General features: G+C 33.1%; 4 protein-coding genes across 28 annotated transcripts in view; 1 reads left to right on the top strand and 3 right to left on the bottom strand.

The window, feature by feature from the left end:
* Positions 1-1811, top strand: part of LOC107872915 (expansin-like B1) — a 4175-nt gene extending 2364 nt beyond the window's left edge. The window contains exon 4 of the mRNA XM_016719579.2: positions 1327-1811. Within this exon, the coding sequence (XP_016575065.2) occupies positions 1327-1527 (201 nt within the window). The 3' untranslated portion in view covers positions 1528-1811. The remainder of the gene's footprint in view (positions 1-1326) is intronic.
* On the bottom strand, positions 1098-13766 carry LOC107872914. Of its 4 annotated transcripts, XR_007056517.1 has the most exons (4): positions 13451-13615; positions 13253-13321; positions 1818-1884; positions 1098-1474 (listed from the first exon to the last, which is right to left on the bottom strand). XR_007056517.1 is itself a non-coding variant. In XM_016719578.2 (3 exons), exon 3 carries the CDS (start codon positions 5923-5925, stop codon positions 2749-2751), a length of 3177 nt encoding a protein of 1058 aa, XP_016575064.2. In that variant the 5' UTR covers positions 5926-5973; positions 13253-13321; positions 13595-13766; the 3' UTR covers positions 2588-2748. The 4 variants fall into 4 exon arrangements, 2 of the variants coding, with proteins under 2 accessions (XP_016575064.2, XP_016575063.2); XR_007056516.1 differs by lacking the exon at positions 1818-1884 and having other exon boundaries at positions 13451-13624; XM_016719578.2 differs by lacking the exons at positions 1098-1474; positions 1818-1884 and adding an exon at positions 2588-5973 and having other exon boundaries at positions 13595-13766.
* Positions 13767-25210: 11444 nt separating this feature from the next.
* Positions 25211-26158, bottom strand: LOC107874051. Its single transcript, XM_016720946.2, has one exon. It carries the CDS (start codon positions 26156-26158, stop codon positions 25211-25213), a length of 948 nt encoding a protein of 315 aa, XP_016576432.2.
* Positions 26159-41790: 15632 nt separating this feature from the next.
* Positions 41791-54906, bottom strand: LOC107872916. Of its 22 annotated transcripts, none has more exons than XM_016719585.2 (10): positions 54737-54894; positions 54613-54644; positions 51642-51691; positions 51469-51516; positions 50518-50828; positions 50283-50362; positions 47322-47456; positions 45817-45868; positions 42581-42634; positions 41791-42376 (listed from the first exon to the last, which is right to left on the bottom strand). In XM_016719585.2, the coding sequence occupies exons 5-10, from the start codon at positions 50601-50603 to the stop codon at positions 42319-42321; spliced, it is 465 nt and encodes a 154-aa protein (XP_016575071.1). In that variant the 5' UTR covers positions 50604-50828; positions 51469-51516; positions 51642-51691; positions 54613-54644; positions 54737-54894; the 3' UTR covers positions 41791-42318. The 22 variants fall into 22 exon arrangements, 13 of the variants coding, with proteins under 13 accessions (XP_016575071.1, XP_047269531.1, XP_016575069.1 ...); XM_047413575.1 differs by having other exon boundaries at positions 54613-54657; positions 54737-54887; XR_007056513.1 differs by lacking the exons at positions 45817-45868; positions 51642-51691 and adding an exon at positions 44137-45332 and having other exon boundaries at positions 41791-42355.
* Positions 54907-72089: the final 17183 nt, after the last annotated feature.

Here is a 72089-nt window from a genome sequence, read left to right as displayed (position 1 = left end):
TCTACAAATTTTCAACCATTTTGGTACAATTAAATAATTATATGAGCTTATTAAATATTATAAATATGATGAGTCATGAGAAAATGATAGTAACACCGTAAAAACTATTTAAACAATCAAATTCAAAATTGATCCATGGGTTTATTGTCTTTCTATTTTGTAGAAATGTTTTGTTAATCTTACTTCAAATTTTCATTTTTCCTAAAAATTTATCATGGACAAGTAATTAAAGTATCTTGACTTTCCCTTTCCAACTTAGTACATGCTTAGTTATTAAATAAAAAATTATTTGTTTATATAGCTAAAAATGTTTGAAAATTTAATTTTTTTAAAATACAATTTAACTCTCTAAATATTAATGATACTAAATAATGAAAAATGAGAGTAATTCTTTTTTATATTTTTTGATAATGAATTTTTTAACAAAAATTGAGATTATGAACATTTTATAGAATTTAGGACAAAATCAGGGGCGGCTCTACCTAGTAAAGAAAAAGGCAACCGCCTAAAACCTCCAAATTCAAGGGGCCTCAGTTTTTTTTCAGCAATAATAGATTATATGTTTTATTAAAAAATTATTAAATATTAGTTATAGAAAAAATAAACTTTTTATATAAAAGTAACAAATTATTAGAAGAATTTTGATGTATTTAAAGTATTTCTCAATAAAGATTAAATGCATTAGTTATATTAACAAAAAAAATTATTAAAAGAATCGTCTATAATATTTATAACTTTGCATCTCAAAATTTAAAATATAGACTTTGTTTAAAAAAAAAAAATTCATAAAAATTTAAGCTTCGTTGCCACCAATGTCTTTAAGCCACTCCTGGACAAAATAAGTAATTTAACATGAAATATTAAAGCTCCATACTCATTTAAGAAATATCAACACAAATTTCGTAACATGTATTTTTAGGATAAAGAAACTACTAAAGTTAAAAAAAAATAAAAAAAATAGTAACTTTTTAATTTCTTTTGTATTTAATATGAAGGAAAATAATTAAACTAAATAAGGTGAACATTATTTTTGTAAATAAACTATTTATTCTTAAAAGAATGTAATGCATATTATTTTTAGTACCACAAATCAAATAACTAAAAAAATAATAACAGAATAACTAATTCCAGTATAGCTAATCCCAGCATAACTTGTTTCCCAGTCAAACGACCCCTTTAAAGTTACTAGATTTTAAATGACAATATATACATATTCAATTGGATGTTTAAGACGCACAGTTCTTGAACCAAAGCTACTACTATGTTCAGCTGAACTGGTACCGGATACTCTTGTTCCGCCCCTAATTACTATGTATGTTGATGCAGGAGGAAACAAAAGAATGGATATCAATGAGGAGGGCTTATGGAGCTGTGTTTGACCTATGGAGCCCACCAAGTGGTGACCTTAAGGTGAGGTTCCTCACAAGTGCTGGTACCGAGACCAAATGGGTGGAGTCTGATAACGCTGTAATTCCTGCTGAATGGAAAGCTGGGATCAGTATTGAGACAGACATTCAGCTCTCTTAAACAAAAGTGTTGTGACATATATATTTATCTACATCTACCTTTTAATGAATTAATAGTGCTACTTTGTGATGTCTTCGCTATCAGTTACAGAATAAATTTAGATCAGTTGCATATTAGGAACTATCGCCTCCTGTACTTTATTCTCTAATAAGAGTACTATATATTACTGTAATAAACCTCTTAACTGCTGCTTGTTTTAACAACGTTGTTGAGTTATCATGGCTTAATTCTTGTACATCATTTCTTAGTACAGATAAAACATTAACAGTAATATGTAAAGATGATATTACCTTAGCAGTGGATTCAACATATAAGTAATCAGACGTGGGTGATCAACTGCTGTTTCTTGTCATAGAACTACATATGTAGACCATAACATCAGGGGATCAGATGTGGATCAAACATATAAGTAATTGGTAGTGTTGCAAGTTGTAAAGTTGGAAGACTTGATATCATCCATTCTAGTGTGGGATTTTGCAGCAGCACAAGGATTTAGAACAAATTTCTGTTCTTTCCACTACCTAAGTAATTGTTAACAGCAACAAATACCAGTGTAATCCCATGTGTGGGGCTTGGAGAGGTTTGGAGAGGATCGAGTGTACACAAACCTTACTCCTACCTCATAGAGAGAAAGGTTGTTTCTAATAGACCCTGACTTAAATAAAGCATTTCAAAACAGTTTGAAAAAGTGAATACAAAAATGGAAGCAATAACTAAATAAAGCAAAATGGAAAGCAGGGATTGATTCAACAAGTATGGTGGTTGCCTTCGATATATGCTAGAGTATACCGTCTTCCAATAAGACAGACATGTTTAGAAACACAAATTTTATGCCAACTCAAGGCACAAAGGCAACGAGATCTGCCTCACTGTCGGTATATCATTGTCCGTCATAGAATTTCTTCAAGTTCATAAAGAACATATTGGAAATGCAAAATCACAGTCCTGGTTAAGGAAGCTTATGAGCCTCCCTGAACAAGCTTCTGTTTCCATGCAAAATTAGTATGCCCATACCCATAGTGTAGCAGATTTCCTTTGCAAAAGGAAAAGAAGAGAGAGGTACAAACACTAATTTGCATCCATGTATGAGAAGGGAAAGCACATACATCATTCCGTTCAAATGCAGACATAAAAGTTAGGAGGATGAAAATTGCTGTGAAAATTCTTACATCAAATATGAGCAATTCTTCACCTCAGCTTGAAAAAGAGCTTTACAAACCCCTAGTACATCCTACCACTACACTCTGAAGATCCACAAAAGCATTTTTTCACCTTGATATTGCCATTGGAGTCATGTACCTGATCCACAGAATAATTATAATGGTAACTCAGCTCCCCCAAAGTAGGAATGTTATCAGCTGCAAAAAGCATGATATGAGGCATTCTCTTATCTTCATGATCATAAAGAACATTTTGTGCATACAAATTAGGTGAACAACTATGATTGATAAATCGCCCGATATTTCCACACTGAGCTGCATCAATTGTATAACCGCCCTCTTCGACTACCTCACTTAGTTCTGCTTGTCCAGAAGAGTTCAAAGAACAATCACTATAGTTCTTCCCAATATCAAAAAGGTACTCGTCACTACCAATTCTTCGTTCAGCTTCCTTGTCTTCCAGAAGTTCTCCTACATACTCACATATAAAGGTTCCTGAAGGAATAGATGTTAGAGCTCTCACACCCCAGCCCCTTGAATTTGTCTTAAAGATCTCAAGTGGAACTTTAATACCATGTTGGCTGACTCTATTGTAGCAAGAGGGGGGACATTTACAATGAGGACCACATTCATATACAAGAGACTTTGCTTCAACAATAGCCCCATTACGGTTGTATGGGATCTCACCTCCATTTTTAACTGCACATGAGCACTTCTTGGAGTCAGAACATCTCCCAACACAGTCACAACCTTTAAAAGGAGAACCCTGGAACCAGTCAGGATATATCATCATCTTGATGTAATTGAATGGTGGAGGTTTCTCACCATCAATTGTATTCACAGCACTTATCGCGAGCGTCTCCTTTCCATCTGTGATGTCGTGGACACAAACACCATGGCGCACTTTGGACTTTTTTGATGACTTCACTTCTTTCCAAGCAAGCTCTGGTTGACCAGGAATTCTCACCAACTTAAACATAAAAACCATCTTACCCTTTGGCCCTTGTTCTGTCCAATAATTCTCAACAGTGTACAGACCATCATAAACATATGTTGTCACTACCTTACCTTTACCATCCGTGGATTCAGAGGTCTTGCTCTCCTTAGATCCACGAATCACCCGAACAGGATTCTTTACTGATATACTATTCTTCAAAGCTAAATTACCTCTTTCCAGCTTCTGATCCTCGGGGGTTTTGTCCTTACCTACCACATTTCCACCTTGTCCAGAATAAATCAACACATCAGCGTCCTCCAGACCGTCATCATAGACCCCTGAAGAAACAATACTAATCGCGATCAGCATACCTCCCTGCTTCATGTAATCTATACCAGCCTGATATAGGCGATGAACTCCCACAATAGCAAGTTCTACCCTGTATTGGAATTCATCCCCTACTTCAACTCCAGGAACTTCTCCCACTATGTGCTGACCCGTGTTAACTTCTTTTCCTTTTTCTTTGATGATTTTTGCTGCATTAAGATCAATTCTGTTTGGACCCCCCTTTGATTTTGCTTCTTCAGGTTTTGACTTTGATTCTTCACCTTGCAAAAGCTTTCTACAGATAACCTGAAACAGACGAAGAGTCTCTCTAACTTTCGTACGGGCATCACCATGACTGGAACTGTTTGGACCAAAAGGTGGTAGGATCACATCAAATTCACATCGACCTAGTCGAACAGGAGAATCTTTATGTACTGCTTCCCTATTCAAACTGCAAGCTCCATCGTTATTGGCAGCACATAAACCAGACCCTCCGTCTCCGAACACAACTAATGCACTTGAAAGTCCATCAGTAGCTTCACCAACAGAAGCTGATTTTTTCTTACGATTAGGATTACTTTTTCTGGCAACAGCTTTGGTCTTCTTGCGCCAAGACAGATTATCCTTCTCAACTTGGTTTCCACAATCTAAACCAGTTCGCTCTCCTAGTGTCCATGGACAGTGTGGCTCAGCCGTCAGACCTTGCACAACTGGCTTAACTATTTCATGCCTAGAACCAAAAGAATTGACCGCTGTCTTTGTCAAATTACTTCTGACCTGTGAGACAACAATTTCATTTCCACTCACAGGGTCATCTACACTCTTTTGCTTCCGTGGACAACATGGCTTAGCACCCTCCACAATCGGCTTTTCATTTCCAGAACCAAGAGCATTACTTGCAGTAGTAGTCTTTTCACCTTTGTCCTTTGAATATACGAGAGTCTCCTTTCCCACAATTGCTGCATCACTCTCATTTTTCATCATTATCTCGGGCATACCCACAGTGCTTTCCACCTGATTTCTTCCATCATAATCACATTGGGCACCTTCTTCACTTTGAACCACCGTTATTTGTTCCAACCCCCTATCTTTCGGACTAGAACTGACCCTCTCTTTCAGAGGATCAGCATCCTCACTTCGAATCAACTTCTCTTGCAATGCCCCAGTGTTTGTAACATCTCTCGACGTCTCAATTACTTCATTCTCATTAACTGCCTTATCAATCCCAGCCACATCCTTGCCTTCTTCAGTAACACCAAAACAATTCTGCTCAGTTGGCCTAGGAGCATTTGGTCCACAAAATGGAGGGAAGTCTCGAACAGCAGATACTCTTCTTTTGTGGTACTTATTCTTTGGCGAAGAGGAGGTATGTTCTATATCACGGATTAGCTGCTGAGGTGGCGACAACATTTTGACTTCACTAACAGTATTTGGCTCATCAGTCACACCACCGATTTCTCTCACAGATATCTTGTTCCCACCACCAACATTTTCAACCAAAGGGTACACCTGCTCATCAACTTCCTTCACGGAAGTGTCACTCTGAATGTCTTCCATTTCCTTGGAAAGATCCATTTCACTATTTTCGAGATCTTTCAGCAGCTCAAATTCAAGAGATTTTTCATCACTTATTTTTTCTCCCACCCCATTTGCTATTGCACTCATGTTTGGTGCTACCACTTCCACAACTTCAACAGACTGTGATTTGCTCTCAATAGTAGACTCTTTAATGCCATCAACCAACATAGTGTTAGCCACATCTTCAATACTGGTGGATACTACGGCATGTTGTTCATGATTCAAATCAGCTTTCGGAGAAATGTTACCACATCCGGGAGGAAAATCTCGCACTGCTGAGACTTTCCGAATTTTATATTTTGGTATAATGCCCAAATATGAGGAGTGGCAACCATTTTCCAACAGCCGCTTCTTCACGCTATCATTGGATAACCCATCATTTGATACTGATGCCATCCTTGACCAACTAAGGACAAATATTATTGGTGGTTAGGAAGCCTGAAACTGAAAAGAAGACATTTGCTTTAGTAGAGAAAAATCACGAATGAGATGAAACACTTTCAAACATATCTATTTTCCCTTTGGCCTAAAAGACACGTGTTTAGTATGATGGAAATCATTCTGCAAAGAAGTCATTTCCTAGTGTTTGCAACAACACTTAGGCATCAATCCTAAGCAATGAGGCTATATGAATCATCACTATCCATATTGCTCAACTGATGGCCATCTCAGTCCAATATTATGAAAACTTAATCATAATCACTAGAGGTTTTCTACAACTTCTACTGGCATATAAATCTCTGATAAGACTTCAGGCATCCTGTGGATTTAGTCGTCCTGTGGATTTAGTCGAGGTGTGCACAAGCTGGACCAGAAACCACGGTTATCAAAAAAGGAAAAAGTAAACACACTAACATGACCAAATTTTAATCTCAACTAATTTATTTGGGTTGGGAGTTTTGGGGAGGCTTAAACATGGCTGAAAAATCTCCGCTAATTGTTATTAAATATCTTTGCCTAAAGTTAACATATATAAATCTTTTCTTTTTCTTCCATTGTGCCATTTATTTGCTAGATCTGCATGGATTCCAAGATATTGTAGGTCAAGCGAGACAACCTCCATGTGATTTTGGATCTACCTCCTCTTCCTTTAATCCTTTACTCACCATGGTTATATACCTACAAATAGGTGCATCTAGAGGTAGATGTGGACCACGAACAAACCATAGAAAGTTACCTCCTCTCATTGTGCAACTCTATTTGTGCTACTAGCATGTTCAGTTGAACATGGTCATTTTGCATCTTGTCTAATCTTATATGACTAAACAATCCATCATAGCATCTACATTTTTGCAACAATTATAGATCACGTACAAAGTCTAAATAGATCCGGGCTGGTTTCCCCTTACAAAATGAGATTGATGCCATGAATACTAGGTGTATACTTAAACGGATCGCTGATATTATTCGTGATGTCTTCCAACTCACCTATAGGGTTCGTTTCATTGGAAAACAAGTTATCTCAGGATTATTAATCCCGGGAGCTAATCCCGGTATTAGTTATCACACCCTCAAGGAGGAATAAGAAAAACGTTACAATCCCGGGATGAGTTATCCCATGCGTTTTGTCCCAACCAAACATGGGATAAGCTCCTCTTCTAAATTAATCCCGGGATTAGTTATCCTTATCCCTCCACCAAACGACCCCATAGTGTTACACTTATCTTTTCAATTATGTGGCATACAAAAAGAAAGAAAAAGAAATTTATTTGAAAAGAGATGACTACCTAAAGATCTAATATGTTCGCATATAAGATCTTTAGGTAGAAATGCAAGGTAAAAGGTTGCGGACAACAGACCTTTGTGGTCCAACCCTTCCCTGAACCCCGCCGCCATAGTGGAGCTTTAGTGCACAGGCTGCCTTTTTTTAAAGATATAAAATAGATTATGCTGGAAAAATTGTTGAAGTATTTCCTCAACAAACTTCTATATTGAAAGAAGTTAAACTAATCGCGTGTCTCCTCCTCCTTTAGGAAAGATGAAATTATGGAAGTGCGAAAATCCAAACTAGAGATGCTCTTTTGGAGGACTTTTAATACATAATCGAGGTCCAGATGTTGTTTTTGGAGGGCTTCTATACATAATTGAGGAAGTGAAGATTGGGATATTTAGGTAAGTTGTGGCCTATCTCAAGTTTCACCACAAAACTATTGAGCATCACACAAGAGCTACAATTAGCAAAGGTGTAGGGATATAAAAAGTTAGAAGTGGAAACAAATTGTGTAGTTGCAGTCAAGATGATCGATGAAGATGACATAGAGAGTCATCCCCCAAGAGCTATTATTGACGATTGCAAAAACCTACTGAAAGTCAACAAGGCAAATATTACTCATGTCAAAAGAGAAGTAAGGGGGTGCTTGGATTTTCTTTTTATTAAAGTGACTTCTAAGGTAAAAGCCAAAACTAGGTAGCAACCAACTTTTGTCTTAAGGCTTTTTTTGGTACTTTTTAAGCATAAAGTGTTTTAAAGCACTTTGTGTCTTTGCCAATCACCTCTAGAATTAAAAGGTGTTTAAAAGCCAAAAGCAACTACAAAAGCCAATCCAAACACCCTCTAAATTACTGTACAATTTTCTTGGCAAATGAAGGTCGCGGACATGAAGTACATTTGGTAATATAGGAAGATGAGCTTGACAAATGGTGTTCTTGCTCCTAGCAGATTTAGTGAAGCTTATGAAAGATTTAGGCCACAGGTGTTTGCACTTAATAATGGAAGTTTGAACTGGAATGAAGATTTAAGCACTTATTTGGCCCAAATGGGTCTTAAAAATTAAGATTTTGAACCAAGTCTTTTTATTATTAAAAGGTATTTTTGTGTGGATAATTTTTACCACCACTCTATCCACAATCCTCAGCCACCAGCAATAAACACACCATTATTATCACCAACCACCTGCTATCACCACCAACCACCTCTATCATCACAGCTACCACCATTGCCAACAACTACTATTAGTCGCTACCACACCTACCACCTCTATCATCTTGATTACATACACTACCACTACCACTACCATCGCCGCCACCTCCACCACCACCAACGGAAACTACCACCAATGCAGTCAATCCTTGCTACCAACCACCTCCACCATCACAACTAGCACTATCGCCAACTACCACCAGCACATCATTAACCACCACATATTCTTTCAACCTACCTTCAACACTACTAACTACTAACACCAACCAACTTCGCTATCACAACCACTACCACCATTACCAAATACCAAAAACCACCATCACATCAATCACTACAACACCAATCACCTCCTCCGACACAAGTATTACCACCACCATTAATAGCCACTAATACCAACCATTACACCACCAATCCTACAAATCATCTCCACCAACACTACTTCATTTTTTAAAATCATAAAATGATTTCATTTTATTAAATATATATTTTTCTAATATTTAATTACTTTTTATTTATATATATTTATTATATTTACAAATAAGCAAATTATGTCGCCACCTCCACCACCACTAACGGAAACTACCACCAATGTAGTCAATCCTTGCTACCAACCACCTCCACCATCACAACTAGCACTATCGCCAACTACCACCAGCACATCATTAACCAACACACACTCTTCAACCTACCTTCAACACTGCTAACTACTAACACCAACCAACTTCGCTATCACAACCACTACCACCATTACCAAATACCAAAAACCACCATCACATCAATCACTACAACACCAATCACCTCCTCCGACACAAGTATTACCACCACCATTAATAGCCACTAACGCCAACCATTACACCACCAATCGTACAAATCATCTCCACCGACACTACATTTTTTAAATCATAAAATGATTTCATTTTCTTAAATATATATCTTTCTAATATTTAATTACTTTTTATTTATATATATTTATTATATTTACAAATAAGTAAATTATGCACATTCGGATGTTGAAAAACAAACAGTTTCAATCATTCAGTGTTCAAATCTAGAAACAACATCATAATCCTTAATATGTACATTTAGATTCAGACATCTTAATCTCAATAAAAACAAATAAGGCTTACCGTTTACTATTTTCCTTCCTACCAAAAAGAAAATACAAGGGAAAAAATGGAAATGAAAACAAATCGACCATATCAAAGGAAATCAAACGCAGTTAGTACAAACTAAAAATTGCACATAATAACTTCACATGCAAGAGATTTATTGAATAGAAAGTTATGAAAGATGAACTTCAAACTTCCCCTTCAGATAACTTTATATAAAAAGTTAAAAGTGCTATATCCTGACCAAAAAATAAAAGAAAACTGATTAAGAAATTACAAAAAGTCACAGAAACATGCTAGATTCAGTAATTGGGTTTAAGGAAAAAAAACAGAGGATGATTGATGCTTACAGTAATGGTAATCTAGAACCAGAAATGAATTCAAATTTGAACTGACTTTAATTAATAATTAATAATTGATTTGGAAGTGGGTTTGGTTGCATGATGGAAAGCAAGAAATTAGGGATTCATGGATGGAAATGGTCTGCTTACCTCGAAATCTGTAACGGTTTGCCTTTCTTATATACTGTCTGGGCGAAAGACGAGGAGATTGAGGATAATTAGAGGGGAGCACTTCATATTTGCAGTTGAGTCCTGCAAACTTTAGTTGTAATGTTTTTGCTAAAAGTGCCAAGTAAATTGCACCAAACACTCCTTAAACTACTCCTTACACTCTGTGTAGAGATGTCAATATGGATTGGTCTAATCCCCAATCCAGCTAGCAGGCATTGAAATTTGACACGCAGAGATTGGTTGGTTCGTGATTTAAATGGATCTTAACAGAGGAATTTAATAAATAGCAAACGATATTTACAATAAGTAGAGTCATCAATATGGGTAGGTCTAATCCATCTAGCGGGCATTGAAATTTGACGGGCTGAGATTGGTCAGTTCGTGATTTGGATGGCATTGAAATTTGACTGGCTGAGATTGGTCAGTTCGTGATATGGATGAATCTTAACAGAGAAATTTAATAAATAGCAAGCGCCATTTACAATCAGTAGAGTTGTCAATATGGGTTGATCTAATCCAGCTACCGGGCATTGAGATTTGATAGGCTGAGATTGGTTGAAGCATGATTTGGATGGATCTTAAAAGAGAAATTTCATAAATAGCGAGATTGGTGTCTTAATAGGAATATTTTTAAGAAAGTATATAACAGTATTGTTTCCCAAAACGTAGCATATATATTATATGTGTGCTTATTGAAAATGTAGTTTATTCATTGTATGCATACACATACAATATGTACTTACACTAATACATTGTATATATAACAAAAATATACCCAGTGTGTTCCTACATGGTGCGATCTACGACGGGTGGGGTGTGGGGTGTATGCAGATCTTATCCTGCCTTGTGTGAGGTCGAGAGATTGGTTTCGATATACCCTCAACTCAAGAAAGTATTTTTGACAGACTTGACAAATACAAAAGTAAAAATTATGGTGCAAATATTATAAAAAAGAAAAGTACCAACAATAAAAATTATAAAGGTGACCCGAGTAAAATAAACAACATTGCAATTGTACTACAATTTAAAGAATAAGATTGTAATAAAATAATAGTGAATGATGTTGACAAGTAGAAATGGAGGAAACAAGGTGTTCTAAGCTAAAACCATGTTCTCGCACATGAAAGAGAAAATCGTCCGACAGCCTACTAATCCACTTCTAAATCCTTGACTCGATACTTTTCTATTTAGAGTCATGTCCCTAGTGAGCTGAAAGATGGGACATGTCATGTCTAATTACCTCAACCCAATTCTTCGTGAGTCTACCTATACCTCTACCTATCATTGTCAACCTTCCGTACCTCCTCACGGGGGCATATGTGCTCCTCATCTTTAAAAACCCGAATCATCTCAACCTCGTTTACCTAACCTTATCCACCATTGAGGTTACTCCCAACTTGGCCCCATCTATCATTGCTCCTAACCTTATTCTTAGTGTGTCCAAACATTCATCTATGCATTCTCATGTTCGCTACACTCATCTTTTAAATGTGTGAATTCTTGAAAGGTCAAGACTTTGTTCAATCCAACATAGTTGATCTAACAACCATTCTAAACTTCTAAGTCACTTAAAAAAAAGCAAAATTACCTTTTTTTTAAGTGACTTATAAGTTGAAAGCTAAGAGCCAAAAGTAGATAGCAACCAACTCTTGGCTTTTGGTTTTTTTTGGTACTTTTTAAGCATAAAGTGCTTAAAAGCACTTTGTATCTTTGCCAAACACCTCCAGAATTAAAAGGTGCTTAAAAGCCAAAAGCATCTAAAAAAAGTCAATCCAAACACCCTCTAAATTAGAGTAGAATTTTCTTGGCAAATGAAGGTCACGGACATGAAGCACATTTGCTAATAGGAAGATGAGTTTAAGAAATGGAGTTCTTGTTCCTAGCAGTTTTTTAAGAGTGTAGCATATAAAAGATTTAGGCCTCGGACGTTTGCACTAATTGAGGTTTGAATTGGAACGAAGATTTGGTTTAAATGGGTCTTAATAATTACGATCTTGAACTAAGTCTTTTTATTATTAAAAGGTATTTTTGTGTGGATACACTCTTGTGGTGGAGCCATGTGACCAAGGAGGTCACGGGTTCAAGTCTTGGAAACAGCCTCTGGCAGAAATACAAGGTAAGGCTGCGCACGATGCACCCTTGTAGTGGGGCCCTTCCCGGACATCGCGCACAACGGTAGCTTTAGTGCACCGGGCTGCCCTTTTTTTAATTTTTGTGTGGATAATTTTTACCACCACTCTATCCACAATCCCCAGCTACCAGCAATAAACACCACCACTATTATTATCGCCAACCACCCGCTATCACCACCAACCACCTTTATCATCACAACTACCACCATTGTCAACCACTACTATTAGTCGCTTCCACACCCACCACCTCTATCATTTTAATTTACATACACTACCACTACCATCGTCACCAACTCCACCACCACTATTAGCAATACCACCAATGCAGTCAATCCTTGCTACCAACCACCTCCAGCATCACAACTAGCACTATCGCCAACTACCACCAGCACACTATCAACCACCACACATTCTTCAGCCTACCTTCAACACTGCTAACTACTAACACCAACCAGCTTCACTATCACAACCACTACCACCATTACCAACAACAACCCTCACATCAATCACTACAACACCAATCACCTCCTCTAACACAAGTAATACCACCACCATTACTAGCCACTAATGCCAACCATTACCACCACCAATCCTACAAACCATCTCCACTGTCACTATAAAAAATAAATATTACTTGATTTTTTTAATCATATAATGATTTCATTTTATTAAATTTACATTTTTCTAATATTTAATTACTTTTCATTTAAATTATATATTTATTATATTTACCAATAAGTAAATTATGCACATTTGGATATTGATAAACAAACAGTTTTAATCATTCAGTGTTCAGATCTAGGAAAACATATTAATCCTTCATAAATATGTTTAGATTTAGACATCTCAATTTCAATAAAAACAAATAAGGCCTACCATTTACTATTTTCCTTCCAACCAAAAAAAAAAATACAAGGGTAAAAATGGAAATGAAAACAAATTGATCATATCAAAGGAAATCAAACTCAGTTAGTACAAACTAAAAATTGCACATAAAGGCTTCACATGCAAGAGATTTATCTAATAGAAAGTTATGAACAAAAATCATACCAATTTTAAGGATGAACTTTAAACTTCCCCTTCAGATAACTTTATGTAAAAAGTTGAAGTACTTGTATCCTGACCAAAAAAAAGAAAGGAAAATGATTATGATCTAACACTGAAGAAAATTAAATATTCACATACACATGCTAGATTCAACAAGTGAATGCAAAAAAAAAAAAAAAACAGAGGATGATTGATGCTTACAGTAATGAGAAACTAGAACCAGAAATGAATCAAATTTGAAGGGAGTTTAATTAATTAATAATTAATGATGGATTTGAAAGCGGGTTTGGTTGCATGGTGGAAAGCAAGAAATTAGGGATTCATGGATGGAAATGGTCTGCTTACCTGGTAATCTGTAACGGTTTGCTTTCTTATATACTGTTTGCGCGAAAGACGAGGAGGTTGAGAATAATTAGAGGGGAGTGTTTCATATTTGTAATTCAATCCTCCAACTTTTGTTGTAATGTCACTTAAGAGTTTGTTTTCCAAATTGTTATGTTTGTTTGGAATATAGTGTGATTTCATAAAGTAATGCCTATGGAGAATAAGATGTATGCAGATTGTATCTAAGGGTGGGTGTTCGATATTTAGTTCGGTATTTTCAAAGTTCGAATTTGGTAATTCGATAATTGGTATTTGAAGATAGATAATACATACCATACTTATAAATATCGGTTCGGTAGTTCGATAATCGGTAAATTATACTTTGATTCAGTACAGTATTTGATAATACCATATTAAAATTGGAGAAGTGCAAATGTACGTTTAAACTTTAAAGAGTATCTTTAATAGATTCTTTTTGTTGCTTTTGATGAATATATTACCAGGTTCAAGAATATCTTGTACCAAACTCAATCCCAAATACCGAAATATTGAAATTTTACTCCCAAATACCATACCAAATACCGATTTGTCGAATACCAATTACCAAATTTTTTTATTCGGTTCAGTAATTCGATTTTTGATATTTTATGCTCAACCCTAATGGTATCAATACCTTAAGGACTCGTTTAGTAGAGTGTACAAGATAATACTGAATATGTTTTATTAGTAATACTGAGATTAGTAATACGGGGATTAGTAATACTAGATTAGTAATACTGGATTAGTAATACTGAGATTATTTTTTATGCAGTGTTTAGTTTGATGTATTAAAAGCAATATATATTGTTATATTTTAAAAAGAATATTGTTTGTTTACAAAAATAACCTCGATATATTATAACTTTGTGTATTTTTTTTTTTGCAAAAGTTTATTATTCTTTTTTTAAATAAAAAAAGTTAACAATATAACTAATTATTTACTTTAGAATTTTAAAATTTAATCATTCACTTACAAAAATTATTTTTTTATCATCTTTTCTTTGTTTGTTCATTATTTGCATGTTGTTCCTCCTTTGTGTTATTTTTAAGTTGGAAGGAGGTACGTATAATTTTTGGATGAGACAATAAAATCATTATTAAAATAAAATTGTATTCTATAGAGTGTTAAAACTAAGTAGAAAAATTATTTTTATTTATGGATATCCTATTTACAAAATTAAAGCTTTGTATGCAATTTGTTTTTGAATTTTGACCAATAAATATTTTTTTGAGTTAATGGAGTAGTTTTTTTTATAACTAAAATTATTTGGAGGGATATTATTATTTTGATAAATTGAAAAGAAGTAACTCATATTGAATAAATTGAAAAAGATTTAGAAAAAATTTAAAGAAATTTGAGGACATTTTTGTAAATAATAATAAAATTTGTAAACTAATTTATTTGAATAAATTTATTAGTAAAAATATAAAAAATAAAATTAAGAAAATAAAAAAATGTTTAAAAGAATTTGAGGGATATTCTTGTCTTTATACATACTAATCTCATAGTTTTAAAACTCATGTATTACTAATACCACCATATGTGATGTATTAGTAATACACCCTATAACCACCAGAGTTGGCATAGTGATTCAGCACTATGTCCCTTAAGCAAGAGGTCGGGGATTCGATCCCCCCTCTGACGAATGGAGCAAACTCTGTGGCCAGTTTTCTACCGCAAAATGCGCTGACCGAGGAACGGAGGATTAGTCTCACGGCTGCCTATAATACCATGTAGGGTGTATAACTAATACATGGTATTAGTAATACATTGGTTCAAAATCCTATCAAACATAGTACTTAAATAATACCATACTTAATACATGGACTATTTCTCCTAATACGGCCTATCAGACGACCCTAAAAGTAGAAACGTTGTTTTGATAAATTTGTTGCTCAACAGAATGCTCTTAAAACAATAGAAATATCATAAGTTGTTTCAAATTATAATTTTCAAGGGTATTTCTCTAACAACTTTGTTTTCTTTTTTTTTGAATTGGTGCAATAAAAAGCATTTTCTAAATTCATTTATTTTTCTAAATATAAGAAATATGATTTTCGTTCAAAAAAGTAAGAAAATATTTTCTAAAATTCTATTTCAATTTTACTCTCAAGTTGAAATGTTCATACAACTCTCAAAATCATTCACTCCTATCACGATACTCAAAGTCTCAAACCCCTACTTCCTCCACCCCTACCGCTCCCAAAAAATGTATTTTAATTTTTTTAAAATATTTCAAAAAATTTCTTACTCCATGTCCTACCTCGACCCCAAGCTCCTTCAATAAAAGCATTTAATTTTTAAGAAATTAATTTTTTTCTTATCCCACTCCTTACTCGACCCCGACCCCTACCAACCCTCCCCCCCCCCCCCCCCCCCCCCCCCCCCCCCCCAAAAAAAATTAAAATTTTAATTTATTTAAAAAAAATAATTAATTTTTTCTTACCCAACCCTCACACCCCTACCCCGCCCACCGTCCCTACTAGCCGTCTCCCTCACCCCTAAAAAAGTTATTTTTAAATTTTTTCAAAAAATGTTAAAACTTTTTTCTTACCTTGCCCCTACCATCTATTCTGATGCCCCCTCCCACCTACCAACCTCCCTTAAAAAAAAATCTAATTTTTTTAATTTATTTGTTAAAAAAAATTAAAAAAATATTCTTGCCCCCGCCCTTCTTACCTTATTCGTTCTCATTATTTTTTGTTAAATATATAAAAATACTTTTACAAAATATTTTCCTACTTGCATAACGAACACAAAAATATAAGTAAGAAACAACTTATTTTGCTAGAAAATATTTTCCTCCTCCATATGGAACACACCTTAAAAGGTATTTTTTGGGATCAAAAATTATTTTTACAAAAAGTATTTTCTACTCTTTAGCTAAAATTAAAATGTATTTTCTGAAAAATATTTTTTCATTCACCAACCCAAACTCTAGAAAATATGTTTCACTCATCAACCAAACATAAGAAAATAAGTAAAAATCAACTTCTTCTCGATGAAAATATTTTTTAGAAAAATACTTTTCATGAAAAACATTTTTCTTCATACCAAATACACCCTAAGTGTTCAATTTTTTTATTTGTAGAGTTGTTTGTCAAAGACAAAAATATTTTTAAGCACTTTACTATAGGCTTAAAAAAAAGCCAAAAGTCACTTTTAGCTTTTAAATCATTTAAAAAAAACTCATTCAAACACCCTAAGTTGCACTAAACACTCCTTGCACTCGGTGTAGAGCTGTCAATATTGGTTGGTCTAATCCAGATAGCGAGCATTGAAATTTAACGGACTGAGATTGGTTGATATGTGATTTGAATGGTTTGGTCTAATCTAGCTAGCAGAGATTGAAATTTGATGGGCTAAGATTGATCGGTTCGTGATAAGGATGGATCTTAAAAGAGAAATTTCATAAATAACGAGATTGGTGTCTTATATTTTTTAAAATGTATGTAACAATATCGTTTCCCAAAACGCAGCAGATATATTATATGTGTGCTTGAAAATGTAGATGCACACGCATACAATATGTACCTACACTAATACATTGTATATTTAACAAAACATATTCAATATATTTTTTCACTATAAGAAAATGGCTAAATTGTGACAGAAACTCTAGTCACAAATCTATCACAAATTATTAATTGTGATGGATTTGTGACGGAAAAATGTGCGTCTCAGAACCTTTGGTTATAAAATCATTGTGTCGGATTTAATTTCCATCACAAAATTATTGTGATGAAACTGAGACAGATCGTCCATCATAATATAAATTCTTAAATTTGACTTAAATTCAGTCACAAATTTATAACAGATTTGTGACAAAATAATCCGTCATAAAATAGTGACTGAATAATTTTCGTAACAAATTTTCAAACCTAGTCACCACAATTGTGACAATATATTTCGTTACAAATAATTTGTGACAGACTAATTCAGTTACAATATGACTCTCTTGTCTATATTAGTAACAAATTTAGGATAGATTGTGACAAATTAAATCTGTCATAAAATTTATTTGAATTTTTAATTTAATAAATAATAATTACGAAATACTATGCTCTCTCTCTCACACTATATATATATATATATATATATATATAACATAATATAAGATTTATAATAAAAAAAAGTCTGAAGTTAATTAAAACATGCAAAATCACAACTTCACTAAGCAAAAGTCTACCAATGTTTAAAATTTAAAGCATATAACTATCCAAAAAAGTGTGACAATGTTCAAGTCAACACTTGAAGTAACTAAAGTCCCAAAATATTAAAGACTTAAGCATTAGATAAGTCCCTATTAGGGAGAGTAGGATTACTAAATGAGAGAGAAGATAATGTCATATCGCTCATCATGCGAAACCATTGCTCCTCCATAGATTTGAATAGATTATCACTTTATTGCCTCAAACGAAAAACCTCTTGCTCTACTCGTTGTTACACCTCCAACTCTACACGCTCTTGAAAAACTCTCTCTCGATTTTCTCTCATATACGACACCTCTCTCTCAAGTATTTTGATGCGCTCTTTGGCAACATGATCGAACACTACAACAGACAAATTGCATGTCATATCTTTATACAAGGTTGAAGCTTGAGAGCACCATCCATACACACATTATTTGTTCGTTCCACCACAATATCAAAGTACATGCGATTTATATCGAGTTCTTGATCTTCTGATGAATCATCTATTGATCTCGAAAGAACAGTAGCTATGACAACCTCCATTTTATCCTAAAAAATATAAATAATCAGCCAACAAAAACAGTATGAAAACAACCAGCCCATATGATACCACTAACTAAAACAAGAAGATAAATCACTTTTGCATGTCAGCTTTTTGTAGGTGCAATACTGGAACTACATAACACATTGAATTTCTCTTGCAACTATTGGAAGCCCAACGTTAGAATTGGCACTTCTTTCTAGCATGACGCAACATGATTCTCCATACTTGGAAGTGCATTCAGTTCATTTATATTATATTAATGGCCATCATAGCACTATATTCTGGTCCAGATAGTTCATAGATTAAAAGCCATTTATACACAAACTAATCCATAAAAACTATAATTGATCAACAAGGACGGCTGTGCATAATGGAAAAGAAACAAAATAGAAAAAGGAGGAAGCTGGAAACACCATATGATTAAGAAAACAATCAGCCCATTGCAGGTGCAATATTAAACTACATCACACAACACTAAATATTCTTGCAAATTCAGAAAGTCAACCATCAGACTTGGACTCCTTACTGTTCTAACACTATGTCACAAAATTGACCAGAATGAGAAAAGCATTCAGTTCAATAAAAGCATACTAACTATCAGTGACACCGCATTATTTGTATTTTTAGGATACTCAGCCAATAGTATGAAAATTGACCAGAGTTGATGTGCCTGCCTGGTCTAAAATTTCAGTGGAAAATAATACCCAGAATTTGCTACAGAAATCAAAAATCAAGTTCTTGAATGAGATTCAGGGCCCAAAATTATTGCATTTGATCCCAAGGGGAAGGGACCTTACACAGGTATAGCTGATGGAGAATTGTGTTGTGGGATGGTCAGAATGGAATGAATTTTCTTATACCTCTGCTAATACATGAGTTATATTTTACTTGCCTATGAGCTAAATTTTCTAAGAACTGAGTCCTGACCACTTTCCCATATTAATCTAATAGTGGAATCCATTACTGATACTTGTGTCAAGGTAGACTGTCTACATAACACTCTATCAGCGTGCGACCCTTCCTCGGACCCTGAGGGGATGAATGTCCCTTTAATAGTGTAAGGTCATATGTACTAGTAATATTTAGCTGACGCTAACATGGGATTGTTCTAAAATTGCAACTAAAAGGACTAAAAGAGAAGCTAGGAGAGGAAACAATATCCCCTGCATTCAAGTATTACTAGTATTTTATTGTTAGAAAAGCTGTAAAATGCTTAGTGATTATGTGTAGCGTTACCAAATCTTGGTTTTGTTTAGACTGTAAAACTAAAAAATAAATGAGTAGCAATAGATATTGTTTCTTCGATAAACAACAATAGATTTTGTATCAATTTGTTTTCATGAAGATACAAGTGTTGGATAAGTTTTCCCTATTATTTTTTGCAATCTTATCGCGGTAGTGCACAATGCTAAATGGTGGTAGTTTTATACTCTCATATCATAAAGGTTGCATGTAAAGATGTGTCTTTCTCTTAGTTTCTGCCCTCTAGAGCTAACTCAGCAAACCTTATACTTCTTATCAAGTAGCAAAGAGAAAAAAATATTTTTTTACCAGAAAAAATCGTAAGAAAAATGTTCTTCCTCAGTAAAATAGAGCCCAAGTTAAAAAAATTACAAACTCTTTCATGTTTGCAGATACAAGTGAATCTGGTTTCACTCGCTTAGAAAGACTAGTACAAGATGAAAGCACTTCAGCAATTTTCGACAATGTAACCCGTTACCGCCAAGAATTCTAAGCTGAGATTAAAAACCATATTGCAAAATATCTCTTCATCTAGTGCCAAGAAAAGAAACAAAGAGAGTGAATAAAAAAAAAAGCACCACTCACACTGCAAAGCCAGTAGTCAAGAACAAGACCTTTGTCAAGAAGAAAGTGAAACCGGAAGCAACAGTGACATCTGACACTTCTAATCTAACCTTTGAACAATTTATCCGTCAACAATGTCAGTGTGCTCTCAAGAATGTAAGAAACAAGTCTGGTAAGGGACCTATGATTTAAGGTTCTGGATGTACAGCTACTGAATCAAGTGAAAATAGCAATAACTGTCATACTACTAAACCAGGATTTGCAAATAATGGCCATGATGACAGGGTTACCCCTGTCTTGAAACCCAACAAGGCATCAAAATCTAGAGAGCAAGGGGATATTTCACAGAGCTCAAAGAACAGTATTGGTGATTACAGTTATAGCACAACTATCAGCAACGAGAGCAATCTAAGTAAAGTAAAACTAATATTGTACACTAGAATGACTGTAAAGGATAGTAGATGCACTTAAAACCAACAAAAGCCTGGCGAAAATTATAAAACAATTGACAACATAATGATTGCAAATCCGGGAGTAAGCTCCTAACAAAGTAGCGACATAAATATGGTGTTTCAGAGCCTTACCTAGCTGAGGCAACTCTCTGTTCATAGAAGGCATACATAAATATTGATACAAGATCAAGTTCAAACACAAGAATCAAACCACAACAAGAACAACAAGATGTCAACGACAATGCTAGAGAATCAAAATAGGTCACACATGGTTTCACTAGACTTCAAGATTTCAACAAAAAATAGATTTTTAAGAGTGCAAGATTGCAACAAGTGTAGTAAATTAAAATTATCCCCACATAACTTCACTACTTCAAGATACAAATAACAAGTCACTCTACTTGCAAGATCTATATTGATCTCATGCTTTCAAGATCTAAAGAATGAGAAGCTTAGTAGCAAACTTACATTAATGCTCTTCGACTTGGCATCAACAAAACTGTCATTCTTTTTTTGGTGCAACGTCTTAAATATCTCCCATAAATTTGGTTCACGGCCCATTTCGGTTGCCTGAAAAAAAATTTCAACATTAAAATTGGAGATAAAGTCAAAGAATTAATCTATTAAAGTACGAAATTTACCAATTTCATAGTATGCTCCACTATTGACCTGGAACCATTGGTATGCTTGCTTGGACCAGTGCACGGACCACCAGTTTCACTACATCAATTTTGAGTTGCAATATGAGATTTGTCTAAATTCATCAGAAGCCCAATATGTCTTCCAGCTTTGCCAAACATCATCCGACACAAAATTTGGTTTGTTTATTTCTCTTCGCCAATGATACATTCTTTTTGTATATAAGTTGGATGTCACCTTCTTCCAAGTGCGTTCGATTATGAAGTTCTCTGTAGGATTCCACTGATATGATTTCTAGAAAAAAAATTTAGTTAGAGACATAAACACAACAATAACATTATAAATTTTTAATATAAAACAATATTTACCATGAATTCATGCCAATAGAATTTACGAGTGGATTCAGTAACACCCCTCTATTTGTATCCAGTAGCATCTTATCGTTCCTTATAATTTTTTGTGATAGTCTTTGAGATAGAATGACCATTAGGGACAAACCTGAAATATAATTATAAAGAGTAAATTATACATTTTATGAAATTTATTTTTTTTTAAAAAAGTAAATAACTTTTATAAAAATATCTTCTCTTACTTTTCCTCGACAACTGATATGACCAACCGCCTAGTTGTTGATGAGCTGGTACTAGACCCAATAGGGATATTTATGTAAGCAGGAGTATCAGGAGAACCAGCAACCAATGATGGCGTATCACTCATATTCTAAAATAACAATTATTCTATAACTACAAAACAAAGTCCATGAAAAACAAATCATGTGAAATAAATTGTTTAGAAAAACATAAAGAAAAAAGAAAAAAGTTATCACTTTTACTCATTCTATTCCACTTTAAGAAGAAGAGCACCAGTGCCTTATGACACCAGAAACAAACCCACCAAAAAGCATTAAGAATCTTAAAGTTCAAAACTTTTCAGCTATTTCAAGGACTCTAACAACACCCACAATCCACAAAAGGAAATTTAAAGCTCAAAGCTTTAATTCAAAACACTTCAAGAACTTAGCTTTTACAGTCACACAAGAATAAGAAAAGAGAATCAAGATTCAAGAACCTTAAAGTTTAAAACTTTAATTAAAAACACAAGATTTTTGAAGATACACAACAAAGGAAGTAGTATCAAAACTTAACACAAGCTAGTACATGTAACTACTAACAACAGGAAAAATTATATTCTTCTTTTTTTCTTTTTATCAAGTTCACATTCCTCCTCCTCCTCCTCCTCTTCCTCCTCCTCCTCCTCCTCATCATCATCATTATTCTCATCCTCTTCCTCATCCTCATCCTCATCCTTCTCTTTCTCTTCCTTCTCCCCCTCCTCCATGTCAATAAGTATACCTTCTGGATCATTCAATGTATGAAGTATTTCATTTTTATCAATATCAATCTCATGTATTTTACTATCATTCTCTTGAAAAATTGGATCATTCAATGTATGAGGTTGCACTATTTTTTGGGGAACATCTACAACGGAGCGTGCCTTTATTGAAAAAACGGCTAACCATTCACTCACTATCTTTTTTACAGTAAGATACATTTTAAAATACACCTGAGATGCTTGCACAACCATAATAAATGATTCATATTTGTTAAATAGTCTTCTCTTATTAACATCAACAAGATTATACTGTGGATGCACTCTCGTACCATGCTTTGGCGTCAGATCAAACCAAGAACACTTAAATAATACGGTTCGCTTGAATGGTAATATATTATACTCTAGTTGCAAAATCTCTATCAATCGACCATAGTAATCGATATTATCTGCACTATGGCTAGAGCCCTTGATGCATACACCACTATTCATCGTATATTTATTTGAACCGTATTCTTCAGTGTGAAACTTGTAACCATTTACGACATATTCATTAAAGGGCTGAACCATATGTAATGGACCTTCTGCAAGATCTTTCATGATTTGATTGGTAATGCCGGAAGAAAGATTCTGTGCCTATTGACATTACAACTAATTAGACATTGATTAAGATTGCATTTTGTGAATAATAGCGAATAATTAAGAATAATTTAGACCTATTAATACTTACATATTTTTCAAATCAAGATGCAAAATCTGTTTCAAGTTTAGCGCCAATCTCACTATCTTGAATACATGGTTGTATTTGTCTCAAGATGTCTTCATAAATTCTAAAGAAAAAAAGCTAATTTAATTTTAATATCAATTTTTTTATTGATATTTATAGATGATTCATAATTAACTTACTTGATATATGGTTTTACTTCATCACAATTCAACAAAATATATGTATGAGCTGCGTGATATTCTTTATCATCTAACCTCCTCTTTTTCAGCTTACCAAAACCTCAAGCAGCTTGCTTAAAAATAGAAAGTATCTCAGGATCATCCTGTTCAACTCCACCATTATCTAAATTTCGTGGCACTTTTCTATGTCGTGTCGGAATGTGTGACTTAAAGTAGTGCGCACAAAATAAAGATGTTTCTTCAACTAAATATGTGTTGCATATAGAAGCTTCAACTTTATTCTTATTTTTGACATCATTCTTGTATCTACGGAGATTCCTATAAACATTAAAGTATGTCAATATGGTATAATTGATATATTTATTTACATATATTACAACATATAATTAACTTTATTTACCTTTCACTCAGATACATCCATCATTTTTGAACCGGGCCCGCTAAACGTGCTTCATAAGCTAAATGGATAGGAAGATGTTCCATGGAATCCCAGAAGCTTGGAGGAAAAATGCGCTCAAGCATAGTCAAGATGAGAGGAATATTTTATTCTAATTGTCTCATGTGTTCTTCTATAATTGCTGTAGAGGTGAGATCTTTAAAGAAAAGACTCAACTTCGTCAATGGTTGCCACACATTTCGTGGAAGCATTTCTCAAAATGCAATAGGTATTAGCCGTTGCATAAGCATATGACAATCATGACTCTTCATATCAAAAAGTTTAATCTTGTTCATGTCAACACATCTTCCCAGGTTAGACACATAACCATTAGGAAATCTCAACTGTTGCAACCATTTACAGAGAAATCCTTTAGCCTTATCATTTAGCATATCACAAGCCTTTGGATACTTTTTGGTATGTTCATTCTGATGTAACTCTGGACGATAGCAAAGCAGTTTTAAATCTTCTCTAGATTTTGCATTGTCCTTTATTTTATCCTTGACATTCATCACAGTGTTGAAGATATTATTAAAAAAAAATTTCAATATGCATCATCAACGTTAAGCCTGACAGGATTTGTTGGCCAGTAAGACAAGTCCCAAAAAATACTTCTTTTCTTCCAACCACATGCATTATTCTTTGAAATTTTGGTATTTATAGCATCAGAATCAAGTTTTGTCATTTTCATGAGTCCCAAGTCCTCAATCTCCCTAAGTATTTATACACCCGGTTGTTCAGTAAATGTAATTTTTTATACTGTTTGACCTCTCTTGAACCACTTTTTACTGCCACGGATGATTTGGTGGTAAGAACTTTCTGTGATTATCAAACCAAGAGATCTTTCTATCATTGGGTAGTGAAAAAGTATTAGAATCTTTCATGTAATAAGGACAAGAAAATTTTCCTGTTGTATTCCAACCCGATAACATTGAATACGCAGGAAAATCACTTATTGTCCACATCAATACAACTTTCATTTGAAAAGTATTCTTACTTGAAACATCATATGTTTGAATTCCCTCCTCATATAATTCGTTTTAACTCTTTGATAAGAGGCTGCAAAAAGACATCAATTTATGTTTTGGATTTTTGGGACCAGGTATAATCACAGACAAAAACATGTATTCATCCTTCATGCACATCCAAGGTGGCAAATTATATGGTGTAACTATCACAGGCCAAGAAAAATATTGTTGGCCAAATTGACCAAAATGTTGAAAACCATCAGTTGACAAACCCAATCTAACATTTCTCACTTCAGATACAAAAGAAGGGTGTGCCTGATCAAACTATTTCCAAGCAGGAGAGTCAGAGGGATGACGTATCACACCATCCCTTTCATGCTCATAATGCCACCTCATATGTTTTGCTGTAGCATCAGATGCATACAATCTTTGTAAATGCGGAGCTAAAGGAAAATAATACATCTTATAAGAAATATTAGTTTTCTTCTTGGAGCATTGATGTTTTGATCTCTTAAATCGAGGGTGAGAACAAAACTTGCAATTGACAAGTTCACTATCCTTCCTCCAATAAAGCGTACAATCATTTTTGCAACAATCAATCTTTTTAACCGGCAAGCCCAATTCTCTCATTAGCTTTTTGGTACTATAAAAGCTATCTATCATTATGTTATCAGTTGGCATCAATTCTGATATAAATTCACACAACTCATCATATAATCTTTCAGAAAAATGATGTTTCGCCTTTAGATTCAACAAACGAGCAACGACAGATAGTTGTGTGTGTCCATGTGGATTTTTCGACCAAATTTCTTGTTCCGATGCTTTAATCAAATTATAAATATTTTGTGCTGTGGAATTTGGATCCTCTTCTATGTTACCATCAAAAGAAGGCCCAGCAATATAAAAAACCATAGCTTGAAATTCATTATGAGACTGAGAATTCAGGGTTTCACCTGAAGCTGAAGCTTCTTCTTGATGATTACCAAACACACTTGGACCTGGAACATAACTTTCTCCATGATGATGCCAACGATAATAATTTGGTACAAAGCCATTATTTCCAAGATGTGTCATAACTGTAAACTCATCCAAAATATTTTTATTTTGACACTTACGATGATTAAAAGGACATCTTAATTTTTCACCATCCATACATTCAGGATGACTTTTAGCAAATTCAACAAAGCTCTCAACTCCATCAATAAACCTAGAATTTATGAATCCATCTTCCAACAATCTATCATACATCCACTCACGGTCAGAATTATTCATATCGTACACTCTGAAATAGAATAAATATGTTAAAACTTACGTGTTGACAAGTAATTTTCATATAACAGTAGAACATAGATATAAATTTGAGCCTACAAATAATGCTACCATAGACCTTACCCCTACAATTCATATAGACCCTTGTCTTAAGGAAAGCAAACCGACAACATTCATGGAGACATAAGCAATAAGTGGATGTATTGAATAATTCAAAAGTAGTGTATTTTTAAAGGGTCTGCACTTCATCGTCCAAATTAAGTGGATGTATCTTCTTCACTTATCCAAAAAATAAATGGAGATGACACGTGTCATGTAATCACTAATACTACAAAAAGGAAAAAACCCACCAAGACTTGTCATTGTCATCATGCTACATACATGAAAATTATGTTTTTCACACGACTGTTCAAAACCAGAAATCAATGAAAAGGTAAAGTAGCAATAGTACCTTAAAAAGGTTAAAGTTACCATTTCTATTTTAAACTTGCTATTCAGAATATCCTTATCCATTCTAAATACATGCATATACCAAATGTTAGATCAACATACAATTAAAATAGAGTCAAAACAATGATCAAGCTTGCTAAAATGATCTAATGATAACACTAAAAACATGTATACCTTGGAGATTCATATCATCTAAATACTAATACTCTACTACCTCATTCTACAAAAGGACAAAAATTCATGTCTTTTTTATTCTCAAGTGTCATTATGTAAAGAGGATAAAACAAAGAGATTAACAACAAGTGTACTATATAAGGGGCCAGTAAGATATTATACACATTAATGACACACCAAAGATAGACACCTAGTTTTTATTTTGTCATTACTAGAAAACATTTAACGGCCCACCAAATATCAATACTCGTATGTGTATATATATTTTAATAAGCATCTTATTATGAATTGTGAAATAGATCTTGCAGTGGTTGAGAGGGATGTTCCTGAATTTGTTAGCAACCTGACAAAATCGGCTGGGACTAGGATTGGTCTCGAGTTACAGGAGTTCGGGTTGATCATTAATGCTACAAATGATAAGGCAGTGAAAGCAGGAATGGTTTTCAACATGTCACTTGGTTCCCATAATTTACAAGCGGAAACCGCTGCTGAAAAGAGTAGGAATTTTTCATTTTTGTTAGTTGATACGATTATTGTCACAAATGAAGGCCATGAAGTGGTTACTCAATTGAGCACCAAAGCCTTAAGGATGTAGCCTATTATTTCAACGAAAATAAAGAAGATGAGGAAGAGGTTAATGTGAAAACTAATTCAACCAGGAAAGAAGAGTTGTTTTCCAAGGCAACTCTTAGGTCAAACAACCAAGAAGAGCTTCAGAGGCAGCATCAAGCAGAACTTGCTCGTCAGAAGAATGAAGAAACTGCTCGTCGTTTTGCTGGTGGAGGAGCGTTTACCTGGGAATAGCAGGGGTGCTTCTAAGGCCTCAAGTGACCTCATTGCGTATAAGAGAATTAATGATCTACCACCTTCTAGGGAAATAATTATTCAGGTTGACCAGAAGAATGAAGCCATTCTTTTACCAATATATGGTACTATGGTTCCTTTCTATGTGGCCACTGTTAAGACTATTTTGAGCCAACAGGATACCAATTGCAACTGTTATATCTGTATCATTTTCAATGTCCTCAGTACCCCTTTTACACCTGTCGATGCAAATGTTGTTAAGAATTAGAGTTCTATTTATTTGAAGGAAGTTTCATTTTGTTCGAAGGATTCAAGGAACATAAGTGAAATTGTTCAGCTGATTAAAACTCTTAGATGGAATGTTATGGCCAGGGAGTCAGAGAGAGCCGAAAGGGCGACTTTGATGAACAGATGAAAATATATCTATGGGAGAAATGCTAATTACTCCATGTTATTTGGAAGAAGCTACATAGTTTTATATGAGACAAGCCACTTAATAGACGAGTTGGCTTTACACAATTAACTCCAGTAAAAACATCGGAAGAGCAACTGAGATGACACTAAACTATATTAAAACAAGCAACTCGGGCAGTTGGACGTGTGCTAAGGAAGTGTTTGCACCGAGGAACTCAATAATTTGATCCCAAAGAATAGAATTGGCTCAAAGAGGGCCAATGATATTTAACATGAAAAATTACCTAGTGATACTAATAAAAAGCAGAGGAAGCTAAAGTTTATATGCTAATCCAATTACAAATCCATCTGAAAGTCTAGCTATAAGCAGGACATAGACATTAGGCAACCACAACATTATTAAGCCACTAAAAAATATAGCATGGATGACATAATAAGCATAGGGCGATGACAACGCTATCTGCTATGGATACAGAACAAATTGTGACTAGGAACAACCGCATCAGTGCCTTCTGACCCCAGAAACAACCCCATCAGTTCTAAGAAACAACAGAAACTCACGCTACATCACTAGTTAAGGGCAATTCTGTTGGAATCAATCTATTACATACCTCAACAAGCAAAAAAATGACCTAATCCGTACCTCAATAAGTTGAAAAAAGATAGAAATTGAGATACATTACCTCAATAAGTTGAAGAAGAATCGAAATTGAGATGAACTAAGTGATTACAAAAGAAATTAAATGTGGATTCTCTCAGTGAACGTGACTACTTTGTGGAAGAAACTGAATGCCTATAAAGAAATTAAGAAGATGAAAAATTAAGGGTTTTGAGTGTAAAAAAAGAGGAAAAACGAAAAACATTTTAGAGGGAACCCAATTCTGCTTTTGACGGAAATATATTCATCACAAATATTTTATTTTTTAATATTTGCTGTGACAGAATAAATTCGTTACAAATTTTTATTACACTAGTTACTTTTAAAAAAAAATTGCGATGGAATGCTCAATCTATCACAAATTTAGTAACGAATTTTTGACAGAACGTTATTATTTTTCTCATCAGTTTTAATTTGTGACAAAAATATTTCTGTCACAAAAATTATATTTAAATTTGTCACAAATCTGTTAATCTTCTAATATTTATGTGAAAACAAAAAAATTAAAAGATTTATATTTATGCAAAAATAATCCATCATAAATTCATCAAAATTCCGTCACAAATTATGATAGAAATGTTCCGTCTCAAATATTCCATTACAATTTAACCATTTTCTTGTAGTGTTTGATAGTGCAATCAACGGAAGGTGAGGTGTATGAAAATCTTGTCTTATCTTGTGTGAGATAGAGAGGTTGTTTCTGATAGACTCTTGACTCAAGAAAGCATTTTTAATAAGTTTGACAAATGCAAAAGTAAAAATTAATTGCAAATATTGTTAAAAAAAAAGTACCGACAATAAAAATCATAAAAATAACTCAAGTAAAATAAATAATGTTATAATACATTTTAAAGAATAACATGGTAATATAATAATGATGACAGTGATATTAATAAGTAGACGTGGAGGAAATAAGGTGTTCTAAGCTAAAACCATGTTCTTCTACATGAAAGAGAATACCATCTAACAACCTACTATTTCGCTTCTAATTTCTATTTTGGATCATGTTCATAGTAAGCTAAAAGGTGGGTCATGTCATGTCTAATTACCTCAATCCAATTCTTCTTCAGTCTACCTTTACCTCAACCTATCATTAACAACCTCTTGTACCTCCTCAGTGAGGCATTTGTGCTCCTCATCTTTACAAACTCGAATCATCTCGACTCGTTTACCTCATATTATCCACCATTGAGGTTACGCCCAACTTGATCCCATCTATCATTGCTCCTTACCTTATTCTTAGTGTGTCCATATATTCATCTATGTATTCTCATGTTTGCTACACTCATATTTTAGATTTGTGAATTTTTTAAAGGTTAACACTTTACTCAATACAACATAATTGATCTAACAACCACTCTAAACTTCCATTTATATTTTGGTGATATCTTCTTATCATATAGTACACCATACATGAGATTTTGTTGTACCAATCTTATTGCAATACAATGTTGTGATATCCTTATTGGTCTCGTTATTTCCATGGGTTATTGATTCAAGATACTTAAAGCTTCCTCTCATAGGAATTAACTTGTATATCAATCCTTACTTCCACATCCACCTCATGTGATGCTTCACTGAACTTGTACCTATGTACTCAATTTTAATCCTGATCAACCAGAAATTATTAGATTATAGGGCCCGTCTCCAAATCTCCAATGTGTCATTAACTATATCATGTGTCTCGCTATACACACCATGGTAACTCTCTTTGGATATAATGTGTTAGTTCATCCATGATCAAGACTAATAAACGCAGGCTAAGGATTGATGTGTGGTATACTGATTGCATATATATAATATGTGTGAGCACGCAATGTTGCTAATCATGTCTCTCCTAGTATAACCATATATCCATCTAAGTATCTTCATTTTTGTTGTGTTAAAATTTTTAGATGTATGCGTTTTTGACTGACCAACACTTTGTCCTTACAACATAGGTGGTCTAACAATCACTATATAAAACTCATCTTTTAAGTCTTAGTGGCACATTTTTTTATCATTTAGAACACCATATATGAGCTTCCATTTTAATCACCCCACTCCAATATGATGTGTGACATCATCTCGATCTCCTAATCTTTTGAATTATTGGTCCAAGATACTTGAATCTCTATTTTTTGGGTATGACTTGTGTATCAATCATTACTTTCACATCCACTTTCTATGATGTGTCATTTTACTTGCACTCCATTTACTTTGTTTTAGTCTTACTCAGCCTGAAATTTTAGACTCTAGAGTCTGTCCTCTAATTTATCACTAACTCCACCTCATGTCTTGTCAATCAATACTATGTTATCTATTACTAATATAGATAATGGTACCTCCCATTGAATATGTCATATCAATTCATTCATCACATAGGCAAATTAAAATAGGATAAAAATTGATTTTTGGTGCAATCTTATCTCAACGAAAAGTTCTGAGTCTTCGATTTCTTATTACTCTAACTCGGATATTGACTTTGTCGTACATGTCCTTGACCAATCTTAAAACTAATGGATGTTATATAAATAGTTCTAGACTCGAAGCACCTTCACAAAGCCTCCCTTGAAACTTAATGTCATCATAGAATACTTGAAGATGGTGTAAATACATTCTAAAGATTTTATTTCAATGAAATTTGATTATTTCTAGGATCACCACACTTATCATAGACTATTAGCATAATCATAATCATTGATCAATGATGATGAAATTCTGTATATATAAGAATTACATCATATGTGTTTGCTAAAATATGAACAGTGTTGCAATGTTAATAGATCATTCTAGTTAGATAATATATGCCTAAAAAGTAAAATAAATTAACCTATAAGTATGCATATAATAATGTAAGTGTCTACATGTGTGTGCATACATATGTACTCATATTGATATACATTAGATATTTGTGAAAATAAAAATCGCATGTTTCGAATTAAAATTTTAATTATTCTCCTTTAAACAATATCCAAGTACCTTAAAGGCTTAAAATTAGCACACATCACTTTTCGAAGATAATATATCATTCAAAAGAAAAGCTTTAATTTTATTATTTTATGTATTTGTTTAGGAAAAAGTCATGGTTTTCACTTTCCACCTCAAACTATACACGAAAAGTGTAGGTGTATTCACCTTCCTAAAGTGCGTGAGAGGAAAGAAAAAAATCTTAAAATGGCAGCTTTCATACACGTGTCACTATTTCATTTGTCATTATATCATTAAGTACTCCTAATATTCTTCTTAATATATACAATTAGATAAATTATTTTTTCAATTGAAAAAATATTAATAAAATTAAATTTTCTTATTTATTCATTTTAATATGTAGGTCCCGCGTTCTTCAATTGCTTCTTCATCACCAAAATCACCATTCAAACACCACCATTGACACCATCATCATCAAACTCAAATCTTCACCACAATAATTTTAAGAATCCACCATAAATTTCATTATCAGAATCACAATACAACCATTAGTATCACAAAAATCACAAACAACCACCATAAAATTCAACATCTACTTTGTCAATATCACCATTCTTTAACTGTTTCTTCTTCACTTTGTTTTGAAGAATTGGATATAGTTAGAGGTAGTAGTTTGTTGTTGCTACTGCTAACACAACAACCCATTTTTATTAGCAAAGAAAAAGAACTAACAATTACTTCATTGTGTGACGGTGGTTATGGCAGCGGCGATGGTGGTAGAAGACGGAGGTGACAACTAGAAAAAAAATTGAGAAATGGAGAAGACTGAAAGAGAAGTGAGTCAATAAGTGATTCAAAGAAACAATGGTGATTTTTATTGTGATATTGTAATTTCGATGGCAATTTTAGTAATGGATGTTGAATTTTATGGTGGTTGCTTGTGATTTTTGTGTACTAATGGTTGTATTGTGATTGCAATAATGAAATTTATGGTGAATTCTTAAAATTATTGTGGTGAAGACTTGAGTTTGATGATGATGGTGTTAATGGTGGTGTTTTAATGGTGATTTTGGTGAAGAAAAAGCAATGGTGACGTAGATTTTTTTTTAAAAAAATTAACATAATATCTTATGTGGTAATGATGACATGGCGATATGTGGTGCGAGTGTAAATCACTCTCCATCATGTGACTGGTTCTTACGTTTTGGGGTGAAAATAGTTTTACTTTTACATAGTACGGGAGTGTAATAGGTCGGGATAATAGTTTAGCTATGACCTAGACTTTTCTTGTATAGTTTGAGGTGGAAACAATGATTTTTTTCATTTATTTACTCCATTTTAAAAATAATATTAGTATTATTTTTCATTGTTGTATATTACAACACTTAATCTACACGTTGTGAGAAATTAATATTTATTAAGTACTAATAAATTAGAATAAATCACAAAAAAAGAACAATATTTCATTTATTAAAAAATGGAAAAATGTTCAAAAATATCCTTTAACTTTAAAAAATTGGCTAGCTTTATCCTTCGTTATACTATCTAGTCATATATACCCTCGCCGTTAACAAAGTTGTTATCTACACCCTTAAAATGGATGAAAAACTTCAAATTGACTGAAATACCCAAATTTGAATTAAAAATTCCATCACCCCTAATATAACCCTCCCCAATCCGTATAACTCAAACACAATCTTCAATTATCATTTTATCAAACAAAATCGAGTATTTGCATTCCTAAAAGTTGAAAAGTTGACACCAAATTAAGCATAAAATATAGAATAACTATGTTTATTATGTTCGCTTGAGAGAAATATAGATAATGAATGGTCATTAAATGCATATCCACTATTAAACTTGGAGGAAGAAGCTGATTCCCTGCCAATGCTTCTAGAATGAGAAAAATTAGAAGAGTTCCATTAAATTAAAAACTTAATCCATTATACAGCTCAGTGCAGATGAAACTTCATGTTTGTAAGTGGACGACGGAATAAGGAAGACGTAAAAGAAAGTACAACCTATAAATGCATAATATAATCCACATCTATTAAGAATATTTCTTCTCTCCTCCTCCATATATGGACATAGGTTCCAAACGAAATACAGAACCTTCAAGCACAAAGCAACAATACTGATTTTGTTTATTAATTATTGATCTTTCTTGAGGATTTATTATTGGATGTTGTGTTTGATAACTTCCCTTCAATTTTTCCTTTAATTTGTAGAAAAAATTGAAGGAAAAGACAAAATGATAAAACTGTGTTTGATTGTGTTTAGGTTATTTAGTTATACAGGCGGAGCAGGCTATATTAGGATTGATGGGGTTTTTGTTTAAATTTGGGTATTTCAGTCAGTTTGAAATATTTCATCCATTTAAGGGGTATAAATGATAACTTTGTTAACAGCGAGGATATATATGGCCAGATAGTATGACGAAGGATAAATTAAGCCAATTTTTTAAAGTTGAGGGGTATTTTTAACACTTTTTCCTTAAAAAATAAAATAAACTCCTTCAAAAGACTATGACTTTTATAAAATTAGATGCCCGTGCTCGTGTAAGGCACGGGTATTTTGACAACACTAATGTGGAAAAGAGATCCAACTTTGGAGAAGATTATTGCCTACTTGTTTTAATTATTTAGTATAGGAGAAAAAGAAATATAGTACAATGAACTGATGTTAACATAATATATACATTCAATGTGGAACAAAATTGAGCTTACTAGACTGGTCCAACCAATACAAAAGTGATTATATAAGTTGATAAAAATTTAGCTAGATTGTTGCAACTACAGTTGGCGGCACGTCTTTCGTTTGAACATTCCTGAAAAAGTACATGATGGACGTCTCATTTGAAAGTTTCAAATATATAAGTTGAGGAGACATACATCGATTTTGAAATATTTATCGCACCATAAAATTATTGAAATACCTTAGTAGTCATTTAATAAGGAGCAAAAAAATATTTATAAAAAATTACTATCATGTATAATTCAATTACAAAGGTTTAAATAAAAATATTATTAAAATAATACATGAGGACAAAACTAATAAATATAAGAAAAAAGGAATATGCATGTGTAACCATTTTATTGCACCGTAAAAATGAGGACAAAACTAATAAATATAAGAAAAAAACAACATGCATGTATAACCATTTTATTGCACCACAAAATTATCGAAATACCCTTGGGTATAAAAAAAGAAGTAATTTAATAAGGAACAAAAAGATATTTATAAGAAATTACTACCATGTATAATTCAATTACAAAAGTCTAAATAAAAATATTATTAAAATAGTAAATGAGGATAAAACTAATAAATATAAGAAAAAAAACAATATGCATGTGTAACCATTTTATTGCACCATAAAAATGAGGATAAATCTAATAAATATACAGAAAAAATAATATGCATGTGTAACCATTTTATTGCATCATGAAATTACCGAAATATCTTTGATAGTCATTTAATAAGGAACAAAAAGATATTTATAAAAAAAATGCTACCATGTATAATTTAATTACAAAGGTCTAAATAAAAATATTATTAAAATAATACATGAGGACAAAATTAATAATATAAGAAAAAAGCAATATGCATGTGTAATAATTTTATTACACCATAAAAATGAAGAAAAAAATAATAAATATAAAGAAAAAATCATATGCATGTGTAACCATTTTATTTACTATTATATATAAGTGAAGGTTGAGGCAATTCAAATTAGCGAAATATCCTTGATAGCCTCCCCAACCTTCACTTATTGCACCATAAAATTACCAAAACACTCTTGGTAGTCATTTAATAAAGAACAAAAAGATATTACTACTATATATAAGTGAAGGTTGGAGTGGCTAAAATTACCTAAATACCCTTGTTAGTCACCCCAACCTTCACTTATTGCACCATAAAATTACCGGAATATCCTTGATAGTCATTTAATAAGGAACAAAAAGCTATTTATAAAAACATACTACCATGTATAATTCAATTACAAAGGTCTAAATAAAAATATTATTAAAATAATTCATAAATTATTAAAATACCCTTGGTAGTCACCCCAACCTTCACTTATTGCACCATAAAATTATCGAAATACCCTTAATAATCATTTAATAAGGAACAAAAAGATATTTACAGAAAAATACTATCATATATAATTAAATTACAAAGGTTTAAATAAAAATATTATTAAAATAATATATGAGGACAAAACTAATAAATATAAGAAAAAAGTAATGTGCATGTGTAACCATTTTATTTACTACTATATATAAGTAAAGGTTAGAGTGACTAAAATTATCGAAATACCCTTGATAGTCACCCCAACCTTCACTTATATATAGTATAAATAGTAAAAAAATAATAATATAATAATAATAATAAATAAATAAATAGAATAGAAATAGAAATAATAGCAGTAATAGTAATAATAAAAAAAAATGAAAGAAAGAGAATAAGACAAATTAATAGTACCACCAAACATTTATATATTAGTAGAATATCTAGAACATTATAGCATAATATTGTTTTACCTCTGTATTTCATATGCAATTAGCAATATTTATTAGTTATATCGTAAAAATAACTAAATATTTAAGTAACATAAAAAAATTGCCTGTTTGAACTTGGGTAAAGTCGTGCCATAAATTTTGAGTAACAACAAATGTTGGGACATTATCTTTTGAAGAATGTAGATGCCAAATAGAGGAAAGTGAAAGAGAGAAGAGACAACGGCGCGATTCATACTTTTAGGGTTGGAGAATTTAGAATTCGATTATTTACTTGTTTTATAATTTTATTTAGAGTTAATACCTTAAAATTCTCCTAAATTATTTATGATTATCATTTTAATACCTTAAATTATGAGATGTTGTTATCCACTTAAAGTATTCATGATTGTCACTTTAATATTTAAACTATGATATGTTATCGTTATCCCCCTTAAACTATATCATTTCTTAATTAAAACTTCATTTTAATGAAAAGTTACTTTACAAAATGTAAAACTTACATGAGTTCCAACAGGTTATTCCTAGAATTACATAAAATTTCTTATTTTGATTTTCGGATACATAATTTGATAATCGATACATCCTAACAAGAAATTAATGTGTGTTAAAAAAGTTTCAAGTAGGTGACTGGTTCTTTCTTAAGAGAATTTTTTAAAAAGAACTAATAAGAGTACTTTAACCGGTCAAATCCTACAACAACATACTCAGTGTATTTCCATAAAAGTGGGGTTTAGGAGGATAAAATGTACGTAGTCCACACCACTACCTCAGATTAAATAGAGAGACTGTTTCTGATAGACCCTCGACTCAAGACATATAACAGTATAACAAACAAAAAGCATAAAAGAAAACAATAAAAGAGAATATCACACCACTAGATAATAAAGGAAATAAGGCACCCACAAAGTAATACTATAAACTAGTTATTCGAAAGTATAGACATCACCAAAATACCACGAATAAGAGGCTACAAGAAACTACAGACACAGATACAAACAGAGCACTCTTCTCTACTATTACGGACGTAATCCTACCTGTTAACCCTCTACCCTACTATGCATCCACCACATCTTTCTATCAAGGGTCATGTCCTCTGTAATCTGTAATTTCCCATGTCATGCCTAATTACCTCCGTAAGTTGTAATCGGCCAAACCCTCTATTTCAAAAATCGCAAGAGCTGACACCGGCCCAAACTCCACCTTCGAAGAACTTGCATCACTTGAGAAACCACAACATCTTCAAAACCACCATAAGCTCTAACCTATCAGACCGTTCCTTGCCGGTCGTTGTTTCGGCTGAATTTCATTTCCAAAAATTAATAACTTTCTTTTTTTTCATCGAAAAACACATAAATGTCACCACCATCGTCATTCAAACCATTCAACCGATGAAATACCACCATTAATCCAAATTCACACACAAGTCCATCAAAAAATCACTACAATTGACACATAGTTGTTATGTATCAAAACACAAATCTTATCCCGATGCATAAGTCTTATATATCATTAACATAAAAAAAAAGTATTTTGATACATAAATTTTGATATATTTTCAAGAGACGCTCATCCATCTATAACGGCCCGAAATCTGATCCCGAGATGTCACACGATGCTCAAGGCTATGAGTAGCCCCAAGTTAACCCTTTGAGCCTTCTACTATGTCGGAACCTTACTTTAAGATAAACTAGTCAAGAAATAATGTTAAATCATACTAAAATTGAACTGAATAAAATGCAGATACTATCAGAGAAGCAAATACTGAAAGTCTGTGGATAAACTCGTAGTCCGACAAGCCTCTACTGCTAAAGAACTAGAGAGTCATTGGGACAGTTCCCCAACTGACTCAGACTAAATTGAAACAATAAATCAAATACTAGGAAAGCTGAAAATCTGAAGAAATAGGCCTTCGAATCATGAGGACTCACAATCGTGAGAGCGTAGATAGAGATACTCGAACTACTCACGCTGCTAATACTGAACACCTGAACCTACGTTATAAGACAATGTAGCACATAGACATATATGTGGATCAGTACTTTGAGGATGTACTGAGTATATGAGGGTATAATGCATAAGTAAGACATCATCGTAATTAGAAAGTAAATACATGCTGGATGTATATGACCCACATAAGCTTGATTATCTAAAATATCAAAATATAAAATCATGTATAACAAATCATACTTGTAAAAGTAGTGAGCCATAACCCTTATTCTTATAAAAACTTTTCTATCATTCTTTTCTTTTGAAACTTAGAAGCTTTGGGAGCTTTGAAAATCTTGTGACTTTGGGACTTAGGGAGTTTCTTCTAACTGACATAAACCATGTGAGCTAACATGGAGTCTAACGTCTTGCCCACGTTGGGAAGAGTTGTTCTACCTTTGCCATCGAAATAGAACCTTAACTTAAGTGATCACTATCTTAGCCCACTATAGGCGTTTAAAACCTACGGTGACTCGTACTTCTGGGGTATAAGACCTTGAAATTATACCCAACTTGGTGCTAAATACTACTCTCATACTTATTGCTCAGAATTTTAGGAAATCCACCTTAAAATAGCACAAGAGTTCGTAATTAAAACCAATTATGCTTCTCTTTGTTTTAAATTTTAAACCATATAAATAATGTGGATTCCTATCTTAGCTTAGGATCAAAATATCAATCTTTTCTTTTGAAAGCACTAATCAAAACTTGTTAATAGGACTTCAGATCATAATCTCCTTATAAAATCATCAATAGTACTTAGAACTCAAAGTATAAAGCTTTAATGCATCAATAATTACATCAATAATCAGATTTAAACTTCATGCTCAATAACCATCTTAAAAGCTTTCAACAATCTCAGTTAAGATAATGGTATATAACTCATAATACGAATATTATAATTTCAAACATGAACATATGTAAATTTCTTGCAATTGGAGCCTTAAATATCATAATAATTTCATAAACTAAAATAATGAGGATTTGGGCATCAACCCTAACTTAAATTTCATGGGAAATCATAGAATATTCAGTAAAATTGAAATCATAATTAAGTTTTGGGCATAAGGATGAAAGGTTTATACTTGTTCAAGACCCCACATACCTTAGATGATGAACTAGATGAACAACCTTACTTTTGAGACACTATTTGTGCTCTTGAATGATGGTTCTTGAAATTCTTGTGTTGGGAATCTTGATCTTGAAGTAATTTGGAAAAATGATGGTGGAATCTTAGGATTCTTGAGGTTGATTGTTGAAGCTTAGGGTTTTTGGTTGAGAAAAATCTCATAAGATGCTTGTAATAGTCTTAAACCTTGTGTTTGAACGGAATTGGGGCCTGAAAAAAGTCCAAAATATCCCTTTTAACTTCTAAACGATACTGAAAAAAATGAACTGGGGTCCCTATTTAATAGGCCACCGCAATGCGCCACTATCGCGGTGGCTCACTGAAAACTGACGACTGGAAAATTAGGGTCCTCCGCGACGAGGAGCTATCTCTTTGTCCCATTGAATTTTGACACTTGGGACCTGAAACTTCAAAGCGACGCGCCACCATCGCGGTGCCCTATAGAAATGTCATTTTGACTTTCGACGCGACCGCCACTATAGCGTTGGACTACTAGAATTCGACAATTGGAAAAATGGACCTCTCTGTGATGCACAATATCGCGGAGGTCCACTAAAAATTAAAAAATAGGAATTTGGACCTCACCGCGATGCGCTAACATCGTTGTGGTCCACTGAAAGTGAAAATTATGAAATTGTCCTTCACTGCGATGCGGTGTCTGCCCAGTTGGCACACTGTCAACTTAAAAATTCTCTAACTTCTTCACCGAGTGTTGGATTTGAGCTAATTTGGTATCGATGGAAGGCTTATTTAATTTTGAAAGACATCCCTTAACATTCTAGGAACGAATTTAAGTTAGAAAAAGTTCAGGGTATTACAAGATCCATAATTTCTTATGTATTAGTGACACAGATCTCATTTCGATACATACATATTATGTATCAGTAAAGCAAAAAAGTATCTTGATACATAAATTTTGTCATATTTTCAACCAGATACATCATTCTTTATGTATATCCTTTGAATAAACCTCAAGCATCTCAAAGTCGCCATCACTATCATTAGCCGCAGAACAAATATATCATCCTCAATTCACCTTGCGGCATCGAAAGTTTTGCCTTGTGGGAGAGTTTTGCAACTGTTTGAGACCATCGTCTAATTTGATTTTATTTGAAAAAAATAAGGAATCGGACCTTTGGATTTAAAATGAATCGAACGAAATCCCAAACCTTTGGAGTTAACTCTGACAGAAATTCAATTAGACAATAGAAAAAAAGAAAAAATTGCTTAGAGGGTGTTCTTCATTGGGGCTTTGCTAATTTGTTATTGATGTTGTTCTATTGATTGTTGTTGTATTGTAGAAGTTCTCCCTTAATGGAGAAATTGAAGATGAAGAGGGGGGATGCAGATTTTCAATTGAGAAAAAAGAAGTTGGGGTGTAAGTTTAGTGATGCAGTCGATGATTTTAGAGAGAGAAGGTAAATTCGAGATTTAAGTAATTAATTAGAATGGTAGAAATTTTAAGTAGTTTAGATAAGTTGTGATATTAGGTAATTTTTTTCTTATAAAATTCAGGTAAGGTTTTCAATGCTTACCTAAATTAATTCATTTTAATTATAATTATTAATTGTAGGCCAAACAATAAAAATATAAGAGGTTTAGCCTCTAATTATAAGACATACCAAAGTAACACAATACAAATTTTGGATGTATCTGAAATACACAACTGTTACATACCGAAGTAATTGCTCAGTTGTACAATACAAATTTTCGTGTATCTAAGATACATTTCAGATACACAGCTTAAAAAAACCTAAATATACAATATTGGTGTATCTGAGATACACAGCTTAAGAAAGCCTAGATACATCGGGTCGGGTGTTTCTGATATACAAAGCTCAAATACATAGCTTAAAAAATTATAGATACACAGATCAAATTTGTAAGATACATGTGTTTTTATTTATCCAATATATTTTGTAATTAATTTAAAATTAAGAGAAGTTTGACTATTTTGTTAATTATCCTTAATTGTAAGGCTTAGATTTGTTGAGTGGTGGAATTTTTTTTCAAGCAAAACTAAGCAAATTTTTTATGCTGATTTTTTTCTCCACTTTTTTATTTTGCACACAATTTTTTTATAAATTAATGTTACTCCTATTGCAGAACAAACTAATAAAACATCTACCAAACAAATCTAACCGGTATAAGAATTCTGATAAAATTACAAGCTTGATGTTCAATCATCGTTCAGGCTCAAAGCTTCAAGGCTTGAAAATCAATTTTTCACAAATAAACTTCGTTTTGAATGAGTATTGTTGTGAAAAATTGATTGCGTATTGAAGAGCCTAAATTTGAATTTTTGGGTAATTTAATTTAGTCTTTTGAGGTGGTTTCTATGAGTATGATACTATTGCAATAGTGTCAAGTAGAGAGTATAATATTGTGTATCAAGACTTTAGAACTTTGTTTTAAAAAATAATCAAAATTGTATATATTTTATACTGATGTATAATATTGTCTGCCAATATTTTTATACTAGGTAGAGACGGCCCGTGGAGCACGGGCCCAACATTGCAAGATATTGTGAGTCTACCATAGATATAACTATTATATATATACTAGGGGGTAGGGGCCAACGCAATGCATGTAAAAAAAAATTAAATTTAATGCATCAATGTGCAGAAATTTAATGCATCAATGTGCAGGACAAACGATTTACTTCATAGTATTTATCATGGAGCCAAGTTTTACAAGAGATTATATACATTGTATTTACATAGATAACAAAAAGTTGTGCATCCTTGGCCTGCGATGAAACCTGTTGCACAGTAAAATTGAGAAGAACAGTATTTTGAAGGAGCAGTTTATACGGGAAAATGAAAAGTTTAACAGGAATGTGTAGCAAAATGTAATGTCATTTTTTGGTTGAAGTTTTTGTGTAAGAGTTGAATATTTTCAGTATTGGTGAAGAAGCTAACACAGTTATGTTACATCAGTGTTGAACTTCTTTTTTTTTTTTTTGCGAATGTGCCAGTACCATATAGAAAAGATTGTAATTGAGGTTGGTTCCCTGATACTAGTTAATTGGTTAATTGGAGGGGCTAAAGTTCTTTGGTACAGGCTGATTTCCTGTGTGAGAGATATCTGCTTTATTCCATTCCCTCCATAACTTTGATTACTGGTTGTCCTTCATATGTGCAGTAGTTGCGTCTCTACAAAAAAAGTATATTGTGCTGGCAAGTGTTTAATTGGTACAAGGGATTTTTCCATACTGACTACTAGATGACAGTCCATTATTAATTAAAAAAAAAAAAAAATCACAAAATCAAAGTTGGGTAGTCAAAAGGTATAAAAGCTGACTCTTTCTTAAAGCCTCTAATGAATAAAATCCTTAGTTTTTTTTTTTCAGAAATTGGCAGAATTGGTGAAGCACTTACCTACTAAGAGAGCAAGACTTGAACTTTGTCGCAGCTTCCAACTTCCAAGATTTACTGCACAAGTCAAACAAAATTACAACAACGGAAAAATTAAATCTTTTAAGATTATCAGAGGAATCAAAAGTGAACCTGGAATTTTTAAGATCAGTTGAAGGAAAACAAAGGTTTAAAAAATGCAGATACAAGATAGGGAAGAAACGGAAACCATGGGAGTTTTCTACTATTTTTACTTTTAGTGGCAGTCGGAGTTTCTTATTTATGTTAAGTTTCAGTATTTCATTTAGTATCAATAGGTCTCATCATTTACCTTTGTTATGTGATGTTGCAAATTGGAGCAGTTTGTTTAGCATTTATGTTATGAAGTTCAAATTCTCAGGGGTATAGGAGACTATCACACAATAAGCTGAATACAAGACAATCCCGAAATATTTGCTTAGTCTTACTACCGCAATGGGAAAGACCTCAATTGGTGCGAAGACATCACTTGGTGTGCGAGACTATCAAAAAGGAATGGAAGACCAAGATTATGCATATACTACAACACAAGCAGAAGCTGAAAGATAGAAGATGGTTGTAACAGATTATAGACGAAGGGTGGGTAGAGATTGGATTTTGGGAGAGTTGTAATAGAAAGGGAAAAGGTGAACTGGCACACTGAAGCATATTTACATATTAGCATTGCATTCTTTAGATGTTGAGGTGGGAAAAAGAGAGAGAGAGAAAAAACAAATACCTTGCAGTTAGACTAACAAAGAACACAAAACCAGAAAAAATATACTAAAGAAACAACAACAACAACAACAACAACAAATGTAACTTCAAATGACAAAACATAATCAAAATCTAAACAAAAAAAGGTAGAAGAAACTTACAGAGGAAATAGTAGGTGAGATATAGTTAAAAAGCAAATAAAATAGGCAAAGGAACCACAAAAGCACCAATCATAACAACCCCTCCACCTCCTTTTCCACTTATGTTACAGTAAATTTCTTATCTTTAGCATAACTCCAAATGAAAATATAAAAACAAATAAAGCAAATGGTATATCAAAAAACTCTAATATCTACAAATCGATAAGCTTAATCGATAACATTCAAAACCATATTGGTAATTCAAAGTTTTATTAAACCGAACTGTTCTTTTTATCTTAGAAGCTTCCACAAATGAATGAATGTTTATGTAACTCAATTCACTTCCAGAAATTTTAGTAGCTTAGTTGGTTGACTATCTAAACTTTAATTTCACCTTTTTAGTTGTTGGTGAAAGTTCCAATTCCCACCTTGTTAAAGAAGACATCCTATTCTCAATAAACTGAAATGAAAGCAGGTAAATTTTGAAATCACCCAAATGACCATCCAAAAAGTAGCAGGGTGTTGAGTTTAGCTCTTTATAGGGAACTGAATGGAGATTGTAAGATTAGTGTGATAAGCATCCAGGAAAATTCAAATTATGGAAATAGAATTGCCATAGTAAGGTTATTGTGGATTAGAAAAACCCAACTACTATGTCGCAAGTTAGATTCAACTATGTGAATTCTCACTAATCGATCGTCTAACCTTCATCAACTTGGAAGGCAATCACTTTATCTTACCATAAAATCTGTTCTGTAGTACAGTAAGATAAATCTTTTACACTCGTATTTACCTGTGAAGGAGCAACAATTTAAAAGTAATTTCAGCTCAATTTATAAATGGAAAAAGCAAATATGCTATAACTATTTCACTGTGTGTATCAACTCTATCTACACAACTTTATCCGTGACTTACTTTTGAAAGTTAAGCTGAATGAATATTCAGCGCACTCTTAAGTGCTACAGGATTTTCAGGAGCAGAAATTATGTCAAATTATGTATCAGTTTGTATTATGTAACTTACTATAAATAATTCATCCAATCCTCTTTCATGCAATTGCTGGTCATGTAATTCAGACGAATTAATGATTTTCCAGCCAAGAATTGGAACATGGCCAAGCTTAAGGAACAGTGTTTTCTTGAACCATCTTAGTCTTGGTTAAAGGTAAACAAGATTGGTAACTTTTTGTAATTCATTACTGATAAGTAACTTTTACCAAGTTGAATAGCATAACTTCTACTTTATTAGCTTTGTTATATCTTTTGGTAAAAATCGCAAGTTCTATAGAGTATGTTCCTTCAAATGGTTCAAAGCCCATTATGATATAATATTAAGTAATTCTAATACTCCCTCCGTTTAAAAAAGAATGACTTACTTTCCTTTTTAGTCCATTTAGAAAAGAATGACCCTTTTCCTTTTTTGGTAATACTTTAATTTCAACTTTCCACATGGCATGTTTATGGCCACAAGATTAAAAGACATTTTGGTACATTTGACACAACTATTCAAAAATCAACTTTATTTTCTTAAACTTTGTGTCAAGCCAAAGTAGGTCATTCTTTTTGAAACGGAGGGAGAAGTATTTAAGAGTAAGAATTCAGATAGCCTCCAAATACTTGTTTTAATATGATTCCTTTTTTCAAACTCAACCAACAACTCCTCTTGGCTGAAAGCACTTAACTTAATCAACCACTCTACACCTCAATCCTACTATCCCCGAATAGTTGTCTGTAATTAAATCCTCTATACTCATTTTGCTGCGTTCAGGCTCATTTCATTCCAAAAGAAAGTTCTCCACTGAAAATGTAAAAACCCTAAGCTATTTAGTGCTGAAATCAAGCTTCCCAATGTCCAGCTAGTTGCAGCTTCTGTCAAATAGTCACTTCACATTTACACTGTTCCTGTCCATGTAAGACAGCCATTATACAGACAGTTATTCCACTCAGTCAACAAACTACAACCGTAATCTAAATGAAGACCTAACAATCTCACAAACTAACCTTTTTCATGTACAAGTACCAACAACATACATACAGATGGGGAGATGGGGAGGGCAGTGTGTACACAGACCTTACCTCTTCCTTAAAAAGGATGAGAGGCTGTTTCCGTTAGAACCTCGGCTCCAAACAAATGGAAGAAATGAGAACAACCATAAGCAGTAACAACAACATGAAAATACAATAATGGAGGCTAGGAAAACAAGCAATAGTTCATGTGCAAGTAGAAAAAGCCAAGACTTCAATTAACCAAAAAGGAAAACAAAATTTCTGGAAAAATCTCTCATCGATCTTGCTACCAAAGTATCAAAAATTTGTATCACTTGTTTTCGGAAAATGAAGTGGACTCTAAGCAATGAAACAAATGAGTTACAAAGTACATTGTGACCTTTGATATGGAGAGCAAGCTTCTGTAGAACACATGACATTTATGGTGAATCCTACATTAGAATAGGAAGCCATAATTGAAAACCGTATAAAAATGAGCTCAAAATAAACTGTTGCAATATATTTTAGGTTAAAATCCAAGGGACAAATTTGTGTATCGACGTAAACCGAAAGCAGATAAAACCTTAACAGTTGGACCAAGGATGGCTGTGACTTCTCACATAATGAATAATGAAGCTTAGAACAAAATTTCAAGTAAATAGCACACATTCAAGCTCCTATCTGTTAAGTACTATATTACTAATTGACGCGATATAAAGACGAAGGTAAGCGCAAAATTTTTGATGAATAGATGAACTGTAAAAGTGAAAAGGAATACATTAAAGCGTGTATCATTGAAGCAGCTATGGAGTTTAAAAACCAGCCAACACACTACTGGTAGGAAGAAATGGAAAAATCATAGAACCAAAAGCTTAGACATTGCAGCGAGCAGCAGCAATACAACCCACTATTAACTACGAGACACAACTCGCAATTTCCGAACAGATTTTTTTTTTACAGCCCAAACGCAAATTTCGTTAACTCGGGTTTAATTTGACTATATATCTCAATCGCAAAGCACAAATCCAAATTACCACACAGATCGAATTTTGTACAACACAAAGGACAATTTCACTAATGCAGGGGAAATTCAATTCCTTATCCCTAAAATAAGCTCTAAAAAACTCCAGAAAGTAGCAAAGAAGGGTCGAACACTAACCCTAATTTCATTAAACCAGTATGCAAACCGGTAAGAACAAGTTCAAATTTTGCGACAAAGAATTCAAAATTTCCAAACCAATGAAATCTGTCACAACAAAAACAGTAATGTCAGTTCACTGACACTGGAAAACCCCTATTTCACAAATCCTTAAGACAAACAAGGAGTTAATAACTCAAATGGACACTCAACTTTGATTTTTTATCCCAGAAAATCACTCAACTTTCATCTTTACTCATAAAGTCACTCAACTTTCACATTTTTACTTAGAAAGTCACTCAACTTTCACATGTTAACTCAGAAAGTCACTCAACTTTCACATTTTAACTCAGAAAGTCACTCAGTTTGGATGACTTTCTGAGTAAAAAAGTGAAAATTGAGTGACTTTCTGAGTAAAAATGTGAAAGTTGAGTGACTTTCTGAGTAAAGATCAAAGTTGAGTTACTTTCTGGGATAAAAGTCCAAAGTTGAGTGACTTTCTAAGATAAAAGTCCAAAGTTGAGTGACCATTTGAGTTATTAACTTGACAAACAAGCTTGGTCACAGCAGACAAAATTTGGATAATCGAAAAGTCAAAAAGCCGAACAAAACCTGTGCAATCAAAAATTGAAGCAGCAGGATATACCCGGCAGAAAAGAAGCAAAGCAACGCTAATTTCGGTTCTCCTTTGTTGGTCATTGCCTATTTAATAATGGTAACAAAGAAGGCGACAGAAATGGGAGAGGAACGGAGAGAACAACACATACTCAATATCACACGCGTAATAAAGAGGCAACAGCTCCGCCTCTGGCGAATGGAGCAAACTCTGTGGCCAGTTCCTACCGCAAAATGCGCTGACCGAGGAACGGAGATTAGTCTCACGCCTGCCGGCTGTGGCATACCTTGGGAAACCAAAAAAAAAAAAGGCAACAGCTAGCCCATCAGCACAACCCTTGAAATGACGAAATTACCCTCAAGCCAAATTTAATTTGACTGCAAGCATGCATGTCAAAACCCTCAAATATATAATGTAGTAATATGGGGTTTACAAGAGTTTATATCAGTTGTAATTGCATTGTTTACATCAGATATTTGTATCCCATACTAAATACAACAACAACAAACCCAGTGTATTCCCACTTAGTGGGGTCTGGGGGGGGTAAGATGTACGCAGTCCATACCTCTACCTCTGATGAGGTAGAAAGGCTGTTTCCGAAAGACCCCCGGCTCAAGTCACGAGATATCACACAAACACATAGTACAGCACAGAAGCAGATGACATAACATAGATACGGCACCCATAAGGAATATAAAGCAGAGTAAAGCATGAATGTAGGAGTATAAAGCAGAGGAAAGCACACATATTCGTAATAAACATGGAACACGGAACACGGAACATTGAATACGGAATCATAACAGGAATACACCCCCACCAATTAATTCCCTACACTAGCGACCCGAACTGGCCCTAATCCTCTGCCGTAATTCGCATCTTCCAGACCTTCCTATCTAGGGTTATGTCCTCGGTGAGCTGTAACTGTTCCATGTCCCGCCTAATCACCTCACCCCAGTACTTCTTCGGTCTACCCCTACCCCGTCTAAAACCATCCAACGCTAGCCTCTCACACCTACGGACCGGGGCATCCATGCCCCTCCTCTTCACGTGTCCGAACCATCTCAATCGTGCTTCCCGCATCTTACACTCCACTGAAGTCACACCAACCTTCTCCCGGATAGTCTCATTCCGAACTCTATCCCCTCGGGTCAGTCCACACATCCAGCGCAACATCCGCATTTCTGCCACCTTCATTCTTTGGATGTGGGAGTTTTTAACTGGCCAACACTCCGCTCCATACAGCAAGGCCGGACGGACTACCACCCTATAGAATTTGCCTTTAAGCTTGGGCGGCACCTTCTTATCACACAGCACCCCCGATGCGAGTTTCCACTTCATCCATCCCGCCCCAATACGGTGCGAGACATCCTCGTCAATCTCACCGCTACTCTGGATCACGGACCCGAGATACTTGAACTTATCCGTCTTCCCAACCTCCTGTGCTTCTAGCCTCACTACTACCTCATTCTCCCGCTTCACGTCATTAAACTTACATTCCACATACTCTGTCTTGGTTCTGCTCACCCTGAACCCTTTAGACTCCAGAGTTTGCCTCCACAACTCTAATTTGTCATTCACACCCCCTCGAGTCTCATCTATCAGGACTACATCGTCTGCAAAAAGCATACACCACGGCACCTCCCCTTGGATACGCCGCGTCAACACATCCATTACTAACGCAAACAAAAAGGGACTAAGAGTAGATCCCTGATGCAATCCTGTCAGAACAGTGAAATGCTCTGAGTCTCCTCCCGCCGTCCTCACCTGGGTTTTCGCTCCCTCATACATATCCTTAATTACTCTGATATATGCCTGCGGTACTCCACTCACCTCCAAGCATCTCCAAAGCACTTCCTTGGGGACTTTGTCGTACGCCTTTTCCAGGTCGATGAACACCATGTGCAGATCCTTCTTCCTCTCCCTATACTGCTCCACCAACCTCCGTACCAGGTGGATTGCCTCCGTCGTCGAGCGGCCGGGCATAAATCCGAACTGGTTTTCCGAAATAGACACTATCCGTCTCAGCCTCACCTCGACCACTCTCTCCCAGATCTTCATAGAGTGACTCAGTAACTTAATCCCCCTATAGTTATTGCAACACTGAATGTCCCCCTTATTCTTATAGAGGGGGATCATGGTACTCCACCTCCACGCCTCGGGCATCTTTGCCGTCCTGAAAATTTCATTGAACAATGCAGTCAACCACCTTACACCAGCCTCTCCAACGAACTTCCAAAACTCCACCGGTATCTCATCCGGCCCCGTCGCCCTACCCCTTCGCATCCTGCGAACTGCCTGTCTAACCTCGTCTACCTTAAAACGTCTACAATAGCTAAAATCCCGACACTCCCCTGAGTGCTCCAGTTCCCCTAACACAATAGCTCTGTCCCCCTCGTCATTCAAGAGCCTATGACAGTACGACTGCCATCTCTTCTTTATGTGGCCGTCCTCCACCAACACTCTACCGTCCTCCCCCTTAATGCACCTCACCTGATCGAGGTCACGACCCTTCCTCTCCCTAGCCTTAGCGAGTCGGAACAACTTTTTCTCCCCTCCTTTCCCCTCCTGATAAATAATTCAGCTAACATACTACTTTCTTTTGGTTTACCATCAGGTGTCTGATACCCACTTTGGAACCCGACTACTAATCAGAATTTGCGCTAAAAAGTCCCACTTTGGGGATAAAGTGCTGCCTACCAAAGGCGACTCCATTCCTTGGGCACGACACCAATACCTCAGGTTAATGGAGGAGGGATTCTTACCACCCTATCACAACCTTTGGTCATACATACTACTGTGTTCAGTTTCCTAAAACACTTACTACTAGGAGGTACGCTAAAGCTAACCCGGACTCAATGGTCATTAGAAAAAAATCTTAATTGTAGTTTTATTAAAAAAAATTATCAAGGAAGAAGAACAGTTACGCCTTTAAGTTTTGAAGACTTGTTACACAACTATCTCTACTATTAGATTACAGCTTGTAGGTACTGATAGATCAACTACTTTATATCAAATAGGTTACTACAAAATAATGACAATGTACAAACTCAAAAATAATATGCAATTTAAAATGTATCCCATACTAAATATTTACTAAAAATTAAATATTTACATTTGATGCTATTTACATAGTGTTGTACTTTGACTTCTCTGTCTTTTTTGTAGTGTGAATCGGCACTTGACAAAAAGTATCTGTGGAAGATTGGAATCAAAATAAACTTTTAGATTATAATAAAAAGTAGTGCATAGTTTACATTAATTTTTTTAAATAGAGGAGAAGGTATCATGTGTAGATAGAATTTGTAAAAAAAATTCTTTGACAGTGTAGTAATAGTTTTTTGTTATACCTGATGTTTTTCAAAAGGTAGGTAGCAGAAGCGTACGACATCAACATTTGCAGCAGTGGAGCACAGGAAAGAGTAGTGTCAACCATAATTCAAAAAGATGTCCATATAGCATTGATAACAAAAGAAAAGAGTATTACAATCTCTCAACTTCTAACAGTGATATCAAATTTAATGAAATCCGTCAAAAAATGTGCTTGCAAGCCGACTCATGATGAACCCTACTCCTGGGGTTAATCAGGCATACTCCATGATCCTTAGTGATGAAAGCCAAAAGGTTGTGGTGGTCAATGCAGGTGTGTTAAGGACAAGCCCTGCACATACATCAAGTTTAACTGGACAACACAAAATTTACACTGAGGAACTATTTTTAAGGTAGCATAATTTGTTACTGGTGGGCTTTTTCCAAGCATCTAAGTGCCCTGGAACTACTTCCTCCACATTGAAGTTACTTCTTAAGATGTTAAAGTGAGCTTTAACAGGAGATAAGCATGAGCTGCAGTCTATCCAATTATCTCACCTGTAGTAAAGTCCTTAGACCAAGGTACAGTAAATGATGTGGCAGTGCTGCAGCTAGCACCAGTGACACTATGATGCAACTGAGTTTGACCGTGCCCAGGCTAGAAAGGTATTTTTCTTATCGGATTGCATCAACATGTATGATTCACGTCGTCTAGCTTTTTTATCAGCGTAGACTTTTTCAGTATTCAGATTATTTTTATTACTTTCGTTTGACATTTGAACACCAACTTATCTATCCTGAATATATGACATATATTATATGTTTACTTTGTTTTGTTCCCTATACAGAAAGAAGTAAAAAAAGTTCACGATAACACTTAAAAATAGTAATAACAAACCAAATCATACCTCACAAAAAAATTCAAGATAGAAAGAACTGATGTATAGGAAAACAAAACAGAATGAAGGGCTTAAAAACATGCAAGAACATACCTCTAGCTAGAAGTGTGGTAGAAATAGTTGCAGATTCGTAAATTCATACTGTAGGCGAAAATAATTGCAAAAGGTTATCACTAAGTGTCCAAATTCTAATAGAGTCATATAAAGGAACTGTTAAAATTTATCAGAATTGAACAGTAAGAGACGCAAACTGATAAAACATATACCCAGTCAATGTAATCCAGAATAACAAATAGCACGTAGAAGCATTCATAGCCTGTTGGAAAATAGGCAAGGTGAAGACAAACTGAAGTTAAATTGAAACTTAGTAGCAAATTAAGCGTATTTTTGTAAGCTTCACTTTTTCCCGCAATAACTAAGACGCCGTACTCATTAGTCTCTGGATTACTTTCTCATAATTTGTATTAAAACGATAGATTAATATCACATATACAAGGCGAAACAAAAATAATGTTACAAAATCTTCTTATCTATCTCATGCTGTACACCAAGGCACACCTAAAAGTCGCTTTCTTATTTTTTTTTGCATTATCACCCCTTTATGTAGATCTATAATCTTTACAGAGGCTTTTAGTTAGCCTCCATTATATTAATGTTGATGATGTAATACTAAATTTGGAGATTTTGGAATGTTGTTTGGAGCATAGCATAAATTGTGTGCAACATGGTGGTACAAATCAGAGTGCATCATCAATGAGCTCAACATCAACTCTGTTATTACAACGCCATCTCACCATGGCATTCTGCCTAGCACATTCCAGGGTACTATACTACTAAATGAAAATTTAAGCACGTAGATTCGGAATTAAAATTTTACCGATTGGAGTGTACAACAACAACAACAACATCATACCCTGTGTATTCCCACATGTAGAGTGTGGGGAAGGTAAACTTGTACACTTACACCTTACTCCTATCTCATGCCGATAAACAGAACATATCTTTACAGTGATTAAATTACAGATATTTGTATTTTCACATATAGAGTCTGGGGAACGTAAACTTGTAGAATACATTTACACCTTACTCCTACCTCATATCGATGAAGAGGACATATCTTTACAGTGATCAAATTACAGACATATATTGAAAATAATCAGAAGTTCACCAAAGTTGATAGCAAGACAAGTATTCCTCACCGAATTAAGATAATAGAAAAGAATGTTGACATTAAAACAACTATTCCTCACTGAATTAAGGAAATAGGAAAGAATATCAACAAGAAGTCAGATGAAATATCTAAAGCAAGAAACGAACATAAGACTCAATGGACCCCAACTCTTTATACAGACATTGAATATAAACAAACAAGAGATTTTTTTCAAAACAAAAAGTTCTGTCCTCTGATAGAACCAATAGGAGATCTCTTCTTTTAGGTATACAAATGTGTTGTTCCTGTGTCCTTTATTCAGTGCGAAATTAGATACAATGTTAGTTACTTCATTGCTCATTATATGGATGTTTGTAATTTTAGATTGTCTCATTACAAGTATGTGTTGTGTTTTCAATATCAAGTGCATCCTGCGGAAGCAAATTCAAGAACACAACAACAACAACAACAAACTCAGTGTATTCCCACATAATGAGGTCTGAGGAGGGTAAGATGTACGCAGTCCATACCTCTACCTCTAAAAAAGTAGAAAGGTAAATTCAAGAACACAACAGAAAGAAATTTAAAAAGAAACATAACTTTATTTTGTGTTTTAGCTTTCACACATCTCAACTAATTCTACGGGATAAAACACAAGCAACATGCATATGAAAACCAGTTTTTCTAATATTGCTAAGCTAAGTTATATACTGCGTACTATTTTTGGAGCACTTGATGAGAACATTTGCAGTTTTTACACAGTCAGTAAAATTAATTTTTTCAATATAGGAGATTAATAGATAAAAAAGTACTTGTACAATAACCACAAAGCAATCTTCTAATCTTCTACACAAAGAGGATAACTTAAAGTAGTCTTCTTCTACAAAAACAAGATGTATAAATTGTAGATAGCGAGAAATAGAATTGCAAATTCTATAAAATCTTGAAACTCAATCTAGAGAAAGAATCAAATCATCAAGCATATATAAAAGCTCCAAACACCCATCAACCAATTTTTTCAAGTCGGAAAGTAAAGACTACAAATCTTGTTCAGCTCTTGATAAGCTCTTTCAAGCTATGTTGCCTGGACTAGGTGATTGATGTCTATGTTCTCCCTCATTTGTACTTTTGAATTTGGTAGTTCATTGAAAGATTAAAAATACTGCTATAATGCTAATTTGATCCATTTCAATGGTACTTATTTTGAGGAACCAAGAGACAAGAAATATGTCTACATCTGCTTATTCAAGTAACACGTCCTTAAATTTTTGGAATGTTGTAAGCTTATTCTTTCATGTTTCTCTTCGTTGTTCTTATTCTTTATATCCACTAATCACCATGTTAGTCTTGCGTAGAGAAAATACAGATTCTGTAATTGAGAAAAAGAAAAAAAGAGAAAAATGACAGAAGAAATGGCAAGAGAATACAAACAGTATACAACAATTTAACATTCAATAAAGAATTATATTTTTTTGCTATGAAGGGACTGAAAAATCACAAAAATTAACCAAAAGAAGACACTCTCACATAAATATAGCAGGACATACTAAAAGATTCCACCAGTAAAAGAGTGGGAGCTGATATTGTAGTCACAGTTCATAATCAAGACTTGGGCTAAGCTTCCATTAAATTGTAACTCCCTGTGATTTTGTAAACTTTGGTTATTCTCTAAGCCAAGGTTTGCTCAGTGCCTCAATTTTCACTCATATGGAGGGTTTTCTATGTGACAATTCTCAGGTAATTACTTATGCCACACTTCAATTCAACAAAATTGTACAAGATAAAAGAAAACGCATGAAATTTCTATGCAAGGAGAGATATTTAATCTTATTACAACACAACAATTTATTTTTTCAGACGGTAAATCTTATTATTCTGAATTCGGTTTCTAAAAAAGAATCAAAAAGCCCCAAAACTAAAAAGCCTCAAATTGAGCTCATAACCACTAATAAAGAACCAAAAAGCCCCAAATTTGAGCTCATAACCAAAAAAAAAAACTCCAAATCAATTCTCAAATCGGAGCAAGGAGCAAGATTAAACATAAAAAAGAAACTCCAAATTAAACTATAATATGAAAGAGAACTCACAGATCATAAACGAAGAACAATGAAGAATCGACCTGAGAGAAAGAGCTGGGAAGCAATTAGAGATTTACTATTTACTATATACATAGAGATATACATACATAGAATAACATAGAGATATACATACAGAGGAAGAGGAAGAAAGGATACGAAGGTCCTAGAGGATTCGCTTTCTGACAAGCAAGAAGAAAAGAGGTGAATTCTGCTTTTTGTGACGCACACATAATCAATTATACTGGAAAGGATGAAACCGCCCTTAGTGCTTAAATAGGCAAATTCAAACTAGCGCCCTTGCTTAGAGTTTTTAAAATGAAGTGTGGTTCGCACAATTTTTAATAATTGAGCGGAGATATTAAGGATTAAGAAAGTAAAAAAAAAAAAAAAAATTGAAAATAATTTATACAAGTTTTCTAATATAATTAAAAATGGAGGAAAAAAAGGTATATTTTTCTCTCTTCTTATTTATTGAAGTTTTCTCTATTTTTATTGTTTATTGTTGTTGAACATTGTTGTTACCGCTACTATTGCTACTTGATCAAATTTTTTTAGGTCAAATTTTATTCGTATATTATTTGAAAATTACTTATAGGTGATTTTAATAAGTAAAATTATAATTTTTAATTGAATTTTTCATCTGGGTGTATCTGTTACTGCTGTTTTTTCAACAGTAGGTAAAACATGTAACGTAAATCCAACAGATGAGTAATTTGTTGCACAGATGTGTAATCTGTTGCGATATATTGACTAATCTATTGCAACATATGAGTAATCTGTTGCAACATATATGACTAATCTGTTGCAACAGATTACTCATCTGTTGGATTTGTATTAAGGGTTGTAACATGAATCCAACATATGGGTCATTTGTTGCAACAAATTAGTCATATATTGCAACAGATTACTCACTTGTTGTAATAAATGACTCATATATTGGATTCATGTTGTACGTTCTATCCATTGTAGCAGTAGCAAATATATCAAATAAAAAATTCAACAAAAATCATAATTATACTTACAAAATCACCTATGAAGTAATGTCCAAGTGATATACGAACAAAATTTGACTTACAAAAATACTAAAAAATTCAACAAGGGCACAACGAATACGTGAAATGCATAAAAAATTTCATGAAACAGGTAGAAAAGATAAAAATAGTGTATCATACATCAAATGCAAAAGGATCGAGGGGACAAACGTTTGAGTTATCCTAAAAACATTTAAGTTCCATAGTATTTTAATTATTTTCTAATGGATAACCCATCTATTTAATTTTCTATATGTTTGATAATTTCCAACAGATGAATCATCTAGTGCAACATGTTAGTCATCTGTTGATTCAAATTAAGCAATTATTAGTAATAACTAAATTGATTTAGCTAAAATTAAAGATAAGTCTTTAAGACAATAGGACAAAAATTTGAGTTCTCCTAAAAATGTTTGAGTTCCCTAGTATTTTAATTGTTTTCCAACAGATCACCTATATGTTGCAACAAGTTAGTCGTCTGTTGCAATAAATGTTTATAACAGGTTAGTCATTTGTTGATTCAAATTAAGCAATTATTAATAATAATTAAACTGATTTAACTAAAATTGAAGACAAAACCTTAGATAAGGGGGAAAACGCTTGAGTTCTCCTAAAAAATATTTGAGCTTTAGTATTTTAAATTATTTTTCAACACATATTTTGTCTATTTTGTAATTTCCAATAGATGAGTCATATGTTGCAACAACTTAGTCATCTGTTGCAACAGATGTCTATATCTGTTTGATAATTTTCAATAGATGAATTAGTTGTTGTAACAAGTGAGTCATTTGTTGCAACATATGTCTATAGCTGTTTAGTCATTTCCAACAGATTACTCATCTGTTGTAACATATTAGTCATCTATTGATTCACATTAAGTCATTATTAGTAATAACTAAATTGATTACTAAAATAAAATATGAATTAATAAGTTCAATTACAGTTTCAATTAATCTCATGGTAATTACACGATCAATTAAGTATGTTCGTCCTGAGTAGATTGATCAATTGACCAATTTTATTTGAAATGATTCAAACTAAGTCATCATTAGAAATAACTATATTGATTTAACTAAAACTAAAGATGAATTAGTAAGTTCAATTACGATTTCAATTAATTTCATAGTAATTATATGATCAATTAAGTGTTTCGTACTGAGTAGAATGATTAATTGACAAATTTTATGTGAAATAATTCAAATTAAATCATTATTAGAAATAACTACATTGATTTAACTAAAATTAAAGATGAATTAGTAAGTTCAATTACGATTTCAATTAATCTCAGTAATTAAATGATCAATTAAGGGTTTCATCCTTAGTAGAATAATTATTTGACCAATTTTATTTTAAATGATTCAAATTAAGTCATTATTAGTAATAACTATGTTGATTTAACTAAAACTAAACATGAATTAATGAGTTCACTTATAATTTCAATTAATCTCATCGTAATTACATGATTAACTAAGTGTATTCGTCCCGAATAGAGTGATCAATCGACCAATTTTATTTGAAATAATTCAAATTAAGATATTATTAGTAATAATTAAATTGATTTAACTAAAATTAAAGATAAACTTATAATTTCAATTAATCTCATAGTAATTAAATTATCAACTAAGTGTATTCGTCATGATTAGAGTGACTAATATTGAGCAATTTTATTTGAAATGAATCAAATTAAGCCATTATTCGTAATAACAAAATTGATATAACTAAAATTAAAGACGAATTGATAAGTTCACTTACAATTTCAATTAATCTCATAGTAATTACATAATCAACTATGTGTATTTGTCTCGAGGAGAGTTATCAATCGACCAATTTTATTTCAAATGATTCAAATTAAGTCATTATTAAAAATGAATAAATTGATTTTGACTAAATTAAAGATGAATTGATAAGTCTACTTACAATTTCAATTAATGTATTCCTCCTTAATAGAATGATCAATTGATAAATTTTATTCAAAATGATTCAAATTAAGCAATTATTAGTAATAACTAAATTGATTTAACTAAAATTAAAGACAAGATCTTAGACAAGGGGACAAACATTTGAGTTCTCTTAAAAACATCTAAGCTTTAGTATTTTAAATTATTTTTCAACATATATCCTATATGTTTGATAATTTTTAATAGATGAGTCATCTATTGCAACAACTTAGTCATCTGTTGCAACAGATATCTATATTTGTTTGATAATTTTCAATAGATGAGTCATTTATTGCAACAAGTTAGTCATCTGTTGCAACATATGTCTATATTTGTTTGGTCATTTCCAACAGATGTTTTTATCTGTTTAGTCATTTTCAACAGATTACTCATCTTTTGCAACATGTTAGTCATCTACTGATTCATATTAAGCCATTATATTAGTAATAACTAAATTATTTAACTAGAATTAAACATGAATTAATAAGTTCAATTACAGTTTCAATTAATCTCATGGTAATTACACTGTTAACTAAGTGTGTTCGTCCTGAGTAAAGTGATCAATTGACCAATTTTATTTGAAATGATTAAAATCAAACCATAATTAGAAATAACTATATTGATTTAACTAAATTTAAAGATGAATTAGTAAGTTGACTTACAATTTTAATTAATTTTATAGTAATTACATGATCAACTAAGTATTTCGTCTTAAGTAGAATGATCAATTGACCAATTTTATTTGAAATAATTAAAATCAAGCAATTATTAGTAATAATTAAATTAATTTAACTAAAATTAAAGATGAATTGATAATTTTAATTACGATTTCAATTAATTTCATAGTAAATACATGATCATCTAAGTGTATTCGTCTTGAGTAAAGTGTTAATTGCCCAATTTTATTTGAAATGATTCAAATTATGATATTATTACTAATAACTACATTGATATAACTAAAATTAAAGATGAATTAATAAGTTCAATTATGATTTCAATTATTCTCATATTAATTACACGATCATCTTAGTGTGTTCATTCTGAGTAGAGTGATCAATTAACTAATTTTATTTGAAATGATTCAAATTTAGTCATTATTAGTAATAGCCAAATTGAATTAATAATTACAATTTCAATTAATCTCATAGTAATTATATGATCATTTAAGTGTATAACCTATTGCAATGGATTTAATCTGTTGCAACAGACTAGTCATTTGTTGAAAATTATCAAACAGATATACACATATGTTGCAATAGATTAGTCATCTGTTGTAACAAATGTCTTTATCTGTTGGTCATTTCCAATAGATGACTAATCTGTTGCAACATATGACTTTGTCTGTTTGTTATTTTTAACAGATTACTAACCTGTTGCAATATATAACTAATCTGTTGCAACAGATGTCTTTATCTGTTTGATCATTTTTAACAGATTACTCATCTTTTGCAACATCTTAGTCATCTATTAATTCATATTAAGCCATTATATTAACTAAATTGATTAACTAGTATTAATAAGTTCAATTACTGTTTCAATTAATCTTATGGTAATTACACGATCAACTAAGTGTGTTCGTCTTGAGTAGAGTGATCAATTGACCAATTTTATTAGAAATGATTCAAACCAAGCCATAATTAGAAATAACTATATTGATTTAACTAAAATTAAAGATGAATTAGTAAATTGACTTACAAATTCAATTAAATTTATAGTAATTACATGATCAACTAAGTGTTTCGTCTTAAGTAGAATGATCAATTGACCAATTTGATTTGAAATAATTAAAATTAAGTAATTATTAGTAATAACAAAATTGATTTAACTAAAATTAAACATGAATTGATAATTTAATTACGATTTTAATTAATCTCATAGTAATTACATGATCATCTAAGTGTATTCGTCTTGAGTAAAGTGTTAATTGACCAATTTTATTTGAAATGATTTGAATTAAGACATTATTAGTAATAACAACATTGATTTAACTAAAATTAAAAATGAATTGATAAGTTCAATTACGATTTCAGTTAACATGTTGTAATAGATGAGTAATGTGTTGGAAAAGATCAAACAATTAAAGACATTTGTTGAAAATAACCAAACATATCTAGACATCTGTTGCAACAGATGACTAACATGTTGCACTAGCTAACTCATCTATTGAAAATTATCCAACAAATATAAACATCTGTTGCAACAGATGACTAAATTGTTGCAACATATGACTCATCTATTGGAAATTATTAAATAGATAAGATATATGTGAACTCAGAACCAAAATGAGCCACAAAATTTAAAAAGTGACCAAAATAGGTCACCTATTTAAAAAGTTACCAAAATAGGCTAAACGTAATAATTTATTACATTTTCTATTTTTTCGTTAATGATTAACTAACGGAGTTGACTTTTACAAAACGTAAAAATTTCTTACGTTTTATACGATAACCGAGGAAAAAAATGCAGTAAATTATCAAATCAATTAAAAAGATACTAAATTTTTTATAGCAGTGGTCCCCCACCCACAATTTCTTTTTTTTATAAATGTCCCATCACTTCTACTTTTTCCTCTTTTTACTTATGATAATTATGAATCTTTTTATTAGTTAAATTTATTTATATTTTATATGTAGTTCAAATAATTTATTTTTTCCTCTATATAATAAATTTTTACGTTTTACATAAAAAATTAAAAAATAGAAGTATCAACTACCTCATTAACTTAACAATTTTCTTATATTTATTCTATATAAAAAAACAATCACTTTTATCCTTAATTATCCGATTCCTCTCTAAAAAAAATTATACTTTTAAGTTTTCGTCTACTCCAAAATAGTAAAATGTTGAATTATCGTCGATCAAATATGCTACTGTATAGAAGAATTATATTTTTTTGGTGTGTTAAAAATATAAAATTAATTTTTTTCGATAGTGATTCATCGTAGTTTTCGATAGTTTTTGAATAGGATATTGAGGAAACTCACATGCACAAATACGTTTCATATTATAATTAATAGAGTGAAAATCATAATTTAATTTAGGAACACTCCTAAATTAATATAAGAAAATATATTTTTTTAGGACACTCCTAAAAAAATATAATTCTTGTATATAGTAGCATATTTGATCTACGATAATTCAACATTTCACTATTTTGGAGTAGAGAAAAACTCAAAAGTATAATTTTTTTACTGAGAAATCGAATATTAAGGATTGAAGTGATTATTTTTTGATATAGAATCAATATAAAAAAATTATTTAGTTAATGAGATAATTGATACTTCTTTTTTTAATTTTTTTTTTAAGTAAAACATAAAAATTTATTAGAAAAAAAATATTATTTGAACTACATCTAAAATATAAATAAATTTAACTAATAAAAAAATTCATAATTATCATATCTAAAAGAGAAAAAAGTAGAAATGATGGGACATTTGTAGAAAAAGAAATTGTGGGTGGGAGACCACTGCTATAAAAAAGTTAAGAACATAACTTTTTGTTACGTTGAACAACTCTTTTTTTTAAGTACCTTTTTAATTGATTTGATAATTCATTGTATTTTTTTCTCGGTTATTGTGTAAAACGTAAGAAATTCTTACGTTTTTGTAAAAGTCAACTCCGTTAGTTGACCGTTAAGAAAAAAAGTAGAAAATATAATAAATTATTACGTTTAGCCTATTTTGGTAACTTTTTAAATAGGTGGCCTATTTTGGTCACGTTTTTAATTTCGTGGCTCATTTTGGTTCCGAGTTCGATATATGTTGAAAAACAGTTTAAAATACTAAAGCTCAAATGTTTTTAGGAGAACTCAAACATTTGTCCTCTTGTCTAAGGTCTAGTATTAAAGACTTGTCTTCAATTTTAATTAAATTAATTTCGTTATTATTAATAATTGCTTAATTTGAATAAACAAATGACTAACCTGTTATAAACATCTGTTGCAATAGATGACTAAATTATTGCAACAAATAGATAATTTGTTGGAAAATAATTAAAATACTAGGAAACTCAAATATTTTAGGAGAACACAAATGTTTGTCCCATTGTCGTAGAGACGTCTTTATTTTTAGCTAAATCAATTTTGTTATTACTAATAATTACTTAATTTGAATCAACAGATGACTAGCATGTTGCATTAGATGATTCATCTGTTGGAAATTATCAAACAAATAGAAAATCTGTTGTAACAGATGGGTCAACTATTAGAAAGCAATTAAAATATTAGGGAACTTAAACTTTTTTAGGAGAACTCAAATATTTGTCCCCTTGATCCTTTTGCATTTGATGTATGGTATATTATTTTTGTCTTCTTTACCTATTTCATAAAATTTTTCATGTATTTTACTTATTCGTTGTGCCCCCGTTGAAATTTTTTAAAAAATTTTTAGGTCAAATTTTGTTCGTATATCACTTAGACATTACTTTATAGCTTATTTTGTAAGTAAAATTATAATTTTTGTTGAATTTCTTATTTGGTGTATCTACTATTGCTACAATGGATAGAACCTGCAACATGAATCCAATATATGAGTCATTTATTGCAATAAGTGAGTAATTTGTTGCAATATTTGACTAATCTGTTGTAACAGATGACCCATATGTTGGATTCATATTACAACACTATAAAATAAATCCAACAGATGAGTAATCTGTTGCAATAGATTAGTCATATATGTTGCAACAGATTAGTCATATATGTTGCAACATATTACTAATCTGTGCAACAGATTAGTCATATATGTTGAAACAGATTACTAATATGTGCAACAAATTAGTCATATATATTGCAACAAATACTCATCTGTTAGATTCACGTTACATGTTTTATCCATTATTAAAAAACAACAGTAGCGGATACATCCAGATGAGAAATTCAACTAAAAAATAACAATATTAAAAAAAATAATAAAAAATATAAAAAAATAACAAACACCAACAAATCAAGTTCCTCATTTTCTTCATAACTTAAAAGATCTAATTTTTTACTTGTGAAAATCGAAAAGAAACGATGAAGAACTCAAACTTGTTGTCGCCGGAGAATGTTGTCACGTAGACTGACGGTTGAAAGTAAAAAAGAAACAGGCAAGAACTCAAAACTATTTGTTGTCATAGGTTGAAGTTGCACAAGATTGAAGGGAGAAATTTGAAAAGTTGTTGGTTGGGAGAAGTTAGAGAAACTATCGAGAGAAAGAGAGAAGAGAGATTGATTGATTTGCAGAGGGAGGAAAGTTTTGTGGGTGTGGGTTAATTTGTATTTTTGAAAAGATTAAAAAGTTTAGAAAACATTAATCAAGTCCACAATTAACCTAATCAAGTTTTTTAATTATGTTTGACCCTTTAAATTGGTCAATGTCACCAATCCTTCATTCAAGACTTAAAAGACACCTTTCCTTCAATTTTCTCTTGAAACTAAGCCACTTGTAATAGTAGTAATAAAGAATAGTGGAAGAAAGATTATTTGAAACATAATTTTGTGTACACTGTTATAGTGTCAAAAGTGTTTTCTTATTCAAAATGGACTATTAAGTTTGGGCTAAATTGATAATGACATTTTGGGCTAATTTTTGCAATGTAAATTAGTTAGGGCAAACAACATAAATCCTGACAGTCTGAAACTTAGTTACAAAAAAATTTGACATTTTGCATAATTACTAAAAATTCAATTTTGGGTCTACCGAGATACATAATTAGCTCCCGATATATTCAACGAAGATACATTTCTTTTCTTTGTAAAGACACATAATTAGCTCTCGATATTTTTTTCTGATTTTGGGCCTGCCGAGATACATAATACATTCAATAAAGATACATTTTATCCCCTTTAAGGATACATATTTAGCTTTCGATATATATATTTTTTATTTTTGGTCTATCGAGATACCTAGTTAGCTCCCGATATATTCAACGAATATATATATGGTTAGTTGGATTTTTTGTAATTACTTTGTAAGGGTGGAGATTTGTGTAAATATGGTAAGTTAAGGATTATGTTTATGTTATTTTTCCAATTAGTTAATTGTAAATATTTGAAATTATCCCTAAGATAATATATTTGAAAACTACGTAAAAATTACTAAAAGTCACAATAATTGACAATTCGAAATAGTTACTCTCTCCGTCTCAATTTAAATAAGATAGCTTGGCTTGATACAAAATTTAAGAAAGAAAGACGAATTTTTGAAACTTGTGGTCCAAAATTAGTGATGGATATTTCTGTGACTACAAATTATTTCATTTAGGATAAAATGAATATGTTGAAATTAAACTTTTACTTAATATAAAAATGTGTAATGACCTGAATTTGTAGATTCTCCATTTTTATGTATTTTGACCGTTTTACCCTTCTTCATAGTTGCCATATGTTGATTTTGAGGCACGGGAATGATTAGCACAATTTTTTATGTGATTGAGAATGATTTGTGTGATAGTTGACTTTGATCAATATTTATTATTTTGAGTGAAGGCAAAATAGACTGTGCCAACAGATTTGAGATATCGAATTTGAGTCATTAGCAAGGTTGATTCAATTTCGAAGATCCTTCGTTTGAAAAATAGTGAAATAATGTCTCGAGGGTTAATTTATGTATAACTATCTTTTTTCAAAAATTCAACATTGCCATTGAGTTTGGAACATCGAAAATAGCCCAGTAACATATATTAATTATATTTGTGGGGTCCCAATCAAATCCCGCGGGTCCAATCAAGTTTGGAAAGATTGCACCAAAGTCAGCACTTGCAAATATCTGGTGCAACCTCTTTTTCTCGATTCTCATAATTTTTGGACCTTTAAGCTTCGAGTTTGGATGATTCTTGAGAGTTTCTTCATCATTTGAGATTGGGTAAAATCCAAAACCTTATTCCCATTAGTTTTCATCAGTTTTATCATCTAAAATACCTTTAAATCATGATTTCAAACTGGAAAATTAGATTTTTTACTGGTAAAGTTTGAAAAAGCTTTTTCTTTTATTTTGAAACTCGTTTTTAATCAATTTTTGCGTGACTTTTCTCCTGTAGACTCTTATAATATTAGGGAGTGTGTTTTTAAAACAAAATTTCTAATTTTATCCATTTGATTTTCAAACTCATTTTTAAAATTCATTTTTTCCCGATCTAAATATGAATAATATGAATACCGTTAGCTTTTTTTTAATGCGTAGGTACTATTTTTGAATATTGTAGTTGATTCTGAGGTCGTTCATAATGAGAAGGCTTCATATTGAAGCACTTATAGCTTAACTTCTTTCTGATTGAGTTGGATAGTTAATAAATAAATAAAGTATGCTATGAGTTGAGGAAAATAACTATGGAGTTTATATTTTGAGATTATTTTGATTGTTATGTGCCCGTATGGGGGCTTATATTCTGTTGTGGTTGATTTGTGATATCTGATACTGTGTGTTGCCTATATGGAGGCTTTATTTGACATTATTGGCCTTATACATGCATTGAAATACCTTTATTCTAGGCATAATACCCGTGTGGAGGTTTATTTCGCTGATATAGGCCTTATTTTCACATTGGTTGCTTTTATCATGATAAAAATACCTGAGTTAGGGGTTAATATTATATCAATGATTTAATGTATGCATATTTATTCTGATGGTGCCTAAATAGAGTTGATAATCATGAATTATTGACCTATTGATTTAATTTTTGGGTACACCTATATATATACACGTGTTGGATGGATTGAAGATCATTATCTTGAGTTGATTGTAAATATTACATCCTCATTCAATACATATATATTCATGAGACACCAGTACCATTGAGAAACACTATATTGAAAGAAAATGACTCGATTTTAAAAATTCTTATCCAAGGTCATTTGTCGGCAATATTGGTTTGAGATTTGAGTTATAGTATATAGATTATGAACCCCCCCCCCTAAATACTACCAGATAGCTGCGAGCTTGGTATACAAAAATTCATGCGATAACTTTCATCATTCATCCCATCCACATTGCATTGTATTGCACTTGTATACATATCTTGCTTGTTTTTCATAGTTTTCTTGACTTGTGCTTAGTTTCAGTGTATTTTCGTATATATATCAATGTTTTTTTTCGTATACTTATATATTGGAACTGTTAGTGGAACTTATGTGAGCTACCATTTGAGATTTTTCTATTTTCAGGTGACGTGCTTATAATATATTTTACTTATCTTATTTTATGCTTTGCTTAGTGGGGTTATGATACCTACTGAGTACAAGTGAACTGTACTCACTCCTATTATATCCTTTCAATGCAGATCCTAGTACAGATACTTTTCGTGATAGCTGATTCGTGCTTATCTATTATTGTGATCAATGTACTAGGTTGTTCTCGAATCAGAGTCAAATTTTGAACCTTCTCTTACCTTATTATGTCTTTACTTATTTTCGAAGACAGACCTTGTATTTGACTTATATTTAGATGATGTATTAGTTTATTAGATGTTCAACACTTTGACATCACTTCTTGAGGTTTTTTATTATGTTATGTTATTCAGATTTTCATTTTGTCTCTTTTTTGTGTTGGTTTGACTTTATTATAGAAGTCTTGCCTTAGTTATTTTTGTATTTTTGGTATCAGTTTGAGTGATCAAGTTACTTATCAAGGCTGGAACACGATAAATATCATCATGAACTATTTTATTTGGATCGTGATAAACTGATATCAAAGCAGCCAGGTTCACCGATCTCATAAGTGTAAGAGCAGTATGTCCGATAGAATCTCACGAATCGGTACATGTTTGTATCTATCTTTGAGAGGTTATAAGATGTCTTTAGGAAAAGCTTTTATATTTTGATTCCTAGTCATGCATGTTGTTTTTACCTAATGTTCTAAGTTGTGTTCCACTCTTTTCTGCACAAATAAGGATGACTAGACCTCGTAAGGTCAAGGATGCTGGGCCAACACCTAAGGATGGAGTCCAGACTAGAGGGAGAGGCAGTGTAACGGCCCGAGTTTGTACCCCAGTTGCTATATGGTGTTTATAATCCCGAAGGACCACAAGCTAACCCATGACTGGTACCTGCTTCCATAACTGTACCAAATGTCTTTACTCTTTTCATGGGAGAGATTTTTAAGAATATGAAATCGCCAATCTCAACTCGAGATCCTTTACTGAACACGCATGAACGGGAACATGAGGACATAACTGAGCCTAAAATGAGATACATGAATTGAATATCACAAACTGGATCGAGCCCCTAAATACATGGAGTACAGCTGAGATTGGAACTTGAGGGTCTACCTTGAGTACCCACTACTCCAAACTGGATTCGTTACTTGAAGAAAAAGTGGAAGGTTCAGGTCATGAAAGCTCTAGGGACTATAGTGCATCTCCCCCTTGGGATAATATGACCCCTAAAGGATACTGACTTGACTGAGATATTGAGGAAAGATTATGATGATGCACAGGTCACCTATGAACTGAATCATGACCAAATATCTGGGATCTGAAACTGAGGCATGATACATGAATTGAGCTAAACTCGCAACTACCCGATTGCTCCATCTTGGAATGGTTACATTCATGAGACTTCAGATGGTGAAATTAAATGGAAAGATAGGAAACTAAACCATACGAACTTATCCGCCTGACTGCTAAACTGGATTGCTGGCTTTACGGACTAACTCATGCTGGAACTTATACTCGACTGGAGCCTTTCTTTGACACCCTTTCTATAGAGTTCTAATGGCTTTAGGGAGCAAGGAATCTTGACATGGGCTGAATAAAATAGCTGAATAAGAAATAACATCCTGGCTAAAATTTTGTAGTGTGAGGCGAGGCCTACAAAACATCATATAAGATAGAGTGACTATGCCCTATGCATTGCATCTACAAATTTTCAAGCTTAGACCTATTCCTCGAATGCCCATTCAACTTTATTCTTTACCCTAGTAGGACACTTTACCTAAGACTACTGGAAATATTCACATGGGCGCTGAGCACGAATGCATAAATATGCTAACTTATCTGGTTAATATAATGGCTGATAGCTGAATATCTGTCATGTAATATTGAACTGTACTTAGTTTAGACTGAAACTGTAGAGTATTATACATATGTGGTAAGGACTGACTGAGTGACATGAGATAACTGAGCTTGAATTCATGAAAACTATATTATTTGAGAATGCAAGACCAAGAGTATAACATTATTCTAAAATAGTCTATAAACTGAGGTACAAAATTATTGATAACTGAATAACTGGTAACTGTATGCTATGGTCAAGTAAACCTGAAACTGAACTGAGTCACTAATCTGACTACTGGACTAAGACTATAAGTGAGATTCACACTATAACTGAATACTAGAACTGAATGCTGGGTTTTGATAACTACGAGATGGAGACTGATATAAATCGAGGGTCTGAATAGACACTCACACTCTGCATTTTCTCAACTTCTCATCTCATAAAAAATCTTGATCCCCCCTTCCTTCAGCAACTAAATACAACTTCTTGCTAGCCATTTCCCTGTACACTAACCTGATATTCAAGCCTATCTTCATGACTACAGCCTTATGTATCATAAGTATGCAAAAATCTTTCCTTAACATGAAACATTTATTCTCTCCCATCTAAGCAATCGCTCATCACTACGTCATTTTATAAGAAGAGTTCACTGAAGGGTTAAAACATGAGGACCTGAAGTATGAATGAATGTTATACAAAATTTGACACCTAAATGAGGCCTGAGGAAGAGAATGTGAACATTATAGATTCACCAAGAGACCTAAACTGAGGATATGCGTGACATAATTTGAATTTAGCTGGTCGTTAGGGGTATAGCATGAGTCATGGGAACTGAACATACTGTGAATCATGACATGAGTACATGAGTCATGAGCTGCATGACCTGAGTCTGGAGTTTATATATTTATAAAACATGATTCGTAATACTGAGTTAACTGAAACTCCTTACACTAGGAACTGTAAGCGTACATTATTTTTGCTAACGTGCATAAATATGAACTATTATCATAGAGCTGACATGTAAGACATGAATAAATAAGATACCATGATAACTGATGGGTTTTGAGAATCTAAAGTACAATTCTGAGATGATCCGTGGGTTCATCCTTATTATAGGAATAGACAAAAGTATTATCTATGAAGACTACGACATACATGTCCAAGTACTGCTTGAAAACGTGGTTCATCAAGTCCATGAAGGCTACTGAAGCATTGGTAAGACCAAATGACATGACTAGGAATTCGAAGTGACCATACTGAGTTCTGAAAGCTATTTTTGAAATGCTACATTCTATGACTCTGAGCTAGTGATAGCCTGATCTGAGGTCTATCTTAAAAACGTAACTGGTACCCTGAAGTTGGTCAAACAAGTCATCGATTTTGGGAAAAGGATACTTGTTCTTGACCGTGACTTTATTTAGCTGACGGTAGCTTATACACATTCTGAGAGAACCATCTTTCTTACACACAAATAGATGTGGTGCACCCCACGAGGACACGCTGGGTCTAATGAATCCCTTTTCTAGGAGATCTTTCAATAGTTCTTTTAACTCTTTGAGTTTTGCTGGGGCCATTTTGTATGGCAAAATAGATATGGGCTGAGTATCTGGAAGAAGGTCTATTTCGATATTGATTTCCCTTTCGAGAGGAACTCTGGAAAGATATTTGGGAAATACATCTGGCAAATTTACATACTAATAACACTAATTCAAGATTAGGGGTTTCTGAATTAGATTCTTGAACTCAAACGAGATGGTAGATACACCTCTTAGATATCATTTTTCTCGCCCTTAGGTAGTAAACAAGCTGATCCCTATGTGCTGAAGTACTACCCTCTACTCTAGGATGGGTTCATTCAAAAACTGAAACTGGACAATTATATTTCTACAGTCGACTTAGGCATAGTAGGAATAAAGCCAATTCATACTTAGAATGACATCAAAATTGGTCATCTCTAATTCGACTAAGTCTGCTAAAGTGACTTTCTGAGATACCATAACTGGATAGTTCCTGTATACCTGCCAGGCTATGATGGATTTATCCACTGGGGTAGAGACTGAGAAAGGCTCTGCTAGAATTTTAGGACTGACTCTAAAGCTAACAGCTATATAAGGAGTTACAAAGGATAAAAAAGCTCTTGGATATAGCAAAGCATAAACATGTAAATGATAAACTTATAACGTACCAGTGACCATATCAGGAGAACTTTCCTGAGTCTGTCAGGATGGAAGTGTATAAAGCCTATTTGGGTGTTGCCCACTGGTGGCACTGGAAGTGGCACCCTACTGATTTTAGCGACCGGATTGAGCTGAGGAACAGATATGTTGACTCTACGAACCTGACTGAGGACAATCTCTGACCCTATGGCCTGGCTTGCCACATATAAAACACAACCCACTACCATCCCCACACTCACCCTGATGGTTTCTGCCACATTTCTGGCAAGGAGGATTTGTTTGGCCACTCCCTGGCCTTAGCGTTCTGGCCCTCTTATTCTTTCTTTTTTTTCCCTATAAATCTTCTCCTCACTCTGCGGAGCTTGAGTCATAAGCCTAGATAGGATTATAGCCTGCTGATTGTTCTGGGCTACCACTGAATAAGCTAAGGCAGCGAAAATAGTCTTGAGTTCAGAGTGAGACACATGCTCATTCAGGGGATCTGCCTAAATGGGCGAAGGCACTGACTGGTTTCTAATTCTTCTTTCGTTATTTTTTTTGAGAGACATATTCTGTAAACGGAGGGAAGAAAAAGATTAAACTGAGAGTTTAACTTGAGCTCATGCTCACTCGCATGACATGAATACTGAAAGAAGGAAAACTTTTCCTTAAACATCTAATAGCCCCATGTTTATAAGTGTGGCGCGCTACACACCCATTATATAAGACTCCACTAGATGTGACTTTTAGACTTCCTAGGACTCTATTGAACCTTAGGCTTTGATACCAATTTTGAAATGCCTCGAGTCTGTACCTCAGACGCTACACGATGCTTATAATTCTGAAGGACCACAAACTAACCCATGACTGGTACCTTCTGCAATAATTGAATATCAATACTAAAAAATATAGAATTTAGGCAAAAATAGCCATAAGGTTCAAAACTGAAAATTAATTACTGAATATTGAAATCAATATTGTAAACTGAATATCTGTCTGAAAAATACTCTATGTCTGAAAAGCCTCTATTATCTGAACAGGGAGTTGATGGGACAAGTCCCTAACTAATTCTGACTACTAAAATAATTGAGTACTGAAATATTGGAATAATAAATCTATCCTTGAACAATAAGGACTCACCACTAGTCTGCTACCGATGGATCATGCTGCTAAGTATGATCAGGAGCCCGTGTGTCTGAACCTATGATATAAGACAACATAGCACAAAAGAAAAGTATGCGTAAGTACTTTGAATATACTGGTATGGTAAGTGAGGTAGTTTGAGATGCATGGGTTCATATGAAGGAATAATACTGACGAATAACATGAGTATAACTGAATGAGAGTACATGCATGAATACGTAAATTGTAACTAAGGTCATGATAACACTTGATACTAAGTTCTGAATTATTGATTTACTGATATCTGAGTTTACTGATACTATATTACATTTAACTAGGTGATTGTATCTGATAGTCCTAATTTTGTGGAACTATTCTGAATTTTGTACTGTACTGAGTGACTGTGTCTGACAGTTTGGATTTCTGTAAAACTGAACTGAGTTCTGTTCTGAACACTGAAACTGAGACTGTGGGAGGTAATCATCTAACCAATATGCCCTTTTTTGAATAGATTGAGGTCCAACCTGTAACCCCAGTTGGAAGGGTGTTAGTACCGTGCCATAAGTAAGACAAGCTGAGTCGCCCTCATCTGGCAGGTGCTCTGAATGAGAACGGCGGTACCCTCAACTGACAAGTAGGACACCTCATTAACCTTCAACTGGTAGGTTAATGTCTCAACCTACGCTGGCTGCGTAGTTCTGGAACACAAAGACTACTTCTAAGGATTACACCCTCTACTGGCAGGTGAGTTCCCATCCTTAGTTTGACTCGGTGCTGAATCTTTCTCTCAACTAAATAGACATTACACTGAATTCTAAAATATACTAGGCCGGACTAAACTGTTACTGATTATACTGTCTAACTAAACTGAACCGAGTTTACTAAATTTTGAACTAATTACTAACTGAGTTCTGAATTGATTATTGAACCACTGATCGTGATATGACTGATACTACTTTGTAACTAACAATAGCTCTAGATATACAACTAAATTGTTGGGTATTAAATACCCCAAGACTCGACAACATGAATAGTAAATCACTGCATGACTTTAGTAGCATAATAGTACTAGCTTGCTAATAATACATTCACTTAGACATTTTTGTCAAACGCTTACTATAAATGAGCTTGTGCATGATTGAAATCACACAAGAACATGTTATGATTGGACTAGTCTAATCACATAAGCATTTTGACAAACACTTGGGGAGCATGAGTATTTCACATATCAATAAACATGTAGTATTATTATGGATTCTACATTCAACTTGCA

This window comes from Capsicum annuum, chromosome 6 (genome assembly GCF_002878395.1).
Source record: "Capsicum annuum cultivar UCD-10X-F1 chromosome 6, UCD10Xv1.1, whole genome shotgun sequence".
Classification (NCBI taxonomy): Eukaryota; Viridiplantae; Streptophyta; class Magnoliopsida; order Solanales; family Solanaceae; genus Capsicum; species Capsicum annuum.
Note: the sequence above shows the minus strand (reverse complement) of the source record. Positions and strands in the feature narration are given on the sequence as shown.

Excerpts from the sequence above, each read along its gene's own strand:
- LOC107872914 (XM_016719578.2), bottom strand. The coding sequence starts at position 5,925 with ATGGCATCAGTATCAAATGATGGGTTATCCAATGATAGCGTGAAGAAG.
- LOC107874051 (XM_016720946.2), bottom strand. The coding sequence starts at position 26,158 with ATGAATAATTCTGACCGTGAGTGGATGTATGATAGATTGTTGGAAGAT.
- LOC107872916 (XM_016719585.2), bottom strand. The coding sequence starts at position 50,603 with ATGGTTGACACTACTCTTTCCTGTGCTCCACTGCTGCAAATGTTGATG. Across the intron at positions 47,457-50,282 it reads CTATGTAAATAGCATCAAAT|GTATGCCACAGCCGGCAGGC; the intron begins GTAAATATTTAA and ends TGGTTTCCCAAG. Across the intron at positions 42,635-45,816 it reads GCTTGCTCTCCATATCAAAG|TAAATCTTGGAAGTTGGAAG; the intron begins GTCACAATGTAC and ends TGACTTGTGCAG.